General features: G+C 41.0%; 3 protein-coding genes and 1 long non-coding RNA gene across 7 annotated transcripts; 2 read left to right on the forward strand and 2 right to left on the reverse strand.

Annotated features, from left to right (window-relative positions):
* Nucleotides 1-2,071: 2,071 nt before the first annotated feature.
* On the reverse strand, nt 2,072-30,991 carry TPCN2 (two pore segment channel 2). Of its 2 annotated transcripts, XM_051621399.1 has the most exons (26): nt 30,860-30,991; nt 28,703-28,767; nt 27,386-27,462; nt 26,781-26,958; nt 25,960-26,076; nt 24,003-24,109; nt 22,238-22,310; nt 21,494-21,562; nt 20,520-20,619; nt 20,163-20,228; nt 19,730-19,794; nt 17,028-17,119; nt 16,638-16,719; nt 16,180-16,266; nt 15,480-15,599; nt 15,137-15,196; nt 14,921-15,049; nt 14,243-14,292; nt 11,700-11,799; nt 10,725-10,796; nt 9,310-9,383; nt 8,852-8,942; nt 8,646-8,728; nt 7,459-7,540; nt 5,347-5,432; nt 2,072-4,693 (listed from the first exon to the last, which is right to left on the reverse strand). In XM_051621399.1, exons 1-26 carry the CDS (start codon nt 30,966-30,968, stop codon nt 4,615-4,617), a joined length of 2,313 nt encoding a protein of 770 aa, XP_051477359.1. In that variant the 5' UTR covers nt 30,969-30,991; the 3' UTR covers nt 2,072-4,614. The 2 variants fall into 2 exon arrangements, with proteins under 2 accessions (XP_051477359.1, XP_051477360.1); XM_051621400.1 differs by lacking the exon at nt 21,494-21,562.
* Nucleotides 30,992-32,526: 1,535 nt separating this feature from the next.
* Nucleotides 32,527-48,449, forward strand: LOC127385549 (uncharacterized). The gene is made up of 3 exons (XR_007889697.1): nt 32,527-32,721; nt 45,830-45,995; nt 48,162-48,449. It is a non-coding gene; the product is annotated as an uncharacterized LOC127385549 (long non-coding RNA).
* On the reverse strand, nt 33,867-51,223 carry NADSYN1 (NAD synthetase 1). 2 transcript variants are annotated; one of them, XM_051621401.1, is made up of 21 exons: nt 50,993-51,220; nt 50,848-50,908; nt 50,300-50,416; nt 49,381-49,434; nt 48,911-49,000; nt 47,995-48,046; nt 47,196-47,284; nt 45,837-45,954; nt 44,354-44,485; nt 43,642-43,716; nt 43,349-43,473; nt 43,109-43,157; nt 42,347-42,449; nt 41,498-41,666; nt 41,014-41,149; nt 40,362-40,468; nt 39,455-39,586; nt 38,904-38,973; nt 37,971-38,099; nt 37,272-37,448; nt 33,867-34,361 (listed from the first exon to the last, which is right to left on the reverse strand). In XM_051621401.1, exons 1-21 carry the CDS (start codon nt 51,075-51,077, stop codon nt 34,308-34,310), a joined length of 2,124 nt encoding a protein of 707 aa, XP_051477361.1. In that variant the 5' UTR covers nt 51,078-51,220; the 3' UTR covers nt 33,867-34,307. The 2 variants fall into 2 exon arrangements, with proteins under 2 accessions (XP_051477361.1, XP_051477362.1); XM_051621402.1 differs by lacking the exon at nt 33,867-34,361 and adding an exon at nt 34,368-36,917 and having other exon boundaries at nt 50,993-51,223.
* A 718-nt stretch (nt 51,224-51,941) lies between these two features.
* DHCR7 (7-dehydrocholesterol reductase) lies at nt 51,942-60,614 on the forward strand. Of its 2 annotated transcripts, none has more exons than XM_051621408.1 (8): nt 51,942-52,030; nt 54,144-54,247; nt 55,072-55,294; nt 56,031-56,121; nt 56,790-57,003; nt 57,451-57,655; nt 58,576-58,707; nt 59,309-60,614. In XM_051621408.1, exons 2-8 carry the CDS (start codon nt 54,150-54,152, stop codon nt 59,771-59,773), a joined length of 1,428 nt encoding a protein of 475 aa, XP_051477368.1. In that variant the 5' UTR covers nt 51,942-52,030; nt 54,144-54,149; the 3' UTR covers nt 59,774-60,614. The 2 variants fall into 2 exon arrangements, with proteins under 2 accessions (XP_051477368.1, XP_051477367.1); XM_051621407.1 differs by lacking the exon at nt 51,942-52,030 and adding an exon at nt 52,422-52,603.
* The last annotated feature ends 334 nt before the right edge of the window (nt 60,615-60,948 follow it).

Here is a 60,948-nt window from a genome sequence, read left to right on the forward strand (position 1 = left end):
AAGCAGGGGCAGGTTCACAAACATCCAGACAAAGCTGTAGCAGGTGACTGTCAAACCCTTCCTAAAAGGACACTCAAGTGAAGGGGAGTCTGTGATCTCCCAGAGTACAGTGCCCAGAGCTAGGAAGCAGCCCTCACACCTAGCAGCTCCTTTTGCTGATATTCAAACGACAACTTATTCCACAAGCAGCACACAAGAGATTGCACAACATAAACAGCTCCTGCCTCTCAACGCTTCACATACATGAATATTGGTTAAAAAGTATTTGCCTGAACGAAGTATTTTTCAAAATCCTTCCCAACTCACACTTTCCAAATTTCCTAAGACCTCTGTTAGCGTCCTGTAACAAATGTCTGCCTTCCCCCACCTGTTTATTTTAAAATGAAGGGCCCAAAACAGGAACAGTGGGGCCTGGAGGGAGCTACTATTACAAATTACAGAAGTTTTCCTTTGATCTCTTTCAGATGCCCTTAGCTCATTCAAGTTGTAGTAAACTAAGCCCTATAATTATTTTTTTTTTCTCCCTACTATGTTCTTCCCCATTTTGTTCTTCTAAACGGTAATAATCCATATTTGGCTCTTAAATTTTACTTTGATAATTTTAGCTCTTTCCTCTGGTTTATCACAGTAATTTGAAACAGTTTCCTATGCAGTAAAGTGCTTCAAGTTGGATAAGACACCAAGTCTTATCCAACTTATCTTCCCCTGAATTATTTCTACCCAGAGTTCACAAATGGCTCTGAATATTTGTAAGGACTGTAGACTAGGTCAAAACCATTTGATTTGTGTAAAGCTCCCATCATCTGAATGGGTTTTAATTGAAAAAAAAAAATAAAAATCACCAGTGCCTACATTAAAAAAAAAGACTATTTTTATTTTCAATAAAAAGCCAAGACAGATGGAATACTGAAATGACTTCATCTGACCAAAGCAATGTTAAATAGCAGAAGCCATGGTAACACTGTGCTGCTCACAATATACTTGTAGGTGAAGAGTTAAAACCACCTAGCAATATAAGAGATACCTTCACCTCACACTTCAGAGACAACTAATCTATCCATACCTTGCCCCAGTTTCCTATAGGCCCTATTGTTTCTTAAAGCCATATTTCCATGCGTGTTAAGAAGTGTTGGAAGGATGGAAAAGCAACATTCCCTAACATGTTAAGAGATGTACAGTAGCACCACAACAAAGAGAGGCCAAGAGAGCCTCAAGCACTTCCTTCACATAAACCTTTGACACCCAAGAGAGTATTTCTTCCTTTGTAATTTCTACACAGTTATTAAGTTATTCTGCTTGCCTTATTTGCAGCTCTGACCAATATAAGCTTTTAAGTTTCTTCATTTTTAAGTGAGGTTTATCACGGCATTTCTACTGAAAGAATCAAGAACACTTCACTGGCCTCCTTACTCCTGTATCTTTAATTAACACAAATTCACAGCAAATCAGGAAGGGAAAAGCAAATCTGAACAATCACAACCTGGTGATCAAAGCCCTCCTGCAGAAGCCAGAAAAACCTGAGCCTGATTTAACAACTCAAGATGACCTTCTATTTGCTTTAGCTTTTACATGCTTCACCTCAGCAACCACAACAGCCATTTTAAGCTTGACACAGAACCAGTTTTGTTCTGTTTTTAAAAAAGCACCTGAACTTCTCTCAAAAGAATGCCATGGGCTGTCCTACATCATCTGTGAAATCTGTCTCATTTGAAATGCTATCAGAATCCTTACTGCACTGATCATATCAGGAAAAAGAGATGAAGGAATATCTAGTCTGCAGCTACAAAGAGGGAGCTTTGCCACAGCCTCAGTGCTCAGTTTCAATGAAGTTTCACCTTAAAAATGAAGCAGTACCTACAGATGATATGTGCCTCTAGAACTGGAGAATAACAAAGCAGAATACTTTAGGACCTGCATTTTGCAACCAGTTATGTCCCATCTGCATGTAAACTCTTCCACGGGCCCAGCCTCCAACTAGGAAAGATAATGGGAGCACAGATGCTGAGCACAACAGAAACCAGTAGAAGGGGGAAGGGAAAAACAAACCACAAGAATCATTTCCATGCCACAGTTATTTTCGTATTTTGAGAGAGGTAACCTTTTTAATAATGGAAACATCAAATTTTACCCAGGTACATACATTCATTTTCATGATCTATACATTATTGCATAAGACTTGTGATTATTTACATCTTCCAGGACAAGTGGCATCAGGCATGACGACTTCATGTTAAATTCTAGTTATGTTTTCAGTCAATTACACAAATGTGGAACAAGAACAAGACTAAGAATATTCCCATCACAAAAGCCTTCTTCACATTTGTCCAGATGCAACAACTGCACAATGGATGTTTATGATAATCCCACACCAATTTGTGTCGCTTTGGTAGATTGTAGTGGAATGTAATGGCAAAACAAACAAACAAACAAACACAAAAAAAACAAAAAACAACCCACAACCAACCAACCTTAAGAGGCAAATAGAAAGTAAACTTGCAGACAGGTAAGAACCAGTCATTTCCTTTTTGGGAAAGGCCACTTCTCCAAGTGTTCAGAAGAGCAGGGGGAAAGAAAAATAGAGTAAAAAGGTAAAATAGGGTATTCAATCTCTGTTATTAAGTGCAAATAAATTGGTGGCAGTGATTACATCATGCTAGAAGGAGCAAAAATCACCCTGGAATAAAACCATGCAAAAAAATCCAAACAACCCAAATCTAGAAAAGCTGTGTGCTGATGCCTTCACGTACTTGCTATGATGTGTGTTCTCAGTGCGTGACTGAAAATAAGCATGGTAATGTCACTGAAACCAGTGCAAGTGAGTTTCTGGGTGGATTAGTCTGGAACAGAGACACAAGACTCAACACTGACAAGAGCACAGTTTAAGAGGCAAGATTACAAAAGTAAGGGATTGCAGCAATGGCTCAGAGCTCAGGTCAGATATGTTCTACACACACACAAGCTACAACATATTTTGTCCCACAGCACAAGGAAGATATAATCAAACAATACAGAAAGAGACAAGAATGACTATGCAGCTTCTAAACAGTAAACCAATAATTCAGAAATACTTTTGAGCTCAAATGCACCATCATCCCAGATCCTTTCCCTTATGCAGGGAAGAGAAAAGAAAAATAATGAAAAAAAGAGGAAAAATATAGAGGATGACTGCTTGGCACTTTTCAAAAATGTTTTGTCATCTGAAAAACAATCCAATAAATTATAAATCATGGCAGTGTTTTATGGCCAGCTAATTTTCTCAAGTTTTTGTCAGTGAAGAGATGATTGTAATAATGTCTGTTTGGGGGAGAAGTGTCTCCACAACAAGGCAAGGATGCCAAAGGGTAATTTCACTTTTATGAAAATAGTAGTTGGTATTGATTCTATACTTCATGATGATTTACTAGTTACGTGACAAAGATTTAAACTAAACCATCTTTTTTAGAGGAATAGTGAGGGCTAATGAAAAGCCCATGGCCATGGCTTACTGCTAATTCTCCCCTTTAGATTTGTTGACAAAGTTATTTGCCCAAAAAGTATAATGCAGGCAAAGCTAGTGCTCTACAGTATGTGGTCATTAAGCCATAAAAGAATGTGATCTCGCAATACTGGTTGAGCACTTTCAATTCCCATGGACGTGAATAAAAATTTGAACTGCTAAGCACTTTGATCATCCCCTTCAACTTTTTTTTCCCCTCCCCATAATTTAAAGACTTGCAGTGATCACGGTGCTACATTCCGTTCAAAGTTCAGTCCCCTCAGCTTTTCCATGGAATATGATACAGTGTAGAACAGGACTTGGAAGAAAGTAAAAGGAAGAGGTTCACTAAAAAGCAACATGAGAATATTTACTCTAAAGGAGAGCTCAGTTTTACCACATTGAAAACCACAAGTGCAATTGCTCCATTCAAGGTTCTAACTGCTCCGAAAACCAGCAGCATGATGCAACCAGCAACCATCAGCACAAAGCAACAGAGAGGATGTGCAAGGTAGGCACTCCCTGGTACTATGTTGAAATTGATTGTGTTCTGAAGTGATTAACACCTGAAAATTTGCTAAATCATGCTGGTGTCACATCTCGATAAAAAATAGTGTTTCAACTCTCACTACAAAAAAGATTAAGGATTTTGTTCTGGTCCTGCCTAATCCATTTGTGAATTGCAGGGCACAGCCCTCACCACACTCACCTACCAGAAAAGGCAGTGCCACTTTCTTGTGCTGAAAAAAAATAGCAGGCATAGTGGTTACAAAGTTCATGTTTTAAAGTGCACTGTCATTTGAAACACACTTTCCCTTCTAAAAAAAAAAAAAAACCAACAAAACAAGAAAATAAAACATTCTGATATCAACAATTTATAAAAATGACAGCTGCAATATTCCTCTAAAATTGCAACTTAAAATCAAGTCAAACTAGCACGATTCAAATCTTTTTCAATAAAAAAAAGATATGAACCAAAAATAAAAAACCCTCTTTCTGCAGAGAATTGCCAAGCAAAACCTCACGTACTGTCCTACAAGCCTCTCTCCTGACAGCACCTCACAGAAAATCCATTCAGTTTCTTCCAGCTGACAACCTCAAGAAAACAGAGGTCTAAATAGATCAGTCCTTCCCATCAATCACCTACACAACTGCAGGTGTGGATGCTGATGTAGTTTTTCCATCAACTCTTCCTCTGTAGGTTCTTCCAAAACATCTCTACAAAGGAAAAGCATGAGTTGTTAGGGGCAGCAAAGGGAACTTCTCAGCATTTGTTTTTGCAATGCATACACTGAGATGTAACATGTGCTTGTTTCGAGAATGAAACAAGGAATTAAAGTTATAATAAGTTGATGCTCCCTAAAGATGCATCTACTTGCAAGTGATCCATCCTTTACAGATGTGTCACAGAAACCAGCAGCTGTTTTCCCACAAGAAGCAGAGAAGCAATTTCCTGCACACAGTACAATACAACTGAAGGTCAGTAGATTTGTTTGCCTGAAGAAAGTCCCAAATGAGAACATGCTCCCAATGCTACTATTGAATATCCAGTGTGCACCAGAAGTTCCACTTGTGCACGATCAAGTATCGACTCACCACCCACAATTTCCTAATAAGCCAAGAACATGCATCACTTTCCTAATCTTCCCTTTTCTTCTCCCTCTCAGCACAGACCCCACCCCAGGCCCAAGGTAGAAAGCATGCAAAGGTCAGGCTAACAAGTCAGCTTCAAGCAGGCCTAGCTACAGCATTTACTGAATTTCTCCAAGCTAACATACGAAACAGTTTGCTGCTATCCTCTTGCAGCCAGCACACTTTCTTTAAAACAGGTGAATATAAGAAACTCAGATGGATTGTCAAGTTCAGCTCACCTGAACATGAGCTCAACTGTCCTCTGGTATTCGATATCTGAAAGAGGTTCTCGGTGACAGCGACGGTCCCACTTGTGAATAAAGTTCTGGAACATGAAAGGAAGGAGAAAAATTAAAGGCTGCTTCTAGTGACATCAGTAAAGAGGTTCTATCAGCTCAGTGTGCTTGGGGGTAAGGTCTGGGAGGAGGGTGAAGCTTGTTTTTAACACAGAGTGGCAGAGCAGTGATTTATTTAGGCATCTGAACATTTACTGGCTGCAGGTCACTATTTAAGCCTGTTGCTCAGGAAGGAAGTAACTTTCTCATCACACACTGAAAGAACAGTAAAGCAGAGGACAGCCCTGCTGCCTTCCACTCCTAGCAAGGACTGCCTCCCCAAGATGACTGTGTGAACTACCTGCAGAGTTCACCTGCTTTGAATTTTTTCCACTTTAAAAACCCAACAATATATACACATACTCATAGTCTAGGCATCACAAGTGAAACTCAACCTCTGGTTTTCTCATGTCCCCTTATCCATTCTGACTTACTCTGACAAAGCAGTATCTGGGTATCGATACTTAGGTAACTAGATTGTTTTGACATTCATTGGCTGCAGGTCAGGACATTATTCAAACTTATTTGTTCAGGAATGAAGTAACTTCCTCATCACACACTGAAAGAACACTAGAGCAGAAGACAACCCAGAAGAAGAAAAAAAAAAGAAAAAAAAAAAAGGAAGAAAAATAATAGAATCATAGAATGGTTTGAGTTGGTTTGAGTTGGAAGGGACCTTAAAGATCATCTAGTTCCAACCCCCCCTGCATGGGCAGGGACACCTCTCACTAGACCAGCTTGCTCAGGACCCCATCCAATCTGGCCTTGAACACAGGGATGGGGCTTCCACAACCTCCCTGGGCAACCTGTTCCAGTGTCTCCCCACCCTCACACTAAAGAATTTCTTCCTAATGTCTAACCTAAATCTCCCCTCTTCCGGTTTTGATCCATTACCCCTTGTCCTCTCACTACAAGCCCTTGTAAAAAGCCCCTCCCCAGCTTTCCTGGAGCCCCTTCATATACTGGAAGGTGCTATAAGGTCTCCTCGGAGCCTTCTCTTCTCCAGGTTGAACAGCCCAAACTCTCTCGGCTTGTCTCTGCTCCAGCTCTTTGATCATCTTTTCATGCCCTTCTCTGGACTTGCTCCATGAACTTCATGTCCTTCTTATGCTGGGGGCTCCAGAATTGGACACAGTACTCCAGGTGGGGTCTCACGAGAGCCAAGTAAAGGGGGAGTGACATCCTGCTCTCCTACTACAGAATGCTACATCTTGGCCCTTACAGGAAACTTGGGCCACAACCCTGTGGAAGCAGCAGCTAGATGACTTCACAGGATTAGCCTCCAGCTAGAACAGAAACTCTTTTCTAAAAGGCTCAGGTAAGACTGAGGTTCAGCACGAGACTCATACCTAGGTTTCTGTCTAAAAGTTCACCATTCTGCCTAGGCTAGTAAATTTAGTTCTCCATGCAGTCAACAAAGTGCATCTCCAAAAAGTTTTCACAGGTTTTAACATGGGGTGAAGTGCCCTCTACAGGTTCTCAGGTTCTTCCATTACTTACAAGAGGAGTCTACGATGATTAACCTGGAGTAGATGGCTATGATGAACATGCCCTCCACCACTGAAAACTCAAAAGGTATTTGGCTTTGCAGAGAAGTATGAATACATGAGAAACCAGCTGATCCACATGTTCCTCATGGCATTGCTTAGCTACCTACATTTCCACAGCTGCTTTAAGAAACTCTTGAGAATGTTCTCTTCAAAATAAGTCATCCGTTCTACTCTTCTACTGAGGAACTGATTAAGAGTAATAATTCAAATTGGGGTAGGAGGAAACAGGACAATAAAATGAAATGCAACTGCATTTGGGACAAAATTGCACATTAAAACAAAAACTGTCCAGGAAAAAAAAATATGCTTCCTCAGCATCTCAAGGAAAGGAGAGAGAGGAGGAAAACAAGTACACACACACAAAGCCAACACATTTTTCCCAAAAACTTGTCAGGGTTCTATTCATTTCCCACACACACCAGAACATGTCTTCAAGCTCTAAACCCAAAGAAACAGACTTCCTTACCTCTAGAAGTAAAGCTACAAAGAGATTAACCCAGATGACAGAGGAGATCAACCACCAGGCTACAAAATAGATCTTTGCCCACCTGCAGATCAGATTAACAGACAATAAGTAAAGTAAGTGGTAAATAACCTTAGTCTGAAAGTGACCAAAGAGAGCTGTGAAATCACATTTTTCCTTGAAAGATATTACTATTGCTTTATTAATGTAAAAGGAGGGCTGGAAGCAAAAAATTAAAACCAAACAATAATTAAAAACAAACAAAAAACACAAACCCCACACATGACACCTTATCTTTTCATTAAGTTAACCAAGTAGATTTGCTTCCCTCCACTTACCATGCCTAATAAAACTCTGAGGAGACAGAAAAGCATCCTAGTAGAAGTTGTACTGATCACAGCAAAAGATTCATCTAGACTAGTATCCTCAAAAGTGGAAGCACAGGAAAGACTACAAAATCATGTCAAAATACCTATGATACTGCCCCTAATTGCTCCCTCAATCTCCAATAATTTTCACTTCAGAGATTTCTTGAGCTAGAGGTAGCTTCCATTATTTGCAGAACCCAATGGATTTCTCTTTCATGACTTGTCCAGTCTTCACCAAACCACATTAAACATTTATCACACAGAACAGCCTGTAGAAGAGCATTCCACATGCTGGGTTAACCATCCTAGGATCACTGGAACAGCTCAACCCAGAGGCCACCCAGTCCATTCAAATATTCTCATAAAGCAATTAAATACAAATGAAAAATATGCCCAAGGTTTTAAGTCTAGAAAAAAATGTTCGCTCACAGGAAAAAGAGAACCAGCCCAAAATTAATTACAACAATTAACTAACATCTTACTTCCGTGAGATTGCCTCTACAGTGAGAACCACCCATCCAATACATGTTGCAAGGCTGTTTATAATCCACTTAAGTCACTCACTCCTTTTTGGAACAAGACAACTACCAAGCCAGTTTCCTGTCCTTTCTAAATGGATGTCATGGCATCCACCAACTAGACCAACCATCAAATTGCACAAGTTAAAGAACAGCCATGAAATATTATTTCCTACATACCCAAAATAAAGGTAAGCAGCACCCTTTTTCCCAGTTGGTAGGAACTGTGCTGTGTGTATAAACCCTAGTTATCTTATGAACTAGATTTATATGTGACTTTTTCAGTATTATTACTGATACGTACGGACTTGAGTATCTCGAAAACGCTTCCAAAAAGACTTGCCAGTTGTTCACCACCATCACATCCCAGAGGGTCACCACTGCTGCCTAAACAACGTGAGGAAACCAGAAGTTGAGTGGCTGATACCACACATTTCTGCCTGAGAAAATGAGGGGAAGAGACAAGCAGAGAGACAAAGAGGGACAGATTCCACCTAGGATCATACTCACAGCAAAGTCATCAAAGTTGTTGGACCAATATTCCAGCTGTTCGTAGGTCCCACACAGCAGAGTGTTGTTATCATATGTTGTATTGGCAGCACTGGAAGAGAGTTACAGGCTGATGTGAGCACAGCTTTCTACACCCTAAAGCTTAAAAAACAAGATTCTTCTGAGTGCCTCATAGAAAATTAAGTATCTTGTATGGGCAGAGAGCAAGTGAAACAGTTTAAAAAACAGTATTTAAGCCCAGCAAAGTCTCAAGCTACAGGGAAGTGTTCCTGCAAATTCAGTACACCAAGAATACACAGAAGAAGTAACAGATTAAAAAAGTCTGTGTGATTTAATGTGAAAAGAAGGGTGGCTCCAAGAATAAGAAGGGAAAAAACCCACACACAACTCAGAGGTACCAAGTTGCAGAAGCTTTTGAAAAACAGACTCTTTCTGAGTAATGATATTTAGAATGTTACCTGCTGTTTCCCAAGGGAACAACAGCACCATTGAATAGTATTATGCCAGTCAGAGCAAATGCATAGAAAACCACCTGGCAGGAATATAAGCAAGTGTTAGTTTTGAATATTTCTGTCACTAAGTAAGAAAACAATGCAATTAACATGGAATTCATACAAGTACCACAGTTAAAGGAATTTGGTCAAAACCAACAATGCCTGAAACTATTAAAGAGAAAATATTCCTCAATATTTGCATTACTTTTTTGTTCTTACTTTGAAATATTCTATTTAATTTTCAGTTGTTAAAATGCATTATATCATTTTACTTTATGATCTGTTCTATTTTTGTGTCTCAGAATGCTGATATTTAACTGTTAACGCTACACAATAATGACTTAAATGAAACCAAAAAACAATACACATATTTACAAGGAATAATCTAACTAACTATCTGGGGAGCTTTCTCCTAGATTCAGTGAAAAAAAGCTTTTACTAACACTAACTGAAGACAAAACCAAGTCATTATTTTATACTACATCATTAGCTTCATTTAAAATATTATATTAGACTCAGCTTTCCCCAAACCAGTTTCTTTATTTTGAAACACAACATAAACCTTTTCAGACTGCAACTTAAGGCCCCTCCCCTACAGATAAAACCAGAGACTGGTAATGACAAACACAGAGATTCTGGGTAAATGGCACATTAAGTATGTAGACTGAAATAATTTTAGACAATACACTAAATCCTTGTTCTCTAACCATTCCCTTAAATTAAGGTATCCTAAAAAAACCAAAACCACCCCACATATAACAAAAAAAAAAAAAAAGCCACCCAGGCACTCATTTGCTGTATCAGGACATCACTGCAAAGCCAGAAACTCCAGTGTTGGGAAATGGAGGATTTATGTAATGGACATCACATATGGTGATGCATCCTTTAATCACATGTTTACAGAGTGTATGATCTGCACAGACACACCTAACACAGGATGGCAGAGGTTTTTTAAAATCATGTCCAAACATGCCATCTCTACACCTTCTCAACTGACAAAAAGAAAACAGTTGTTTTGCTATTTACTGTAACATAAGCAAGCCAGAAGGAAAGAAAACTAGGCTACTTTTAGCATCATATGAATTTTTATTTGAGAGTATCTAACCTAAGGCAAGCACTCTGAGGAAGCTTTAAATAATCTTTTAAAGGCACGTCTAAAGGAAACAGATAAATGAGACACTGATTGTGTACAACCCATAACAATAAACAGTATTTTGCTGCAGTTTTGCAAGACATGCCCTGGAGAACTGGCTGCTTAAAGTCAAGTGTTAATGTTAATTGTGATTGTTGTTCAAAGAACTTGTTTACTTGTTGAATACATACTCTTATTATACTAGTAACTCTAACAAAGAAAATTACAGTCTTGTACCATGACTTACCACAAGAATTCCTGCAAAAGCTCTCAAGTTTTTTACCAGATCCAGCAGTGTAGTAACAACCAAAGCCATGAACTAAAACAAAGCAGAATTTGATATACATGACATTCACCACACTTGCAGTCCATATGAAATTATTCTACTAAAAGGATAAAGAAATATCAACCAGGAAAGTGAGATGCATCTAAATGCAGGTCCTCTTTCATACAGTGATATTTCCATGAGGCACTTAAAATATGAAGGAACAATGCTGCAGCCCTTTTCATACACAGACATTATGATAAGGTTTAAATATGCACAGGCACTGTGACCTAAAGAGCTATATGCCTAGTAAGACTAAGAAAGGAAAAATAAATAAATCACAAGTGCTCCACAGCTCCAGCTTGACTGCTTCATACTTGATCTACATCATTTCTAGTTTACACTTTCCACTGACATGAACTCTGATTACACTGATGGATATTTATGTCTCATTGAACTAAGATACAAGTTCTGCACCTGACATTCATTTGGGCTTAGCTTTCTAGCAAGTCTAAATGCAGGATTACAACAAACAATCAAATATCTCCAAGTGACTTCAAACTCAATTACAGGTATTCTGGTGGAATTACCCATACAGTAAAGTGGAAAGAGGAATTCCTCCCAAATAACCCTTTACATGACCATAATTCTGACAGTACCTAGTGAAAACTAGTCTATCAACTCTCAAGTACAAATCCACTCATCTGATTAAAACTGAAGCACTACACAAGTTGCACAGATGTTTCTGGATGCATTTGACAACTTCAGAACATGAGCATCAACTGCCATGACATCAACAGAACTTTTCTGCCAGCTCAACAGAGCAAACCAGAAGAGACAGTGAGTTTGTGAGGTGCTATGCAACACTCTGGACAGTCTACACATTATTCTAAAAGCCTTTAACAAAATTTATAATGTGACCAAGGGAATCAGGAGTGTAGAGAGGTAAACAAACACCTTCATATTAGGAATGATCCGCAGGAACCTGAACACAATTAACATGTTCACCAATCGCACCATATCCCACAGGGATAACAAGCCCATGAGCTCAGGTCTCCTAAGAAAGATGGAAGAAAACCACAAATCAGAGAAACAGTCCATGACAGAAAGACACAGTTAAATCTACCAGGTGCAAGTAGTTGTAAATTCCCCACAGGTTTTGGTTAATGTCGTCCATGGCACATGAAAAAAATTTGGGGAAAAAAATAGAATTAAAATATTGTAGGTACTCATGTAAATCCTTTTTAAAATCTGTGACTGAGTAGAACACTGCATCCAGTTTGGGAATGCCCAATAGAAGAAAGGGACAAACTGCAGCAAGATCAGCAAAGAACCAACAAGGTAGTCAGGGGCTGATGCACACGTCCTACAAACCTAAGCTGCAGGAACTGGGTTTGTTCAGCCTGGAGAGCACTGCTGCAGGATCTAGTAACAGCCTCCTGATACTAACAAAGTGGTCCTCAAGAAGACAGAGGCAAGGCTGTTCAGTGGTGCATAGCAGAAGGGCAAGGGATAGTAGGTGCAAGCTGAAAGGGTGGAGGCTCACACTAGACATAAGGAAGAACTGAACAACATAAGGACAATAAGACAGGTTACGCAGAGAGGTTGTGCAAGTCTCCATCGGAGGAGGTTTTCAAGACCCAACTGGATTAAAAGCTTTGAGTAACTTGTTCCAGCCTTGCTTTGAGCAGGAAGCTGAACTAGACACCTCCTGAGGTCCCTTCCAGCCTGAGATATCCTACATAAAAATCTGTCATCGACAGAAGGAAGTACACTCATTAACTCAGAAGGAACTTCAGCTACAGTAAACTCTATTAACTGATGAAGAAGTGATCTATTTATCCTGGGCTCTTAAATATGTATTTAGTGTTCTTTAAAGTGCATGTTTGTACCAAAATACTCAGGTAAGTGGCCTTCCTTCTGCTACGGGGGTGGGGAGGTACCAGTGTAGGTCCTTTCAGAAAACAAAGCAAAATAAAAATATTGCCACAGTGAGAAGCTTTAGGAAATTGCAAAAAGATGTGCATTACTCCTTGAGGATGTGCTTGGCTGAAGTCAGGCTTCAAAGAAAGCACTAAGGTAACAGCCTTGCCAACCTTACTCCTTATATGCACAGTCCATGGGTGATATTCATATATTCCAAATGTCAGCCTGAGTTTTAGCTGACTTTTACATTGGCATGTTGGATGCTTCTTTGCTGAAAAGGTGGACAGGTGGTGGGGAACAAAAAATGCCAACGAAAAAACACAGATGCTAAATTATTCTTTGCACCATCAATATATTCAATTCTAATAATAAAACAAATAATCTAAGTCAACACTGCATAGAATAATAGAAACATCTTAGTCCTGTCCTGAAGATGTAACATCTACAGACCAAGCATTTACCAGCAGCATCAGGACTCAGAATGACTCATCTGAGTTATAAAATGTTTGCAGTGACTGACACATATCTAACAAGTATTACTGGTGCTTCAAGATACTATCTTAGTGCAAACAATCATCTACATTCAAGAATCAAAGGGCAAAAATAACTGATCATATTCGTAGGTGACAAGTTAGATGGACAGTTAACACCATTAGATTGTTAGCAACTCATATCCTTATGGCAACCAAGGCTTTTGAGTGACAGCAGTGCAAGAAGTGTTAAAAAATAAACCTATTTCTAGCTGTAACATCTATCAGGTCTCTTTACAGATACTAGGGTAAATTATGGTCACTTCTTGATTTCAAGATAACCAATATCTTTAACAATTAGGGAGAGCCAATGTATTAAGAAAGAGCTTGTGTGTTTTATATCATCCCAGAAAGTAAGATTCAGGAAATCTTCCAGAAGTCCTTTGCTTTCCTGTTTTGTTGTGATGACAGTTTTAAATTTTTAAGAGACAAATCAATTATTTGTTATGTTTTTGATAACCAAAACGTATACAGATAGTTACCTAAGAACTGCTTGAACTTCAGAAAAATAAAAAAAACCAACTCCTTATTATTCCAGTATAGATAGTTTAAATCTATAGGAACTTTTCTACTACATTTTACAGCAAAAATCTCTGACTTCAGTCTACATACAGAGTCAAAAGGGCTTCATCAGCTGTTTAGGAATTTATATAATCAGGCTTAGAACAATCCAATACTGACACATATTAAGTTAGTTGCTGGTTGTGTATGTAGTACCAAACCCCCATTCCTGCACCTTTGGAAAGTGTAGATCTGTGAGGATATTATTTTAAATCAGATTATAAGTAATCAAAATGCATCCTCCTCAGAACAGCTAAACAGATCTCTAAATTTAATGACAAAAAGTAACAATTTTCTTTCATTTATCCATATGGCATGGCTTCTAGTGACTACGAGGGTGAGAAATTCTACTAGGTTAGGTAAATTACAGACTGGGCTGACAATCATAGTGTAATGACATAGGTGTGTGTGGATGTCTGTGTATATTCCTCTGAGCCACCTCAGACACTGAGCAAAGTGCAACAGTTCCAGGAGATTACATACCAACCAGGATGAGGAAATCCATACACAGCAAAAGTTGCAATCTCCAAAACCTTTAGTTAAGGAAGAACAAAAATAAATAAATAAATGTCAAAACCTTCTTTTGTAATCCTGAGTTTCAAAAATTATCTAAGTTTCTTGACAGAAAACATTTTAAGCTGCTCATTCGACTCACTTTCAAGCCCTGAAGCTGTCACATTTGACTACATATTCCTCCAAGTCATCCAATGTACACACATCATCCAACAGTGGTAAATGTAAGGATTTACAATGAACTACATTAACCATGAACTTGGCCTCACCTGCCATAAGTGTTTCAGGCTTTTAGCAAATAATAACAAGCTTCTGCCACTTTTTTTGTTAACTAAAAAAGCAAAGTGATGTTTAGCTGTGTAACAGATTTTGTTATGCAATTGCTCCAAAAGCAAAATGTTTCCAATTAACATTAACAAGGCTGCTTATAAGAAAGCTAGCCTTTTTGTAAATAAAAGCCTAACTTCCAGAAAGGAGATCCTAACATTTGTCACCAAAACATTCAAGCCACTGAAAACCACAACACTGGCTCGTGTTATTTAGCTCAGCTTGTATTTTTTCAATAAAAAGCAATTCCACCAGTTCTTGCAGTTCCTAATCATCCTAGTCAACAAATCCAGGAAAAGAAAAGTCAACAAAAACTCTTACCAGCAAAATTACAGTCAGAAGTCCATCAAATCTATTGCTTGGGTATGATAAGTATCTTTTCAAGCCCATTGCTAAGATTTTCAGCAACATTTCCAGCAGATAGTATAGAATGAAGAAGCAGTTGATAGCCTTCACTCCCCCCCAAAAAAAGAATAATAATTAAAATTATTGACACTGAAAAGAACAACAATAACTAAGAAAATTGTTGCATCTTACCCCCAGGAAGAAGTCATCTCTTTCAGAAGGCTGCTTATCTGCATCCATCACCAAAACCACCTTAAACAACAAGAGCTATTTTATCAGTCCCCTGCTTTACTGCTGAACAAAACACATTTTTAAGCACAAGGACAAAACAGGTCTTTTATGCTTTGCATAGACATTTTCAAGCAGCTCTGAATATATTTTTTAACCACAAGTATCCTCTCCTAAGACCTTGCATGGCTAAAGGATGCCAAACATGGACATGTGCTACAAAAAGTGGTTATCAGAACAGAGGCTAAAGAACAAAAACAGAACTGAAGTTTGCAGCAGAGAAAAAAGAAAACAAACTTGTACTTACACAGATAGAAACAATGTTTGCAAGAGCCACAACATTCCCCAAGTAGCCGAAGTAGTGATGGCCAAAGGCAAACTGCATTTTCTGCATAAGATGAGACTGGTACTCTGGACTGGGAGGATGCTGAAAAGAACACACAAAATACCATTGCTATAATGATGCAGGAAACCACACCCAATCTCAGTTTTAACTAGCAGACCTTTTCAAAGCAAAACTTTTCAAGGCCACATGCTCATTCTGACATTTCAGTAGAAAGATGCTTTCAAGTTCTTGCTGTTAGCAGCAGAAGACCATTCATTTATGATCAGCAAATGGGTTGGCAATTATGGCACAGTACAAGCTAATGGCAAAGAAGAGAGATAATCCAACCCCTTCTTACTCTAATGAATCTTCTTATTAAACACACTGAGCCCTCCTCTATTTTGTCTGGCCAAGTCACTTAAAGATGCTGACAGAACAAACCACCATGCAATTTGAGTATTTAACACCACCTGGCAAACTCAAACTAATGCAAAATCCCCCCAAAGCAACTTCATTTCTGACAATCCATGAACAACTTAAAACTCAATGACACTTCACCACACCTCACGTTCAACAAGCGGTGGAGTTTGTTTGTATGCTTTATAGCAGGAAACAATCACCTACTTTTGTGCAAGACCACACTCAATCTATGACATTTTATAAATGATTGTCAGATACATACTTCCTTAATGGCATCTTTGTCTAGTTCTTCAAAGACCTTCTGAAACTGGGCAGCTGACAGTTTGTCACAGGAGCACGTTTTGAGTGACTTCACATGAAAAAGAAACATTCAGATCAACAGCTGCAATAGCAAGTGAAAAAATTAACCCTGCAAAACAGGAGCTTTCATTACTCTGCACCTCTCCACAGGTGAATGCATTCCTCATCACACCAATCAAAGAAGGAGCAACCTACAGGTGAAGTCCTTGCCTAGAGACTGGTTTTGCCCCAAAGACCAAAACAAACGGTGAGCTGGGCATCCCTTCACACTCTTCAAGAAAGCAGCAAAAAGAGAAAGCTGAGCTGAAAGCCACTACTCCTAGATAGGTGATCTGATGAAAGAATTTTCAGTTTTCACAGCTGTGCCATCAGAGGGTTTGATAGTTGCCAATACAAAGACTAAGAAAATCCAGTTCTTACTCTCATGATGGCTTGCTTGCAGCGAGAATCCATTTCAACCTTCTGCACCACTCGTAGTAAGGCCTCAACACTGACATGAGACCTATTTAAAAGAAAACAGGACAGACCCTGAAACAGGCAACTGTCTGGATGGCAAAATAACAGCTTTTTCAAATGCACTCCTGCCTCTTTTTTCTTTGAAAAGCACTTAAAGTTAGAAGTAGAAATAAAAAGGAAATAGACACCAGAATGAGTCCCAAACAGTGTGTATTAAACATTCAGCTGAAGAAAAAATAAGAGAAGAGCAAACTGCCATTTTTCAAGGGATCCTCAGCAAATATACTAAACAAGACAACCAAAAATCTGCTCTTTTATCCCATATAATCTACTGTTTAAACACTCTTTACTTACTGTTGTGCATGTGTCTCTTTCAGGGAAGAAAGCACTTCAAAAGCAGCCCGGATTCCCAGTCGCCTCCTGAAGAGGGAGGACTGAACTGATTTCTAGACAGTAGAAGAACCAGAGAAGACAATTTACTTACTTGTTTAAAGGAAATGGAACTGAATGTTGACAGGTCTAGAAGTAAGACTTGTAAATTATCTGACCGGCCCTTAGAGAGGCCTTACAGCAGGCCTTAGAATAAGCTGTATCTGTCCAACTAAAATCCTTTTGCAGGAAGGCAAGACACTGTTTTCCTTCTCTCACCACCAAAGTCCCAGTCATCAGCCACAAGATCTACTCATCCAGCTCCCGAGTCCAACCAGACAGATACTTCTCAGTTAAAAGGAATACCACAAAGAGTCACAGGCTGAATTCAGTGAAGCCCATTCCTAGCAGAATTACTTAGGGAAGATCAGGGCTACCCAGCTTCTCATGCAGTGCTATTTCCTATAGTCAGACAATATACTGATCCTCTGGCATGCACCCCAGATCTGTGATGAGAAATCAGAACAGGAGCTAGGCCAACTCCCTCCAAGAACTCCTTGTACAAATAGGAAGGAAGCAAGCAAACAAGTTTCTGGAGTTCCAGTAAACATCTAGGTCATGGTTTATTTTTATTTCTGGATTGCATAGACACGTGCCTTTTCCTGAGACAATGGCAACAGCAAAGCTTAGATATTCACAGAAACTATTGTGCAAAGAGGAGAGTTAGACAGCTTGTCCAGCTTTAGCTTCTTACCAAAAATAATAAAGTCAGAGCCACAGTTTTTCCTGCTCCATTTTTGTCATAGTAATCACTTTCAAACTCAGCTACTTTATGAGAACTCAGATTACAGAGTGTTCTCACATGGGACAGAGCAAAGTGGAAGTAAGAAGGAAACTGAGCAGGAGGAAAAGTAAACAAAAACTCCTCTTTGCACATATTGCAATTAAACACCTCCTTCCCACAAGAGGGTGGGAGCCATTCCTCCCTCTGTAATACTGTCTAAGGCTTACTATCCAAAAAACTTCACCTTCCCTCTGGAGCTCTACTAGAGCAACCATTATTTTTCACTTTTCCCCCCAAGCCCTCAACTCCACTTCTCTGAACAGCAGAATGAACTATAAGACTATGCAAAACAAGGGAAAGGAACTATAAGAGTATATGTGAGTAAAGGGGGAAGGAAGTAACAAAGGACCTATAAGTGTATATGTAAGTAAGGGAGAATCACACCCAAAGTCCAAGTTGCCAAGTTTCCCCTGCCACCACCACCAATCCCCAAGGAAACAGTGGGCAGGAGAAGAGACCAGTTGGAATATACACAGTTGGGAACCCCTGTTCATTCCAAGCTACAGAAGCCATCACTGTACTAGCACACAGGGAAAAATGCTTAACTTACAGCCCAGAGGTTGAGCTGTCAGACTCAAGTGCTTTTGCATTTTGCACTACCCTGACTCAGCTTTACCAAAACCATTGCTGTTGAGCTGTGAATTGCTATGAAATATGCAAGAAAAAAGTAAAAACACAGGTGGAAGTGAAACTGTTGAGGAACGAACTCAAGACTTGAGAGAAAAACTTCACCATGAAAGTCACAAAGCTCAAAGACAAACCCCAAACAGTTTGAAGATCACCTCAGGGATATCAAGACTCAGCCTGCTCTGAGGAGCAAGAGACTGACAGTTCCCCTTTTGACTGATGACTGCCTGAGCAAAGATTCAGTTGTGTGCCATCAGTGTGATAACCATATTAATACTTAGCAGTTAACACACATAGTAGCTTAGTAGAATGAAGACAGTGCTAGGCTAAGTAACTGTGGTGCACCTTCGATGTTCTATACTCATTGCTGCAGATAAGCACAGTTCTGGAGATCTCCAGCTGCACAAATTTAACCTCTGGGAAGAGGTGTATTTTATTGGAAGTAACTCTGATGATCTTTCATTTGACTTACACTGTCCCTGCTTTCTGAAATACTTTTTATAGCTCATTACAATTCCTCACAGAGTGTTCAAATGCACTCTCTCATACAGTAAACAAAAGCACTTACACTCTTCCTGCTAAGGAAATCCAGACTACACTCCTAGTTGGAGACTAAAAAACTGGTGTGCTTAATGCATCAAAGCATATTGCATAGTCTTTTAATAAAGGAGAAAGAACCTTTACTGCTGAGTTTAATTGTCACCACAGATTTGCATGTTGTTCAAGGTACACTTCCTTTGTCAGCTTTTACTTCTCTCATATAGACACCCCAGCCAAGAGGTCCTTAAACTACACATCATGTTCACATGCCACAAAATGGAGAGAATCACATATAGTCCAGAAGCACACTGAAGTATTACACAGATGATTGGCATTGCATGGAGACCAAACACAGGTTCTTCTTAAGACTGAATACTACCAAGAATAACTACTATAACTACTGGCAGCTGCTTCTGGTACAAGCCAACCCCTAGATTCAATTTCCTCCTTTACTAGGTCACAGACTGCCCTCCTAACCACTCTAACATCACATCCAGCCACCATGGGAAGGATTAAGTACAAAAATACCAAACATGGTAAACCTTTAGTACCTCAGAACTGAATCTACAACCAGGATGGGTATACTGCTTTAAAACACAGCTGAAAGTTTTCATCCTCAGGGCTTCACAGTTTCAAGGTTATGGTAGAACACAGAAATTGGGAATGCTCCACTCACCAGAAGGTATCCTCGAAACTGATTGTATATTATTGCTGTAAGCAAGTTCATCAGAAACAAGTTGCCTGTTGGAGCAAAACAGGCAGTGAGAATTATTGAAATACATTTCTGTCTCCCAAATAAGTTTCCATGTATATAGTACATCAGATGTAGAATTTCAAGAAGGATTACTTTTCTCATGTTTGATTTCCAAAATGCTTTAAATGTTTAAACATACTGTAGTGTATCCATTCCTCTATGACACGTTACTGAAAAAACAAACCCTAAGTGCCTTCCATGAACATTATTTTGCAAGATATTAGACAGTAATTGGAAAAAAAAACAAAAAAGAGAAATTTATTATTACATTTTCCTAGAAAAATAAAACATACTGTAGCAGGCATGCACAAGTCTTAAAGTGCATTTAAATTACTGAAGACAAGAAGCAACTTACCTAATACAGTGAAGAGTATGAAGAAGATTGAATACGCTCGATTCTTCGAATATGCAGGAATCATCACTGTGTCAGATTTAACAAAGAAGGAAATAAGAATGTAATGCTTAAGCTGAAAACTGGAGACCTCTATCAATTTTTGGCAACTGGTAAGAGCTCCACTTCAGAGATACATATATAATTACAACAAAGGAAAGACAAGAATCAAGTTACTAAAGGCAAAAAAAAATCTTTATTTATCCTTCCTCTGCCTCTACTAAGAGCTATCAGCTCAAACAGTGGCTATAGTGGTATGAAGATAATCTTACTTCCTTATTTCTTGGAAGTGAGAGAAGTTATTTCTGAGAGATTGCTCACCATCAGGATTATTTGCAGTAGTTAGCAAGACCAGCAGTGATGTCAATGAATCTGGCAAATTCCGGAAATACCTCACCCACTCCTTATCCTGCTGCCCATCCTAGTCAGAGAGATGTTCATTGTTAGAGAAACACTGAAGAATCACTAAGACTGTCTTACCAGGGAAGGTGGGGAAAAAAAATTTAAAAAAGAAAAAAAGTTAAATAAAAATCAGTCAACACACAATTTATTTCACAATCAATTCTACAACAGGAAAAATTCACAAGACAAGCATAAAAATTAGGACAATACAATGCAATTACTTCACTTATTAATGGCTGTTACAAAGCAAGAACTGCAAGCTAAGGCAGACACAGAAGGTTCAGTATAGAAGTTATTTCCAATTAGCATCTCAGACCCAGGGAGAAAAAAGACATCATGAACAGACAATATAGAAACCTGCAGCCACCTGTGATTAAAATCAATACCACTTAGCCTGCAAGAGATACCAGAATAATAGAGCTAGAAGGATTCCATAAACATGATTTTTAAAAAAATAATAAAATAAAAATCATGAACAGACTAATACCAGCTTCAGTCTCTACTTGCATTACAAAAATAAGTGTAGAGTAGAAGCTGCTTTTTCAAATTATTCCAGCTGCAGCAGGCTGCACCTCAGCATAGATGGAAACCTAATCACCCTGAATTGTATACTCTAGGACTACACTTCAGGACTTGTCCAGAAGTATAATACTGAAGAAGAGAAACAAAACAGCTTCCTCAGTAATGAAGAGTCACCTCAAATAACTGCATTAAGATACAGGAAGTTTAGGAGAGAGAGAACATACCAAGATCAGCAGAACACAAATGTGATTTTAACCACAAGTTTTCAAATTTGCTTTTTGGAAGCAGGAAAAAAAAAAACAAACAGGAAAAAAAAAAAATCAGAAACCAAAACATAAGGGAAATGCAGGCAAAACCAAGCAAAAACCTACCAAGGCATGGCCAGGGATACCAGTATTGGAAGATAAGAAAACATAGAAGAAACTAAATTTAGCAAAGAGCTGGATAAGGAAAAGAGAAAAGAAATTAGTGATAATATAAACAAAAAAATTACAAGATTAAGAGCTTTGGTCACAGAGCAACACGGAAGGTTTCAATAAAAGCAGAGAATCTAACTCAAAAGATCAGACTGGAGAATTGTATAAGGAAGCCTCTTGCATAAACACAATTCACATTTCTCACCTGTGATACTGGCAGCAATACCAGTAACATGCAGGACCATAAGTAAGATGTCAACCACATTTTAGAATGGAACCATCTAACTTGGCTCTGAGCAGCAGAGGTAGACTAGTAAAATAATATACCACAAAATAATATACCACAGCTTCCAGCAAGAGTGGAAGATTTCATTTGTGGAGTAGGAAGGAGCATTATAATTTAAGAAACAAAGCCAGGCTGGAAAAAATTCTTCACTACAGACTGAAGAGATCCCAATGCTGTTCTGAGGGGCTTTCTAATGCAGACTCACAGAAAAACAGCACCATACATGGACACTATGTGCATGTTCAATCTCTAAATAGACTTTAAACTCATCCCAGTAAGTCTGACAAGGTAACATGACCTTCTCAGAGAAAATAAATGTCACCAGTTCAATGATAAACCTAGACATGTAGCAGCTATGTGAGCAAAGGAAAAAAACACCAAGGTGGATCAAAGCATAAATAACAAGAAGTTACCTTTGTTCGAGCAAACAGCAGCATGGCAAACATGGTGAAGAGAGACAGGTGAACAGCCAGCAGCAGAACAACACTGTTGGAAAGAAAACATATCACATGCATGGATATCAACTTCATCTTATTCTTAATATCCTTTGCTAGAAATGCAAAAAAGATGCCATTTAAAGAAAACTAGGGTTACTTCCAAGGTCTATGGAGTTAATAGGAGGTGATCTATATTTTGATTCACAATAAGAATCACACTTGTTCAGGAGTACTCAGCACAAGCATAGGCAGTTGTCAAGTCCATGAGATTAAAACCTTGTTTTTCTAAACGTGTTTTTCTAAAGTTGGGACCATATCTATACCCTCCAATCAAAATACAACATCTTGCCTTGCATACACCTTTGATTGTCCTGGGACTTGCTAGTTTAAAACTAGCAGGCAAGGGCAGTGAGCTCTATAAGCTGTACATACACACGACCCCTGTGAAAGGAAGGAATCTCTTTCAAAAAGCATTGTGCCCTCTGGTTACAATTTCACCAGTGGGGTTTCCATTTCAACACTTCTAATGACAGTAACCTTGAACACATACATGGCTGCAACCATTTAGAAATGAAAAAGCTGAAGTAAAGCACTCTGAAGATGTAAAGAAAGACCTATCTTCTTGTGTGGCACTCATGACTAGAAGACAAGTTTGTGTGTGTCTACCCACACTTCTGAGAGACCACCCTGGAGAAACACATCATTGACCTTTGCCAAAATGATGCCTCAGTTCTTCCCTTACATGAAGGCTGTATGTAACATACAGAATTAAAAAAATCCACACAACTAGCATAAAAAACCTTATCTGCCACATGCAGAGTCACATTACATGCATTCTGGAGAAATTCTACAGACTAAAGGAAACAAAAAGTTACCACAACCTCCATCCTGACATCCCTCTGACTTCTACCCACTACTGATCTTTCAGGTGGGTAGTGATGAAATTGTGGATAAGGAACTGGCTGGATGGTCAAGTCCAGAGGGTAGTGGCAACAGCTCTAAGTCCAGATGGAAAACAGTGACAAGTGGTGTCCCTCAGGGGTCAGTGCTGGGCCCAGTGTTGTTTAATACCTCCATTAACGATATTGAGGGTAGCACTGAGAGCACCCTCAGCAAGTTTGCTGATGACCCCAAGTTGGGTGCTGCGGTCGATACGCCAGAGGGACGGGATGCCATCCAGAGGGACCTGGACAGGCTGGAGAAGTGGGCCCAGGTGAACCTCGTGAGGTTCAACAAGGCCAAGTGCAGGGTCCTGCAGCAGGGCTGAGATAACCCAAGACATGAACACAGGCTGAGGGAGGTCACACTTGAGGGCAGCCCTGTGGAAAACGATCTGAGGGCCCTAGGGGATCAAAAGCTGGACGTGAGCCACCGATGTGCAGCTGCAGCCCAGAAGGCCAACAACATCCTGGGCTGTATCAAAAGAAGTATGGCCAGCAGATGGAGAGAAGTGCTTCTGCCCTTCTACTCTGCCCTGGTGAGACCTCACCTAGAATACTACGTCCAGCTCTGGTGCCCCCAGCACAAGAAAGATGTGGACCTGTTGGAACGTGTCCAGAGAAGGGCCATGAAAGTGATCCAAGGGCTGGAGCAGCTCTTATGAGGACAGGCTGAGGGAGCTGGGGTTGTTCTCACCAATCACTTCCCTAGGACCATCAAGAAGGAAGCTACTCAGATGTCACACACCAGATAACTAACCACATGCTTGCTGTGAAAAGTTGTTTTCTATGCTCTTGCCTACCTTGCCATTTCAGGCAATGTGCTGTTGATACTTTTTAATGTTTTCTTCATCATAGAAGAATTCTGAAGGAGAAAGAAAGGACGAAGAATTCTTCTTATTCTCACTTCCTGCAAAAAACAAAACAACAGATCAGGTACTGAGTTCCCATGAGACTAAAGCCACAAATATTTTTAATACAAGTTTGTCAAAAAACCCTGATACACATATCAACAGAGTCAACGGTGTTAACATTAAAAAGTTGTGCTCAGAAGCTAAATCTGCCTCACTGGAGTCACAAAGGATGCAAAAGAAATGTTACACATATGGGTGCCTTGTTAAAAGAATGTGAGGTTGCTTTAAAAATACACATTGACATTTCAATAACCTCATCAGGACACTAACTGTAGACAATCTAACTTTACTGCTGGGTAGACATAACAAGTAAGTCAAGAGAAGGCATTTTCATATCCTCTGTCAAGGTCCATTTCAGCAAAGGAATTAATAGCAAGATACTTTCAGTAAAAAAAGACATATTTTGAAAATAAGTGTTTGATTTCACTTTTCAGTCTTTTTATAATTAAAAGGGCTGTTAATTACTCAGCATTTTCTGCCTCTGATACCACTCAAGCAGGTGATTGCCTTTATTTTCCTTAACATATACTACAGCAATTAAGCTGTTTGTTGCTTGCATTTAAGACACTTGCCAGACTAAGTTATTTCTGTGACTTAGCTACTTCAAGTTCTTCAGCATCCTGCATTTTATGACCAGTCTTCTCAGGGCCACACATAACAGAAAAAAAAATCCACTTTCTTCCTTGCTATTCTCTTGTTCATACATCCCAGCTGTTAAACTGCTCCTTCTCCCTCTGCTTTGTATGGGAGGCTCTTGTTCAAACTATTTGCCTATTATCACACCTAAAGATTTTACAATCACTTCTTTCCAAGACTCACTCACCATGTTGTAAGTACAATCTTCAACCCAGATAATTAACTTCTTTCAGCCTCATTATATTTATTTGGCTTGAATACAAAAAGGACATATGCATCTTTCTTAGAGCTGGATGCTTTTAAGCTAAAATAACATGTTCTTTCAAGGTTTCAAAATGACCTCTTTGATACTACATCACATCCTGGTCAACAGTGACCAGTGGTCAACTATGACCACAGAAGAAGGAACAACTAAACAGTGTTACTAATAGTAGTAACTGCATCCAATCTAATCCTGACTAATACAGGCAATCATTTGAAATTGGTTTGAAAGTTACCTGAAGGCAACAGGTAATGGCTTTGACACATGAACTTACACAACAAACAAAAGTCAAGATTTCTGCCTCATTCACTTTCTAGCACTTTTACCACATTAGTATTTTCTTGATGAAGACTCTAAGTGAACAACAACTAATTTCATGCAGATTCATGGCACAGCAGAGAAAACCAATTGGGAGATTGCACTATTGCCTAAAGGGGGACACCTCCAGTTTCACAAAACTGACATTCCTCTCAGGACACAATTGTCTTGAACACAACACAGCAGTTGTTAAATGATATAATCACCTATAACTTAAATGATACAATTACCTTTAACTTAGACATCACTACATAAGACTCTGCTTTGGGATCAGGTTAAGAACACAGTTCTCCAACTGTATGATAAAATTGCTGCTGTGCAACCAGAGTTTTCTCTACAGTCTTAGAATGTTGACAGACTATAACCACCAAGATTTATTTAATTTTACTGATCCATTCACATCTTATATTAAGAATCAAACAGAACCCCTTGAGAGGCTGTATTACTCCAAACATTTTCTGTGTTTCAATGTATTATCCAGCTACCCAAGACCAAAAATGAACCATCTCACCCTCCTCCCTTAATTCTCCAATATACCACATGCACCCTGCTGACTCCTCCTTTGCAGGTTTTTCTCTGCCACCCTCCACAGCCAATCTGCTGATTGTTTCTGCAGAAAGCAGTTCTTACCTCTGTGCAGAAAAAACTCAGTGATACAATCCAATCAGCAAGGGAAACTATTAATGTCAGTATATAAGCCATTAGCCATTTATTTTTCCAAAATTCTTCCCATCCAACTAAGTAACTCTGGAGAGGGAAAAACAAACAACTTATTTTAATAGTAAATTCCAATACCCTAATAAGTCAGCATCAATTGTTTTCCACCAATTGTTTGTAATTTTACATCAGTGCTCACAGAGATCCCTGAAATCCAGACAAAAATACACTCATCAGATAATTTTGCTACAAGAACTAAATAATGGTCAGTAAAAAGTGAGAGGTGCACACAGACCATGCAAGATTAATACTTTGAATGCCAGAAAAATGTCTCTTTAACAAGAGATTTCCAAAGTAAAGTTCAGCTTCTGACTTTCTTGTTTGTTTTTTTAACTGAACTGGCATACATTTGATTGCCACACATCCCAGCTTTTATAGTCTAATACAAACAGCTAAGCCCAAAATCAATGGATTCTCAGCAAAATTTGTCACACTTTTTCCACACATTTCTTAGGTTAAAAAAAAAAGGCAATAAATTATTTAATTATAAAGCATGCACTAATTTCTCCTGAAAACAATTATTTAATTAGAAAACATGCCCTTTCTAATTCCTCCTGGAGGGAAGGCTTTAATAGATCAAAGCAATCTCATCATGCAAATCCAAGATTTGATTTGAATAATGGGTCTAAGACTTTTCCAAAATTATAAAACTAAGAAAAGCCACAGTGAAGATACCTATGAACTGCCCACCACCCCCCATGTTTCCTGCAGTCCCAGGTGAGTGTGATGCTCACCTTCACAGACACATCAGCCATGAACACAAGAAAGCAAAGCAGCTCGATGCTCTCCGTTAGGCCACAGGGAGGGTTCCACCCAGGAACACGGTATCGTACATCTGAGGTGATGGTAAGTGAGGAAGGCTTTTCAATGAAAGCCAAAGCCAGGATTACAGTAATGGTTAAACTCAAAATCCTGTTTGGATAGAGATGAAATTAAACATAGAAGCACACATACACAAACACAAAAAAAAACACCCGGACAAAACAAACAAGAATAAAATCCCCAAGCCCACAAAATGCATCAGAACGACAAAATACTTACAGTAAAACAATTTTCTTAGAAGTAAACCAAGCTATATAATATCTTATTTAACACAAATTAGCTCAACCACAACACAGCACTTCCTTAGCATGCTAAAAAGTGTAACTGCTGACCACCAAATAACCCTAGGTGGTGTTCTTTTGAACTTGCTTGCTACACTTAATTCTAATAAGGACAAAAGCACAATTATCTAATTACCTAACAAAAAAGAAAGATTAAGATGATTATTTTTATTATTTTTTTTTTTAATAAAGACTTCCTCCTAGATGAAAAGGCAAAAAGAAAACCAAGTTCTTACCACTGACAAGTTCTGGAGTAGTACCATCGATAAAGCCACAGGGATCTGGAGTCCACACGGTGGTTTATAGATCGATACTGGAGGCAGAAAGCAAAAGGGATAATTCAAACATGACTTCCTGCCTGCCTCAAGGATAAAGATCAAGCTCCCAAAATAAATGAGGTTCTGACCAACAAAGCTCAAGTCTTGAGAAAATTCCAGATTCACAATAAGGTAATAATAACTTGTACAGTGTTTTCTTTAAAGTGTCAGTCAGCAATGACCAGAGCTGTCTCCTACGTGTGCGCGACGAGGAAGATTTCAGTGAAGTTTTCCTAACATAAAGACCACACCACTGCTCAGGTAATGAAACTGTGGCAATCCTCTGAAGCAAAGATTACAAATAACAGCATCTGTAAAAACTCAGTGCCTATTCTATCTGCTCACCAAAAGGGTCCACCCATGTAGTTTACCTTTCTAGCATTCATGCATAGATCTTCTTTTATCTTTCTCTTCCAAAAAGCCGTAAGATGCAAACAATTTCACTCTGAATATAAGTGACCTTGACCTAGGTCTTGAAACAAAACATGCTTTCAGTTCAAGGTTGTACCCATGATTGTTCAGAAGGGGCCTGATTTTGCTGTCATCTGTAATCTCAGCCCCTGCCTCTGGGCTCTGCCGCCCCTGAGAAGCATCCACTTCCAGAAAGGTGGGCACACCTGAAGTGTATCTGATCCCCAGAATATCTACCAACCAAAAGCTATCTGAAAGCAGCCAGAGCACTCAAGAACTGCCTTCCAGCATTCCCAGTAGTAACCAGGAGATAACAGGATCTAGGAATATGCAGTAATGGCCAGTAAAGGAATAACAAAAAGAAAAATCAAAACTTACTAAGGAGCTAAGTTCAGCTGAAGCAAGAGAGTTCCGGCTTCTCTGTTGAAGCTTGACTTAAACTCTACCAGCTCTTAAACCATGCAAGTAGTCAGATTTAGAGGCAAATTATAGGGTTTGCTCAGATAGTTTCTCTTAGCAGTAAGGCCAGTCACTCCAAACAAAAACAAAACACCCCAAAAAACCACCCCACAAACCAGAATCTCTTTTGACAGCCTTGAAGAGAAGACACTATCCATTGGATTGTGTGGGAAAACATGTTTCTCCTAGGCCAAAGTTCACTGAAATTTTTCATATCACAGGAATCTGGAATTCTGATTTTGCTTTGTAAATCAATATGATGCTAAGGGGATGTTGCCTGAATGCATAAAAACTTAAAAGCCAGTAGAACATGGGACAAATACCCAGCATGGGAAGCATTATAGTTAACAAAAAAGTTAGCTTTACCTGTATTGCATCTTCAATGAATACTATGGCTTGGTTTATATAAAGGTCATTATCAGCTCCAGCACCTATGAAGTTAAAAAGAAAAAAGAATCACCTGCTGTATTTTGGAAAAAGCCTATGGCTTGCTCCATAACTGTGGTTCTCATGATACAAGGCACAGCAAACACACACAAAAAGTCAAGAGACAGCTCCTGCCATGTTTGCTCCATCAGTCTCAAATGCATCATGCATCTTTCTATATTTTGTGAAAAGCTGCTCTCTTGGTTTAGCTTAAGTAGCTAGATTAGACTATTAGTTAAATAGCTATCACAAGACTGTGATCTCTATAAGGAGAGAAGTCCAAGTAACAGGCTTTTATGACCCCACCTCCTCGTCAACCTTGCAACAAGAAAGTCGCCCCTAAATGAAACAGTGAAAATCCCTTTCTATTTAATGGAGCTTCAATCAAATTACCCTTCAACAAACTGCAGTCAGATCTGACACTAGTATTCTAGGCATTTTTACTGTTGTTTAATAAACACACTGAGGTTTAGATTGATCTTGTTCTCTCCAAAACCAACAGAAATCTCCAGTCAGATGATGAACAAAATTAAGTCCTTTCTAAACTTGTCCTGAGAGTTATTAACATAAAAAAGGGATCAGAGTTCAAGACATACCAAGGAGTGAAAGTACACAAAGTAAAATAAAGTATCACAAAATTAGTTACTCTGTAACATTTCTAAAGCCATTACTAAGAAGTCCATATGAAAACATAGTCACTTTCAACCACTTGAATTAGGACCTTTGAGTAACTAACCTGACAAGTAAGGCAATGAGGGAGACAAGGGCAGCTAAGACCAAAATGCTGAAGAAACTAACAAGGGAGGAAGGAAAAAAAAAAAAAAAAAGCAGCTGATGGGTAGAGATATGAAAAAATACATGATATTGTAACCTTCCCCCAGAGGGGGAACAGCCCTAGGAGAACCCCACACCATCTCCACCCAGGAGACAGCATTCCCAGCACAGGGTACGATGAGAGAGAGTCATTCCCAGTGCTGGCACAAGGTTCTCCAGACAAAAAGCAAAGCCAGAAACACCACCGACCCAGATGATGTTAAGGTTCCACATGATTCAGCGGCACCAGTTTTCTACAAAGACTGTAAACAGTTTTTAAATGTCACCGTTCATCTGAACATCATCAACAACAGTGTTTTGGTACCGATTCCCATAGGAACTACCGTGCAAGAAACCTTGAGCACAAACAAGAGACAAAGTAGGCTCATGCAAGATCTTATCTTTTTGGAGACACGATGCACCAGTGAGACAAAAAATGAAGTTGTTTAAAGGAACAGCACTAGTTAAAAGGATAGCAAGGACAGCAAAAGCATCTTGGACCACGCAGCACCAGCCTAGTGTTAACCCCACTGTTTTTAAAGGGCAGAATCGATGCAGCTGCTCCTAAAATAAAAAAGGGAAATTCTGGGGTTGCTTTTTTTTTTTTTCCTAAATAAAAAGAATAAGAATAATAAAAACAAACTCTGCGTTTTCCATGCGTGCTACCAAGGATACCCACTGCATTCTGCAACTCTTGGTCAAAGCAAGTGACCCTTAGTCACAAGGTGATGATTAAGGTCCTGCTGGGTTTGGCCGGGCGGGATTCTCTCCCAGACCCCCCTGCACTTTTCACACGGAGCAAACAGGCAAACAGCAAGAGAAACTTCACTTCGGCGACGCGATACCCTGAAAAGAGAGAACTTGGAAGCCTCCAAAGCAGCTTTTCCGGGGGAAGGCATTGAGAAATCAGACCTCTAACGGGCACTGAGAGAACAAAATAAAACAACACCTGGCAGCACCTTGAAAAAAATTAAAATTAACCAAACAAACAGCACCTACAACTCCAGCCTCGGGCTGCAGCAGCGCAAGGCTGGCCCCTCGGGGGGGTGACAGGGGCTCACGGAGCTCCGGCCCCGCAGAGCCGCCCGGGGCGGAGCCGCCGGGACCCGGGACCCCCAGCCCAGCCCCCGCCGCTCAGCAGGCCGGGGTTTTTCACTCCCCCCGCCTCCGGTGCCCCGAGCCCGGGAGCGGGGCAAGCCCAGCGGGAAGGACGCCAGCTCCGCCTCAGGCACCGGCTCCCTCAGCGGGCCCGGGACGCGGCACCGCCCGCCCCGCAGCACTCACCCTGCTCAGCGGCACCGCCCGCCCCGCTCCCCGCACCGAGACCCCGGCCCCGGCGCCAGCTCCGCGGGGGCAACAAGGGCTCCGCCTCGGCGCCGGCTCCAGCCTCCATCGGAGCCACCACCGCGCTCCCTCCTTCCCTCCCTCCTTCTCTCCCGCTGCGGCGCCGCCGGGACGGGACCGGGAGGGGCGTGGGGACCGGGGAGGGGCGTGGGGACCGGGGAGGGGCGTGGGGACCGGGGAGGGGCGTGGGGACCGGGGGGCCCGCCCGCTGCACATGACCCGCGGCCGGGGGAGGGCGGGAGCGGGGCGGGATCGTTCCGCCGCTCCGCCCGCCGCCGGGCGGGGTTGCCGTGCTGCCCTCCGACGGGCTCTGCCCTCCGACGGGCTCTCCCATCCGGAACCGGCTGCCCTCCGGAACCGGGTACCCTCCGACGGGCTCTGCCCTCTGACGGGCTCTCCCATCCGGAACCGGCTGCCCTCCGACGGGCTCTGCCCTCCGACGGGCTCTCCTATCCGGAACCGGGTGCCCTCCGACGGGCTCTCCCATCCGGAACCGGCTGCCCTCCGACGGGCTCTGCCCTCCGACGGGCTCTGCCCTCCGGAACCGGCCGCCTTCCCCCCTTCAGGACCGAGCGTTCGGGGGCGGTCTCTGGCGAGGAAGCCGTTCTGCGAGGAAGGCTGTGGTGAAAAAGCGTTTAGTTCTTCACCCGAAGTTGACGGGAGCAGATCCCAGGCGTCCTTCACGCTTTCCCCATGAGGAAGTGCAGATTTTTTTATATTTTTTTTTTTTTACCTCGCTGTGAACCCGGTTATCGCCCCCTGCCTCAGGGGGAGCTGCGGAACAGCGGCCGAGGGGGGCTGGGTTGGGGATTGATTGAGGAAATAAGAGCGAGGTTTTACATTATTGTGCCTTGCTTGTACTTGCATCCTCCACTAACCGTCTCCAGCCCTAGCAGAAGGTGTTTATTTTGTACTTAGTCACCTAGGCAGCCCAGAAGCGGCTAGGAAATTAGCTTGTGCTACTTTGACTGTGAAAAGATGCTCCTCTCCCGCTCCTCTCCCCCTTTCCTCACGGTCCCCTTCCTACACACCCTCACCCTTCTGTTTTGTCAAACTGCAGTTCTCTAATTAGCAACGGGGCTTCACCACTTATGGGTCAAAAAAAATCACAGTTTTACCCTGACTTCTCAATACGTCAGGGTAATATCCTGCCCTTTTGGGGAGCTTAAGATAATAAGGAAAATTCCATGGCATTACCTCTATCCCCACAGTCATCACTAGTGAGAAAGTGAACAGCAGCAGCTATGCATTCATTTCTCATCCTCAGGAGACAGCAAAGCACTCACAAAATGAGTTATTGTTAGTAACAGCTGAACTACAGACAGCAAATGGAACAGGTACAGTGAAAATCTAAGGATAGTAAAAGGAAAGTAGGGGTGCCCTGGTGCAATCTGTATTCAGCACTAGCAGGAAATAAATAAAATGCAATTTGCACACATGCTGAAAGAGCCATCCCTAAGAAACTTAAGTGTCCTTTTCCCAAGTGTTTGGATTAACAGGGAGCACATGTAAACATGGTATTATTTTTGCTATTATTTTTTATTTTAATGAAAACAAATGTTTCCTTCTTTCCTCTCCTGTGATTGTCAGGAAACAGAATCAGTAACTTCAGGAAGAAAAAAAATAAATAAGAAGCCTTCAAATGTACAGTGGATTCCTGAACTTGGTTTAAAATTCATCCTCTCACTCTGATTGCTACAGGGAGTAGAAGTGCCCAACAACAGTAAAGGAAGGAGAATCTCAGCTGGGGATTTCTGTCAGACTAACATAAACATCCTTAAGTACGAGCAACATCCACTAAGGTAAGATAGCCATGTATTGAAACAAATACCATATAATAAACCCACCAAGAACAATGCAGCATCTTTAACTCTGAATGAATCGATTCTGTCTTTCTGGATCATGGAAAACAGAAGTGGAGAACATGCCCCTTAGCAGACATTTTCCATTAGCAAAATGCACAGCCATTTAAACCAAAGTCTCTCTTGGTCTGAGCTCCCCTGCTGTCACTGCTACAACATTGTTTGCCCAGAACCTCAGAAATGCATTACTGGTTTCCCCTATTAAAAACTTGCCTTTCAAATAATTTTTTTTTAAAGCAATGGAAATGGCCAAACATTAAATGAACAAGCAGAAAAGGGATTAAAGTCAAGGAACAAGCCTATCCTTGCACCTTTTTTATTGTCCAGAGCACTGGACATATTTAAAATACCAGTGAAATCACAAAGTTAAAATAACTTTTTGCAAACAGTAGGTGGAAGGTGGCTAATGCACCAATTATGCTCACAGGAGGCTGACTTTATACTTCAATCTGCAATATTCAATCTATTTCCAGATGTTTTACACCCAGCAAGCTTGATTCCAACAGTAAAAGGATTATGTGGGCACATCCAACCACCCACTCATGGCATGGTCAGTGGTAACAGATCACACAGCTCCTAGACAGGCAGCACCAGAGCATATAGGAATTATATCAGTGGCATGGATACCAAACCTGTGTCCCTTCTATTCAAAATACCATGCCCCAGAAGACATTTCTTATTTCAGGTAGACCGAGTTACCCTTACATACCAAATATGCCAGGAGGTGAAAGACACCATGCCAACTTTATTCAAAAATCATTAAAATACAGCTGAGGGTCTTGGAGAGCAATAACCATTAAACAATCCTTGAACATCCTGATGAAGGGGGTATTTCTCCTCTCTGAAAAAATGGAGTCAGAGATGTTAAAGTTAATTGTCTCAGGTTACACAGCAAGTAGATGCAAAACAAGAAGCTGGACACTTAATTTGGATCCTACTAACAAGGAGATTACCCATCTGCTTCCAGTTAAACATGCTTCCAATACCTTGCTGAATTAGACTTTATATGGCTATCAAAACACTGGATCAGTCTACGTAGCCAATGCTAGATAAATAAAAAACATGTAAAATAGGAACAGACTCAATTAGCATTATAAAAGAACAAGTTTATTGCAAAGTAAAATGAGTTTTTCCCTTTAACTGCACATGCCAGAACTGCTAAAATTTTATACTTTCATCTGGATGTTGCTCAAAAAAATCTCCAAATTATTAGAACCAAACTTAATATTTGTATGTGTATACACTTTCACAAAACCTGCATTTATTTGTGACTGATTTTCAATTAATGACAATTAACTCAAGTAGTTGAAGAAAATCTTTAATAAATTATTCCTTAGCCAAACTATGGTTTAAGTATATTGGGAACAAAACAGGGAGTCAATTGTGGAAAAAAAAGGACTTGATTAAAAGTTACAGTGGTCATCTCAACAATTTTTTGGCTCATCTATTCTCATCATCGCAGTATAATCCAGTTTTTGAACATTCTGCTCAGTAAATTCATCACCACAGTTAAACAAGACAGCAGATCAGTCCACGTCTTCAACTAGAGAAATCCCTTCCTTTTCTTCTAGCTTGGATACCTGCAAGTTAAAAGGAAACTGAGTCAATAGTAAACACAAGTTTGCATTTCATGTCTCCTGTCTTTTCAGACTTCCACCACAAAACAGTGCAGAGCTCAGATTTATCAGGAACTGACAGTGGGATACAGGGGACAACTGAGCTGAACAGGCTGTTAGTTGTAGTCAAGAGCAAAGGTCAAACTCTCTCCTTACCCACGCCCTAAATCTCCCCCTGACTACATGCTCCCATCACTTCCTAGTTTTCTGTCAGTTTGGTGACTTCATTTGGCTGACTAAGGAGTGTGACAAGCACCAAAGCCACCTCAGAAGCCAGGAGAGACAGGAAGGTAGGCAAGACTACTCCTTCCAGTGACAGCTGTCAGGTCAGATCACATCAGGCCATAACCTGTAACACTGCCCATAAAAGAGAGCCTAGAGTAATTTAAACAAACACAGGGAATGTTTTCCATGCACACAACACATAATTTTATAAAACTGTTCACTGTTCTTAAAACAGAATAAAAGTTTATGCTAAGCTAGGCTGTTAACACCAACAATAAAATAGTTTCAGAAAGGATTCTACAAATCCATGGAGGACAGACCAAGAGCACAAACTAAACACAATGTTCTGCACGTTCTCTCCTAACTGGAAAATTCTGTTTTACATTCCTTAAATCTATAAGGATATATAGGGAGGGTTCTACTACAAAATCCCTATACTTATGTTCTTCCTACAGCATCTGCTACTGGCCATGAAAGAGACAGACAAAGATACTCTGATAAAATTTTTGGTTTGACGAAATGCAGCTGATCTTATAGCATGACCAACAAGCACTGGAAAAAGCAGAAGGCAGACTGCAAATACCTCATCTGGACACCAGCAGGTGTGCCAGCTTTCTTGGGAGCTATGCCACAGTTCCTTCTAAATTATGCCAGCTATTAAAACTCCAATAAGCATTTTGGCACCTATAAACTGTTAAAGTGCATGCTCTGAGAACACATCCTGTGCCTCAGATGTAACTCAAAGGCAGAAGCCACAGACAGTGCTACCAGAGTTCCTAAGGCTGCTCTAAACCACTAGAAACTTAATCACCCAGTTGAAACCCTCAGCTAAGTAGAGCTGAACAACAGTAAGACTCCAAGGGCAAACCTGGCAATTCCCAGCAACTACTATGATCTCAGTCTCCTTTTACTCCTGTTTCTTCTGCAGCAAACACAGAAGGAATTCTGTACTTCCAAGAATGGGTAACTAAGTTGCCTTGACAAGACTACAAACATCCAACATAGAAAAGCACTTTCCACAGATCCAACAGATTTCACTATCATTAGCATTCCTAAACTCTACTTTTTTAACCATTTCCCTTCACAAATGAGCTCAAGCTGTAACATGACTCTTTTCCAGGAAAACCTGGCATTACCTAACTAAAGGTGTTTTTTGTGTCATTTAGAGTTTATGCCTTATTTTCACAGTCCTGTTACAACGACAGAGAAACCTCAAGTGCAGATTAAGTCCCAGGAGTGTAATTACCAGTGGAGACATTGTCCTAGAGAACAACTCTCTTCAGAATTACAGTTGTTCTGAATATGCACAGTAAGTGGAAACTCTTCCAGGATTCCCTTTCTTGAATAGGGCAGATTTGACTTTTATTATTGCAAGTCATTATTTTCCAGTCTTGCAAAACGCTGTCCATAATAATGAGTTATCAGTTCAAGTTACAACTGAACTTGATCAGTGCAGGTTACTGTTGCCTAAATAACAGATTCTTCCCCAAACTTGACTCCCAGTTTTCAGGAATGAGTTGCAATGGCTCGTAGCCTTGCACAGCACAACTGCTATTACATACAAGTCTAGTTAAAGAGTGTAACAATATCCTGGATCATTAAAAGATCTTAATCACATTTACTGTAAGTATAAAATAATTACATTTTGGTCCAGACCCTACATAAATATTTTACCCAGCTCCCACTGAGGCCAAAATAACTTTTGTCCTGGACTGCAGTGGGGAAAAAAGTCAAAAATGATGCAAAAAAAACCCCAAAAAAGCAACACACCACACAGACCTACAAAAAAGCACTGCACGTGGTAGCTTTTATCCTAAGTTTCAAGGTAATAAAACACTATTACAGCATGTCTGGCATTTCACAGACGAGGGAATTAATATTTTACTGCATATATAAACATATTCTTAAAAGCAACTGAGGTGTAAAATCTCTGGCAGAAAAAAACATCAAGGCACTAAAATTTTTCAGCCCAGCACTTTTGCCATAAAAAAGTGCATTAAAATAACATTGAAGGTGTGAATAAAAACTACAAAAAGTTAAGCAAGGTTCTGAGAGTTGCCTGAGCCCCTCCACACCTCAGAGTGCTCACACTAAGCACAGCACCATTCCTGCCTCTGGATTTGAGCAATGTTATCTGTGAGTCAACTGACCTGAGGTTCAAAAACAGGTATTGCTGGAGAAGAAGGTGAGAGAAGCATTCACCATTAATTGCTGCCTCTTACTGGCTTTTCCCCCACTGATGCAGGCCAAGTCCTAATCCCACAATTACACAGATCCCTTCAGACAGGTCCTGAACTGAAACAAAAACACTTAAGCTTCTTCTCCATATTAGCACAAGACTTCAAGAGTATGGGCACACCTACTAGTTTCTGGCCTCAGTACATCTATTCCCTTTTTCTTCTTCTTGCTTCCCCACCAATACCACAAGCTATATTTAACAATGAAAAAAAACCCAAAAGAACAGCCTACGCTGAAACCAGAGAATTCTCAGCCTCACAGTTATGCCAAAACAACAATCTGGGTTATTTCTGTTTTAAACTACCATCCTAAATGCTCTTTTTGTTTTTTGCTGGATATTCACTGGGACTGGGCTTGTCCCATTGCAAGGGCTTTAAATATAAAACCACACAAGAAGTAAAGGGAATTTACCTGTTTATCTATACACCTAAATTGCCAGGACCATGTGGTGTTATAAAGGAAAGGCCTCAGGTCAAATCGGTTGTCATCTGGACTGTAGTTTTCAGCATGGTAGGAAGGAGTGAGGGTGGTCATTTTGTGTCTGTTAATGGAATACATCCTGAAGAAATGCTTAACCTTTGATGCCACCTGGTGTACAAAAAAAATACAGCTTTTAATCAAATAACAGTTCTTAGTATTTCAAAAATGTAGGTGAGAATGTGTTCCAGCTTTACACATCCATTTTCTTCCATTAACAATCACATCAATTATCTACCACAATCTGAACTTCTTCCTTTATGTACAAGAAAGGAAGAATTGTATAGCAGCAAAGCAGACAGCTCTTCAGTGTAGACAGACTTTCAAAGTAGGAGTCAAAGGCTTCTAGGTGTATTTCAGGGAAGAACTTTCCCCTGAAGGTACACTGCTGAAGTAACTGTTTTCAAATTACCCGATGACTTTCAAACAATTTGCAACAGAGTCAAGAAGCTCCATTAATTTAAGAGATGCACACCAGTTTTTCCAGCATATTCTGCTACAGCCATAAAATAATCTCTAAACACAGAGTAATTAAACTATCCCTTTTAATTTTAAGGAACTCTACTCAACTTTTCTCCAAACACCGTCTATTTTGGTAAAGACATTGAATGACTATTTTTTATTCTGTGTTACCTCTCTTGGAGTAAAAACTTCCTTCCACATATTAATCAGCTTACAGAACATGCTGTAAGGTCCAGCCTTTGCAATTTTTCTTAATTTGCCATAGACTGAGAGCTCTGCATACGTCATCCCCATGTCTGCCTGAAATCAAGACACACAGAAAGTCATTGAAAATCTCAACTATGGAAATTCTAATGAATAGTTTTATGGTGCAATTACAAAGAAACACCAAAATGAAATTGCCAGTTATCAAAGAGACAGAGTAATACTATGAGCAGAATTGAAAAAAAAAAAACCATACCTGGAATCTCTGCAAAATGGGAGACTGGAAATCCTTCCATGAATATATTTGATTTGGCCAGTGAAAACTTAATAGCTTAAACGTAAAACTTAATTGCTCAAATGTAAAACTTAATTGCTCAGATGTAGTATATATGATTAAGGCAAAGCCAAATGAAGTAAATGAGCAACACTTTGCTTTATCATAGTTTTACAATGTCCTACAGCTAAATATCCAACAGCGCCTAGAGGTAGTGGTTAGGGTTACCAGTCCTCTTGTATTCAAGTGGATAGCAAAGAGAAGGGGAGGGAGAAGAGGAAGGGCTTGGCCATCAGACATTTTAATAGCAGTAAGACCCTGATTGACTCTCTTTTGATACTAAGAAACTTGAAACAAACTGAATTTCAGAGCACCCGTCCTTCTAAGTGCCCAAAATATATATATAATTATTTTTTTAAAGTTAATTTGCTGTTTTGGAAACTGTTGTCAGCATAGATAAGGCTGGTGTGGGAAAGCCACTGGCAAGGCATTGGTATAAGATTGTTTACAATATGCTTGTCAATAAGCATGGATACATACAAGACAGACAATAGTTATTGGACAAAAAACAAATTTTGGGATAAGGTTTAGGGGTCCCAGAGCATTCTGAAATCACTGCCCACTACCTCATCAGTTTGAGCCACTTGTCCATCCACCAGGGGCTCTAACTCTGCAGTGGGGGGAGCAGACATGATACTGTAAGGAAAAAGTAAAAAGAAAAACATTAAGACTCCTCAGTCTTGTGAGTACTGTTAACAGTCTGGTTTGTTAAAAGTCAGATGTTTCATTCAAAACTTTTTCAGGGCATAAACTGCTCAGTGACTAGATAACGCTGAAGAAGCGGTACTTGCAAGCGGTTCCAGGTTTAAAAAGCAGCGGTGTAAACCAAAAAAATAAAGCATCTGATTCAAACAGTTCCTTCAGTGGAATTAACACCACAAATGCTTGCACACAGTAACTCTTACGACTGGGGGCATTTTCAGCACCCAGCCACCAGTTACACTGTGAAGGGTTTAACACAACCACTGAAAACCAGGGATGTGCACAAGACTTATCTTTACTAGCATCTGCAATATTTACTGCAGCTTAGCTCTGTTACTAGAGAAAACCAAATCATAAAGCCCACAATACACTGCATGCAAATACAGTCACCAAAATCCACCACTTCACTACTCACCTCCTGAGGGCCGTGAGCTGAAAATTTTCAATGCAATATTGTATGAAGTTCTTTAGATCAGTTTTGCTGATTCCACCAATGGGGTTGATATCAGCACTTGAGCAATCATACTTTGTCAGGTAGCCTCGGAGACTGAGCAAGAGAGGAAATTTTATGTAGTAAAGGATAATATGTAATAGGTTTGTGCTATATAGAAAATATGTTGTATAAAAACAGGGAGAAACAAACTGCGTATCATTAACGTATTTATACACAAGGGGCAAACAGGTGTTCAGCTGCAACAGGGTTATCCTAAAGCCACGAATTTGCCAGGAGGAAGATGATATTTTAAACAATTATAAAGCACTGCAAAACTGCCCATGCTAAGGTAACTCCTTTGCTGCAAAACTAACAAAATAATGTCCCAAGCAATTAAAAAAAATAAGCCCCACAACACCCATAGAACAAGCAAACACTCCTCTCCCCGTATTTGAGGTTCACAATGCCACAGTCTTACAGGGATTGCTTTAATCTTCAAATAGCCAGCTCTAACAACAGTTCTCAGATTTTTAAAACTATTTTTCTATTCTGTTTTTCAGCTCAAAGTTCCCAACTTAATTCCTATTACAGCATTTGAAAATACAACAAATAACAGATTGGAAAGTTAACCTGGTAACTGCACAGGCAAGCTCTACTGAAATGGCAGTTTAATGGAAAACTGTGGCAATACTTTGGCTAAACTTTCAAAAAATACACAATTTTCCATTCAGCTCAATTCAACATTTACATCAATTTCACTACTGTCACTGTATTTTTAGCTTGTTACCTTTTCTGAGTAATAATCTACACTGGGATTTGCTAGAGTTGCAAAGAAATTCAGCAAACTCTCCCCAGTTCACCTGGTTTTAGATTTGAAACTGTCACTAACCTCTCATCCACATTGGCTGATCCTAGCACTAGAAGTCCTCCTGGCATCCCACGGGTCCATAGTGTCAGCTGAGCAAACAGGTAGGCAAGGACCATTCTTATTCTAGCCTGCAAAGCAAAATGAAAAATAAAATTAAAAATAAAACAAATTTACATAGCAGAATACTTTCTCCCCAGCCATTTTTATTAATCAGTCCCCTAAACAAACCCATGAAGAACAAAATGCAAGAGGGGTAAATGTTCATCTGACGAGGATGGTCTTGTGGAGAAGATGCTGAATAGATGTAAATCCTACTGGACTAAGACCTGTCTATCAGATTATTTTGCTGCTCATCTTCCTGACCTGGCACCCTTCCATCAGGATGCTTTTCTAAGCACCAAACCTATTGATGGGATACAGACATCTACTATTTCTTCCTCATCATCCTGTAACACTCACAAACGATAGTTATCTTGGTCTTCCCCTGAGTTATGTGGGACTGTGGAGTTCTGCTGCAGACAAGTATTTACTAGAAGCCCAGGAACCTTCAGAGACACACCAGAAGTTCAGGTTTTCACAGCAACACAGATGAAGGGCCCCCTCGCTACTTTACCATTTTGTACTCTTTTTCAATAGAAATTGTCTGACCTGATTCAGCCTACATGAAACACACCTGCACGTTCTGGAGTGCCAGGTTTTCTCTGTTGGTCCCTCCATAGGCAGAAAAGCGGGGAGTTCGACCTGTCACCATGCTGAAAATTCCCACAACAGCTTTCACAGCCACATCGATGTTCAGATTGATGTGATAGCTGAGAAGAATTCAAGCAGAAGGGACTCAGCTTGCACGGTCTGACTAGATAAAATAGCATTAAAGAAAAAAAACCCACCCGTAAATTGTTTTAAAGGCTGCTACTATCTCAGTATGAAGAGCAACACTTTCCAGAGTCTGTTTCCAAACTTCCATGTCCTTCACCAAATGCTTCTAAGTTTGCCTCACATTTACAAACTTAGATAACACTGTCTATAACACTCCTCAACAGACCCATTATTCCTCTCCTATTTTTTCCTATTTTAGAGTTTAAAAGATTTATATGGAAGTCTTTGCCAGAACATGGTTTGTTGTTATTTTTTTTTCCCCAGCGCTTCTCAGTTTGTACCTGCCTATTTGCTCAGCCAGAAGTTTAGCCCTGTTGCAAGTGTCCTGGGAGGAGTTCTCACTAGCCATGTAGCAAGTGGTAAAGATGCGCTTGCAAAGTTCTTGAGGCTTCTCAGGGACATAGGTTTCATCATTCACAATCCTGCGTGCATCAGCCAGCACATCTGCATCTGAGGACAAAGCAAAAGAAACGGAACAAGAGTGGAAATTATTGCACTCCTGCTATCCAGGACATGCAAGGATCTTGCATGGTCCTTGTACTCCAATCAAGCTTTACGCTGCCCCTCACAAATAAGATGACTCCACCATCTAAATCCCCAAACGTATTTTTATAGACCACATAAAAGAATAACTGATTTTGGTCCTGATCTTGAACATAAAAATATTAAATCCTTTTATTCTATGCCTTAAAGAAACTTCACAGAACATACCATCAAATACATACAAAGGCATAGCCCAACGCATATAGTTTACTTAAAGCCAGTTTAAGAGCTTCAACCATGTCTAACCATGTTTTGTAATGCTGAATGTAACAGGAGAAAATTCTCATAATAACTGAAATCCCAAAACTACATCAGCCAACATTTTGAATTACAATCTAGACAGAAACCCATCTGAGTTCCACATCCAATTCTTAAACCCAAGAAGAAAATTATTAAGCCAACACAAAGAACCTGAACCTGTATGCACATTTTTGCTGGAATTTCTGAAGACACACAAAGGATCCCATTAGAACAATCGGGCAAGAGTCTGCCATCAATTAGCTCTTGCCTCTACTGCACCCAGCTAATTTTAACTTGTCTGCAACCATCAGTAAAGCATGCCTAGCCAGACATGCACATCTACTCACTTCCATTCTTGACTGCCAGGCAAACCTGGTGACACATGGAGTACACTATGCAAGCTGTAGCAGAGCTGTCAATTCCACCACTAAGAGGTAGGAGAAATCCTGCCTTGAAAACAGAGCAAGAAACAAGTCCCAGCCAGTAAAATTGGAAAAATCTATATTGTACCATTAAGAAACATATTATTGAAAATGAATTACATGTGCATTTTTCAAGTCTGCTTATATTCTGCTGGGGAAAAAAACAAACCAACCAGACCTAGCAAACCCTCTTAACTCTTATTAATTAGACACTCAAACAAGTAGTCAGTGTAAATCCTTTGGCTAGGAAACCTTCCAGTACATCTTTATCCTCTTGTAAGACAGTAGAGCTAATCAAAAGGATTAAATTTTTCATGTATATTTCAATATTGAACTGAATTACTAGTTTGTGCCACTGCTTATTTTAAATATCTCCATTATGCCATTAAAATATTTTCCTTACAAATAAAAATGTTTCAAGGAAAAAGAAGTGCCCTTTATTAGGTAAGTTGGAGTGTTGCTTTCAAAGAAAGCATGATTCCTAAGGAAAAGGTCTGAACAGCACACTGAAGTCTCACTTTCCATATGGATTTTAAGTCTAGACTTAAAATCAGTGAAAAACTGACACCCTGCACCTCGGACTAACATCACCTTGCACTAACAGCAGCACAGGACAGCAATCTGCACTGTTGCTAAGGGACAGAAGATGTGAACACCAAGCCAAAGAACAAAACCAGTTGTTCTTACCTGTTTGCTGCGCCTTAAATAGTCCCAAAGCCAACATGCAGGGCCAAGGCTGAAATGACAGAATGTGCTTTTTACAAGAGGGTTATGGAAAAAGACCTAAGCAAGTCGACATACTTGCTGTACTCTTCCAATGAGATCCTTCCTGTGTTTAAATGTAATCTTACATTTTGGGGTTGTGTTTTTTCTTCCTTTTTTTGTTTTTAATCAAAATAATTCTCAAGCAACAAATTATGTGCTCACCTGATCTCCTCCTCAGGACTGTGATGCCTCCACTGGATTGGCACAGAAGTAGGTACAGCTACATCATCAGAACATGACAGAGCAAAATTCACTTTTACCCTGGGATAAGGATTCACTTTACTTGCCTAAGCAATAGCACAGAAGAATTGGGAAGACAGCAGTTTTAATGTAGCGTACACCTACAAAACATCATGCCTATGGTGAAAATCAAGACATGCAAATACTTTTTTCAATCTAATAATTATTTAAATTGGGCAGAGTTTACAAACACAACCCCTGTAAGGAATTCTTACCGCTAAGTTACGAGATGAAATCTCTGCTCTGTAACTTCGAACATCCTCCAAGTCCAGAGTGGCAACCAGCACCTCCTGTGGAAGGGCTTTCAGCATTAGATTGGTTCTACACAAAATGATAATCAACATTTGACAAGCCTGGACTACAAAAAGCTTTGGGAACTTGCAAGCCACAAAAGTAGTGCACTTGTCAGAGGGCTGAACAATAGACTCACCATCAGCTGAGGTGGGGACAGAAGGAAAAGGCAAGATAGGTACTGAGGAAAGAGATTCACTTGGCACATAATGTGAGGAAACCTACAGCTTTGATGACAGAACTACTGAGAAAGGGCTTTTTCAAGTAAAGCTCAACCTATCAACCCTTCTGTTTACCAAATGGGGTCAAAATTAGAACACGGCAACCTTTGTCCTTTTTTTCTTAGATAAGGGAATATAAATTAACAGGGTGTCTCCTAAACATGGTGATGGCATAAACCAACATTTGCATGAAGTTTCTCCACTGTGACAACTCCTCCTCACTCACAAAAGCAGAAGATCTCCTGTAGGTCAGATCTGGAAAACGTAACTAGGAAAAACCTTGCAACTAGTTCAACAGCATTCTAAAAATCTATCTTTTTAGCCTTGAGACATGGATCTAATACCTAGAATGTCAACATAAGTGAATCCATACTGATTACAGCTGTAACTAGCAGCTATAGGTTGAATACATTACCACATCATCAAGAGAAAACTGGGATCCTTGTGCAATTGTTTCTCCATTCATGGAAATCATGGCACACCCATCATAATAGAGACGATCACCATCACAACCCTTCTGGTTAGCTAAAACATATATTCCACCATTCTGGGAGGAAAACAAACATGCAGACAACAAAGTGCTTGTTAGAATATAGCACCTGACAGAATGTTAGAAGGCAAAATGCTATTTCTCTGTTCCTGTCCTTCTTCCTCTGTCTTGACATTGTGAATAATATTTGGGACTCTCTTGTCATTTGCATGTCACGCAAACAACACAAACAAGTAATTACATCAGTAAATGTAGTAAGTGAGCTCCATCCTTTTCACACTGTTTGAAGACAGTCTGCTCTTATTAGCAAGAAGAGTAATTCCCTTAGCCCAAACAGAGAGGGCTACACTTCTAAACCGGAATTCTAAGCTCAAATTGAGATTGAGAAAAGCAGGGAAATTATGACAGAAGCTATGTTTGGATATTTGAGGACAGGGCAGTTAAATATAACCAAAGCACATCAAATTACAATGACAAACCTGTCGTCCAAATTAAACATTTTTCACAGTGCAATGTACATTCATTACTTTGTCTCCATCACTGTTAGACAGAATTACAATCTAATAACTAAATGTCTTCTCTTTTTTAAAACAAGCAGAGCTTTGAGAGTAGAAAAATATATTTTAAGTAAGAAGATGGCAGGAGAATATAAAAAGTCTGAGTGTAAACACTGATTTCTATTTCCCCTTCCTGATACAATTACTGATACTCCTCCAACTCAGTGTTGCTATGTGAACAAAAATTGTGCAAGAAACTGCCACTTTAAGGCAATAAAAGACACTTTCTTATGGTTTTATATGTGTGTTGACTGAATTAGGAGCTGCTAATGACCTGCCAATTCAGCATATGGATCATATTGAAGATGATTGCTCAGGCACAGATAAGTTCAGGGAGCAACCACAGCCACTGGTTCTTTGCCCTTTATGCAGAACGTGCATTCAACTACAGCCTTTCAAGCTGGTTGCCTTCTCTATGCAGTGGACTCAACGTTTCATACTTCAATTACTGAAACACAATTACTCTGAATAACTATTTTCTATCCATTATACAAGTACAATTTTTTTTTTTTCTTCAGTTTAATGGAATTTAGATCAAGATCAAATACATTTTTGCAGTGTAGGTCTCCAGAGCTGGGAGTTCTGTGTGTGAAGGACAGATTATACAGTTGGCTTGCCAGTGCAGAACTATGTGCTCCCATGCAAGGCTTCTCAAGGGGGTTCCCCCCACACACACTCAAGTAGGTTTGTATCTCCTCTATCCCATGCAAATATCAACCTCTCTTTTAGTCCACTGCTCCACAGACCAGACAGAGGTGAAGAAAATGCTGTGTTCTGTCACAGGAGACTGTTCTGACATAAAATAAGGTGCATAACCAAAAAATTAATTGTATTTTTTTTTTAGCCTATACCTTTGCTGTGGCAGAATTCACCAAATCCACCCGGGTGTGAGCCTTCCGGAGCACATGGTGACTCCCTGAAGAGTTAGTGAAGATTTCCACACCATCAAGTCCCATTTCAATATGAGGGCTGTCAAAGCAAAAGGCAATACCGCGCTGGGAATCCTGCAGGTATCATTTAAAACCACTAACAAATAAAACCATCTAAGTCACTGCCAGTTTTCTGCATGTCTTAGCTCAAACCAGCAGAGGACTCTCAAAAATGTCTGTTTTCTTGCAATGCTTGGCTCTCCTGTCCAAGACTAGTAGTGGTTGCAGAGGGAAGAAGGGCTTTGGCTCATTCTCTTCTAAATGAAATGCCTTCTAATTTACTCCATAAAATCTGGGTCTCAAAGAAAGACCATCTTGTTCTGAAAGGGCAACACTGAGATATTCTAGCAACACCACTTGTCCCATTTCCCCTCTCTCCTAGTAAACCCAAAAGCATAAGCAAACAGAACCACAAGAAGATTACTTTTATTGCTTTTTAATTTTTCCAGTGTCAAGAAATACTAAAAAAAAAAAATCTTTGCCTCTACCCTACCTTCTGCAGTTTTAAGTTAATTAATGTCTGTGACTGGGAGATTTGGAAAAACATGAGGAACACTTAGTTTATTTTGTCTTAACTGCAACAGCTTTCATGTAACCATTTCTCCACCCTCAACTCATGTCAGACCTTTGTGATGGGATCTTCTTTGTGGTTGGGAAGAACTTTAAATAGGAACAGCAACTAAAACAACAGTAAATAATTACCTAAAGGCACTAGGCTTTGCTTTCCCTCAGTGACCTTTTGTTGTTTCCATCTGCATTGCCTTTATGCATTGTCTGATGCTGGTTACAAAATTTCTGAGATCAGGTACAGCAAGTGGTAATAATATGGGATTATAATTACAAGACAAAACTGATAGTACAAAATAACTTTGTCACCACTCTGACTAGATCGTTACAGAGGCGGATGCAGAGAGGATGTTTCAGCCACAGGCTGAATAAAACCTGAGCAATACCTGGAATGGGAGCACTATAGTTACGTCATTTTTTTCCTCAGCTCACCTTTTTCATTCTGCTGCTTTTCTGTATTTCTCTGCTCCCTTCTGTTTCAAATGAATTTAGCTTAATCACCTAAAGCTTCTTTTGCCATCCTGCATCTAGCCTAGTGAAGTCTTTCTCATGATGTATTTATTGCTCCTAATTATATTTCACTATTTTAGCTTACTGGTACTTTCCTGAAAAATATACTCCCTGGAAGAACTATAAGCAGATGTTGTCAAACATTTATTTTAGGCAGGTCCAGGGTATGTTTTCATTTACTTTTAATTTATTCTTCTCCTTTACCTGTTTGGTGCCCAGAGCTCTTCACATATTTCTGCCCCTAGGCAGGTATCTTTGGTTGCTAGCACTGCATCCCCAAAAGGAACAGTTTCCTGAGGAAAAACCAAGAGCATCCTTACACACATGTACTTTAAAGAATCTACTAAATGCTAAAAAGTTAACTGCAAATCTTTTAAAAAATCTTAACATGTATTACTGACTTATGTGCAGCGAGTGACTCAATATCAATCACATCACACCTTTCCTCATTTTATAGTAAGGTTAAGCAAAAAAAAGAAAAAAGCTCTAAACTGCAAACCTCTGGATTGTACTGAAATTTGGTGTCAAAATTTCAGTAGTATTTGGGTACAGTGCTTTGCTTCAGGACAAGCCTTTTGAATTAAACAATCTGAAAAAGAGACTTCTAAGAATCACGCTCACGCTTTAGCAGGAAATAACCTATGTTTCAGCCCCTTCTGAATAAAGGTGACATTTTAATTTTTTTAGCTCAAACACATACTCACTTCTAGTCTCAAGCACAGATAAACTCAGTACCAGAACTGTGCAAAGTAAGACAATCTTCAAGACCTTGTACATATAAATAAATGGGGCAAATTTGAAGTGTACGTGTTTTGCTGCCAAATAAAAACATAAACTCAAATTATGGTCTCATTTAATGTAGCTGGGAACTATCACTGAAACCTATGAATCTGCAACATGACTGACAGCAGATTTTGGTGCATTACAGATTTGTGCCACAAATTCTGTTCATTTAAATTGCTGAACCTGGAAGATACTAAAGTTAAAAAGTGTAAAAACTCACCTGTCCAGTCACTTCCTGAATGATCCCAGGTAGAAAATACTCCTCCACTTGCCTAAAGCAGGTTTATAGGTCATGAATACAGTATTATGTAAATTACAGCATAAAAACTGATTCTAATCCCCACATTCTGTCACCTACTAATACTGATTAAAGAAATTGTGTTTCAGTTGTACAGGGCTGTGTATGTTTGGGAAAAACAACCTTCATACTTTCTGTGAAATTATTCAGAAACATGAAGATCAACAGCCAGCAACATCCCCCTGCTTCAGAAATGCATGGTAGACAATGCTCCATCCTAGCTATGAACAAGACCTAACAAAGAACACAATGTGCAAGCCAAATACCAAATGAAAGTTTATCTTTTTTGCAGTGTTACTACACAAGTAACTCAGATTGACTGGGGTTAAGAAGACAGATTTTCAGGGGCTCTCTAAGAATTAATTTACTGAGACCACCAAGTTAGAACTACAGGGTGAGTGGATGGCATCAGGGATGAACATCAAGCACATTCTGGAGCATCACAAGGTACATAGCTTCCATCCTCTGCAGTCATTAAAATTCTGATGGAGCTCATTCATTTCACATTGTTTTCCCATTGAATATTGAACAGGATGCAGCGATTGAGCAGATGAGCACAGGCTCTTCCAATCCTGAACTGCACACAGTTAGAAACTAGACACAAGGAAAACAACACTGCTGCACTGGTTGCAGGATCACTGAGCCACACTTTTCCTTCCAGCTCAGCAATTCAGAGTTTGATTGGACTTAATACACTTTTTAGCTGAACTTCAGTTATGTAGCTTAGCTGCTTAGCCCACCCTGCAGCAGCACAGATGGATTGCTATGGAGATTTCAGCCCGTGGCTGCAAAAGGCAAGCTGTGCTTTTACACACAATTTCAATGGTAGCCATCCTACCTTGCTTTGTTCCACGGGGTAAACCATCTAAGTTCCCTGTAGTTTCCTGCATTTGCCAGTGATATTTTCGGTCTGATCAGAAGAATTTTTCTTAAAACATAAAACAAAACAGAAAGGGCAAGTTAAGACCTGAGGTACAACCAAAGAAGACCGAACAAAAACACTGATTAATACAAACTCTTCTTCTGTTATGATGTACATTAAACATCTCCTACATACAATAAGGTTTAAAGTTTCTGTTTGCAGACTGAAGGGCTTTCTGGAGTCTTTCAGAAAGCAGTGGGGATTTCGTTTCTACAAATTCAGAAAGGAAAAAAGAGATAATGGAAAACATGAGTTGGCTCTCTGAAGTTTAATAGTTGTGAAGACAACTCCATCGCTTCACACAGCGCTGAAGAATCTTTCCTGAAGGCCAAACAGGTCTCTGAAAGGATACACTAATGCATCAAAACACAGAAAGAACTACTCACTTATTTAAGAAGATCACTCGACAGTTGTAGCGAATGTTTCTGTGCAGAACAGGCCTGTGAAAATAAGAAGCAAAGTTACCAATGGCCAAGCTTGTTAAAGGAAACCTAGAAAAGCTACAGAACCTACTTCACTGCTCAAAAACTATTTTTAAGACAATTCCACACTGTATCATTCAGGAGAACTAAACAAAGCAATTTATCAAATTTTAGCTTCTAATTTTTAATCCAAATAGTTGTTTTCAAAAATCAGAGTTACTGACCATTCTGTCAGTCCCAGATTTATCAGCTACTGCCAGATCACTGGCAGGCCTGAGACACACAAGCCAACCAGAAGAATCCCCCTAGCTGGCCTAACATATTTGATTAAACTTGACTTCCTATGATACCACCAGGCTAGTTCAAAATAAAGCTAGCTTTACATGTTTGTATCAACACTAACAAGTAGGTGTACAGACATTAATTTTACAGTTTAGCAATGTTCATTGTCAGCATGTAATTTACAATGGTTTCAGTGATTTTGGCATACACGTGTATTGTTTAAAGATGTCTCTGAGGCAAAAGAAGTTACTTTAGCCTTGACATTGCTGAAAGAGAGCCAATTTATAAGGCCCTTTGTGTTATATATAATACTCCTACCCATGGCAATTGGGTACCCACCCATGAATGTTCCAACAAATAACTGCAATTACCCAGTTTCTCTCCTGACAGGCTCAACCACCAGAAATCTTTGAAAGGATTACCCCTCAGGAAGTGTTCTGCATGTTGCAGTTCAAGCCATGGTAATCAAAAGGGAAAGTAATGCAGTTCCTAAGATGTGTTTAGAAGCTTGATGAGGAGCTCTCACTATCCAGGTACACAGCAGAGGCAGCTTTCCTGAGAGACCTACACCCTTATCACATGTACAGGAAAAAAAACTTACATTCCCACGTCACAGATAATATCTTGAGTAGCTGGAGACTCCAAAAGCTTTGCCAGGACTTGAAATGAATGCAAGAGCGTGTCAGACTCATAATAGTGATCTGAGCAGCCATACCCACTGCATGTAAAAACGTGAGAAAGAAAGAATTCAGACACCACAACCAAGGGACTTCTTCAATACGAGGCACACCTCATTCACAAACAGGCAATTTACACAGAACACGAAGAAGCAGCAGTGTCAGTATCATCCCTACAGACAGCACCCAAAACTCCGGGGCATCGCTGGGGTAATTCCTTTCAAGGAGCAGCAGCTTGGTCAGAATTCAAAGAGCTGCAGTTTTAATGAAAAAGGCTGGCTGAAATCGGTCCAAAACTGCCGGTACCAGCCAGGTTGCCAAGACACGAGAACCCGTCTTGTGCTTGGCAACTACGATGCTCTTCCCGCCGCCGAGCCGCACGCTCCGAGGGATGCTCTGGGCACAGAGCCCTGACGGCTCTTCCCCAGTAAACCCGGAACGAACCAAAGAGCGAACCACAAAGCCCACTCACCAGATTTCCAGCTCTGGACCAAGCCGGTACCGGGCCCCTTTGCTCTTGGCGATCTCAATACCTGCAAGACAGCTGGATTAAACACCGCTCCGGCCCGGCCCGGCGCCTCCCCCCGCCCCGGGAACGGCCCCGCAGCCCCACTCACTTCTGAAAATCCTCTCCAGGTTGCCTTCAAAATCCAGGGCCCACTGGTTGAGGGCACAGGAGGCCAGCGTGACCGCCCGGCCCATGGCGGCCTGCCCGCTTCCGGGGCCGGGCCGGACCGGGCCGGACCGCCCCTCCCGCCGCCCGGCAGTGCCTGGATGTGGGGCCGGGACCTCCCCCGGCTCGGTGGGCCCGAGGAGCTCCCGAACACCGGCTGCTTTCAGCGGGGCTGCCGAGCCGCGGGCTCCCCCCGGCCCCGTCCCCCTCGCAGCTCCGGATCCCCCCGCCCCCGCCCCCTGGGCTCACAGCGGAGGGGACTGCAGCCCCAGCGCCGTTTTCCGAGCCCCGCAGCCTCTCTCCTGCCCAGCAAGCTCGGTACCGAAGGGAAGGGGCGCGGGGTTCTGGGCGCTTTCCGCGCTCCAGCATCGCCCAGCGGGCGGAGCCCAGAGCCGCGGGGCTCTCACAGCCCGCCCGCCTCCCTTCCCGCAGCCCTCCCTGCCGAGAGCCTCCTTGCACACGGGGTTGTGTATTTATCCCGCACCGAAACGCCTCCCCGGACGCCGCTTCCCTCCCTCCCAGCACCTCGGCTCTTTTTTTAGCGGCCGCTCGTGCGCCGCGGAGGAATCAAGCCCTCCGCGCCCACCGCTGCGCGGCGGCCAGCCTGCTTTCCCGCCTGCTCTCAGGGGAACAGCCGCCGACGACGCCGTGCCCTGGGCAGGTAAAATTACTCCGTACGAAAAGACCAAACAAACAAACAAACAAACACACAAACGAACGAGCCCGGCGCTGCCACCCGCCGGGCTCCCGCCTCAGCCCTCCCCAGCCGCGCCGCGGCGGGCCGGGACGCGCGCCCCGCCCCCTCGGCCCATGGGCGGAGCGCGCTCGACCAATGGGAAGGCGCGGCGGGGAGGGGGAGCTCGGCGGGGATTGGTCGGCGCGGCGCGGAGGGGGCGGGGCGCGGCGCGGCGCGGAGGGGTCCCGGTGAGGCGAGGGGCTGCGCGGTGCTGCGGCGGGGTCCGTGTGGGGCGTGCTCCTCCAGGTCGGTTTGAACGTGCGCGGCACCCCCCGGCCCTGCCCCGATAACCCCCCCCCTGCCCCGATAATCCCCCCCTGAGGTGCCCGTGTCTGGTATCAGGGGCCTGGCGCTGCCCTCCCGGCTTCCATGGGGCTGCCCAGCCCCTCCCGGGCAGCCCGCTGCCGTGTTCCTGGGGAGGGGGGGCTCTGCGGGATATCGCTCGTCAGCTGGGGGTTTTTTCCCCTCTAAAACGCGTGTTCGTGAGCGGGGCTCCGCGTTATTTTTGCGGGGCGGAGTGGAGAAGGGCGGGTTTGCTGCGGTTTGCTCTCGGGCTGCCCTCGGGAAGCCCGGGTCGCGCTGAGGAGAAGGACCAAAGGCCTGTTGTTGTTGCTGTTGTTGTTGCTGCTTGAAAGGGACTTCCCCGCGTTGCTTGTACCTTGGGTTCGGGGCTTCGACACCAAAGGGGAAGAGCTCCCCGGCGAATGGTGTGGCTGGTGTGGTTCTTCCCTGGACGCGCCGTGTCCATCCCTCAGCCCTCAAGCCTGCGCTGGCTTCTCTGGGAACTCTGGAGTTCCCTCTGCACCTGATACTTGAGCTGTGAGTTTTGCTTCGGGCTGTTGTTAAGAAGCTAAGGGTTTGGGATAGCAGCGTTTGGGGCTGATCCTGTCCTGACTTTGGCACCGAGGCACCTTTTCCTTAACGTGCCGGGGGGGCAGTGGGAGCCTGCTGCTCCCTAAAGGGGCCGGGAGCTGGGAGCTCGGGGGAGGGAGCACAGCTGTGGGCAAGGGGCTTGCCTGTCAGCCCCGTCGTACCCTGTGAGGTGAGCGGGGCAGGTGCAGAGATTGTGGCCAGGTTCAGTGAAGAGTCAGGCAGGTTCGTGGTGACCGGGCAGGTCAAGCTGGGAAGCTGGCCCATAGGTCAGGGGCAGGTGTCCTGATTGCCAGGCAGGCCTGGGGTGATGGGGCCAGGCCTGGGACAGGCAGGGGCATCAGCCCAGCTCTGGGGGTCAGGGTCAGCACTGGTGAGGGGAAACAGAATCAGACACAGACCTGAGATGGCCCAGCAGGTCCATGGGGACAAGGACAGGCTGAGGCCAGGCCAGGCCATCAGCTTGTGGGTCAGGGCTGGGTCAGCAGGACCAGCTGCTCTGGTAGCAGTAGGGACCAGCACTCCTGTGGCATCACTGATGGTCCTGGGATGGGCTGAGATGGGTCTTGTGGACCATGAGCAAGGTCAGGGAGGTCCTGGGTCAGGCCAGGCAGGGACAGTAAGGCCTGGAATTGTCCTCAGGGCCCTGACAATTTGTTGTATTGTCACTTCTGTTTCAGTGGAAATAACTGCTGGTTTCTGGTTTGCGTTAAAACATCAAAGCCTGAAAACGTACAAGCCTAACAACTGTTAGCAAATTCCCCCATGAATGGCAAACAGCAACGCTCCATGTGTTTTAATGTCTTTATCTTCCCATGAGACAAAGTTCAGGAAAATTACCCTTTTTTGGATGAGGGATTAAGAAATGTTCAGGTTATGGGATGTTGATCTTCAGCAAAAGAAGTATTTGGGCAAAGCAAAAGAAAGCTATCATGCATGTTACACAGAGAGAATTAGATGTTGCCTAGGAAAGTTGTTCTCCATTCCCACTGATTCCTGGTTTAGATGGGATTATAAACTGCATTCTTATATTCTTTGAAGTAGTTAGCCTGTATGGAGCAAGGTGTTCAGGGAAAAGAACAGAATTTGCCAAGGTCCAGTACACTTAATGTTACAACAGTAGTGTTTCTCTAATTAAGAAAGGCAATTAGTTATGGGACTTTCTTTTCAGAGGTGTGTAAGAATGTAGCAAAACAAGCTTTTTTTCGCTCTGCATCTCACATGTAAGTAATAAGCCATATGTTGTACAATATACCTTAAAAGAAAGTTCCAGTTAGCAAGAACACTGATGGATTACTATGATATCAGTGTTTTGGTTATTTTTTTCCAAATAGATCACAAGGGATTGGGAAATATTTTTTTCCTTCCCCAAATTTCTTGTAATCAGAAGGCTATACAATAACTTTCATTTGTATTTTTCTTCTGTAAAGCCTTAATAATTGCCAAGAACCAGCTGGAGTAAAAGCATGAGTGTTTTTCTTTCATACAGGACATCATGGCAGCCCATCAGGAGAAAAAACCTTCTGAAGAAAGAAAACGCAAAAGCGCCCAAAATGGGACTCAGACATCTCAAGCCCAGTGGGGAAGAGCCTGGTGAGAGAAGCTGATGACCTTAATCAGTCGTTGTATTTCAGATTGGTTCATTCTTTCTTTTATAGATGCCACAGTTCCTTTCATCTTCACTCTGTTCATAACAGATTGCAACATTGCCCTTCTTTTGGAAGCTCATGGATAATGAGCTGTAGTGACAGATACCAGAGTTCTTCAAGATTTTTAAGAGAGAGAGCTTGCCAGATGGCTTAGGTTAAAACACACTTCTCCTTCCAAATAAGGAAAACAAATAATAACAATCAGTAACATTTGTAGTTCCTTCAAGGGCTGAACAAAATATCTCTTGAGATCTGGCAAACAGGTATCTATCTATCTGTGCCATCATCAGCTGATGTGTCCTGCTGCAGCAGATTTATGACTCATAAAGAGTTGTGCAAGGATTTGTAGAGTATTGTATAGCAGCTGGAAACAGCCCTGGGTGTGGATGTGGCTTGCCAACACAGGCAGTGTGTGCTAGAGGGTCTGTCTTTTCTGTGTTTCCAAGCTTTGCATAATATTCTTGTGGTTCTCTTGCCACTTCCAACCAGACACTCTACCAGTTATACCCATAATTGACATAAAAACATGAAGGCTGTAACAGGAATCTACTTTTTGCAGGGCAGATACTATCTGTTCTGCTGCTCTAATAAACTAGCACAGTTTTCTAAGAGTTTGTGCCAAAATAGGTAGCATGTGAATTTTTTTTTATAGCTGTTTGCCCTGAAACCATTTTCATCTGGTTAGTCTGAAAAAACTGGGTGACTTAAATCAAACCACTGTTTTAAATGTAAGCTGGTAAAAAAAAAATGCTCTGCTTTGGATTACAGGGAGGTGGACTGGTTTTCCTTGGCAAGCATCCTTTTCCTGCTCATGTTTGCACCACTTATTGTTTATTACTTCATAATGTCCTGTGACCAGTACCAGTGCTCTCTGACTGATCCACTCATTGACTTGCTCACGGGTAATAAACATCTGTCTGACATCTGGAACAAGACTCCTGCACTGACTTATAGAGCTGCTGGCATCTATACTCTTTGGGTCACTTTCCAGGTATGTTCTTGGATTATGATCTAGATGTAGTGGCTGTTTTTTCAAACAACTGCTTGATTAATCCTTTTACACAAAGGATAATGGAATCCCACCTTGGCATTTACTCTTGGGTGTCTAGCACTTCCTGTGGCATTTTGGAATCCAAATTAAGCTTAAGGGCTTGAAAAATCAGTATGTAGGGAATATACACAAAGATTCCTTGTGTAACATTCCTCGTGTGACTTATTCCTTGATGTGGTTTTTAAGAAAAAGCAACGATATAGAACCAGTATCAATTTGTTTTAAATTAATACACAGTATATATATTGTACAGTAACAGTGCAGAAGAAGTGGTATTTTCTATAGACAGATAGTAAAAGAACATTGACTTATGAAATATAACTTATATTTGTAAAATATCGTCTAACTTATCCAACTACTCAGTTTGTCTTTTCAAATCTGGTAACGACTTGCATATAACAGAGGTTAACTTCAAAATAAAAGGATAAGGACCTGAATCTAGTTACCAACTGTCCAGCCTTCCCACCAAAAAAGTACAGCAACCATACAGTAATTGTTTAGTAGGTTGAACATATTCCTAATCTAAAAACACAACAGCTAAATCTTAGTGTGTTTGCTTCTTCAATACTTAGTTGAATACGCTGTGTGTTAGAATTTATATGTGTATGAAAGGGATGGTGTTTTTTGGGGTTTTGTCTTGTCTGTGTTTGCTGTTAATAGACTCTCTCCTTTCCAGGTGTTTTTGTATGTGTTCGTTCCTGACTTCTGCCATAAATTCCTTCCTGGATACGTAGGAGGTGTGCAAGAAGGTGCTGTCACCCCTGCTGGTAAGTTCTTCCTTAGATTATATGCACACTGTACAATCTTTTAAAATGATAGTATTTCTAACATATGGGTTATTAAAGATTGTATCTGGAGAAGATGTGAACACGAATGCTTTCACCTTCCTCATATGTTTACTTCAAACAAAAATAAAAGCAACCTACAGAATTTTTTTAGAATAAAAGATAGAATTTTTGTATCTTGGTGTTAGTACAACTACTGATATGGCAGGCACCACAAGGGCAATGGGAAAATACAGATTGATCATTCTGGCACTTAAAATCAGCAATGGACTATTGCTAATATCTGTCAATGCATTTGCACCTGCTGGAGCCAAGTTAACCCATGAGACTTGAACAAAACGTGTGATGTGAACAAAGTGTAACAAAGGGCAGTTTCTTACCTTAGCCAGTGTTAGGGAAGATGCCAAATTCATCGTTTCATGAACTGAGAGCAGAGAGAAAAATTCAGCCTAACAAATCCTGGTGGTTACAGCAGAGTCTAATGTAACTTTCCTGAAAGTGTCACAAGATACTTACTTGGGAGGGTGCAAAGAGTGAGGTCATTTCATGAACACATGATTGATCTTCTATATGTTGTGTGCATATCCATATTAATAAAAAGCTGTACTAATGCAATGTCACTAACACTCAGTTTTTTCTTCCTATTTTAGGTGCAGTGAATAAGTATGAAATCAATGGACTTCAGGCTTGGATCATTACCCATGTGCTTTGGTTTGCAAATGCCTATTACTTCCACTGGTTCTCACCCACCATCATTTTTGACAACTGGATTCCTCTCCTGTGGTGTGCCAATATCCTGGGATATGCAGTTTCCACGTTTGCAATGATTAAAGGCTACTTTTTCCCCACCAATGCCAAAGACTGGTATGTGGTTTTTAATAGCCAGATAATACTAGATAATCAGACATGTGAGTTGAATGCTGCACAGAATGACAAGGACAGAGTATATTTTACTGGCACAGACAGAGAGGCCAGTCTATAACTGCAGGTCTTTGCTTCATTAGCACCGTGCTCTGTGTCATGTGCCTGGCAGCCTCAGTGTCACAGATACTTATTTGTCACAAATAAGATGGTTGTACGGTTATAGTTAGACTGTTCAAAAGTGTTAACAAGAATAAACTAGGGTACCTCTGAAGCTAAAATTTCTCTCTACTAATGTAATGCTTTGGCTGGGTCAGTTTGTGTTATCTTGCAAAATGTTACATGGTTTTATGATTTTTATTGCCATTACATCAAGTGAATCTGAAATGTGTAGTCAGATTAGTAATTACCTGTGTTTGTGTGTAACTGTGTACATTTCTAATTTTCTAGCAAATTCACTGGCAACTTCTTTTATGACTACATGATGGGCATTGAATTTAACCCTCGAATAGGAGAGTGGTTTGATTTCAAGCTCTTCTTCAATGGGCGTCCTGGTATTGTAGCCTGGACTCTAATTAACCTGTCTTATGCTGCTAAACAACAGGAGCTGTATGGCCAAGTAACCAACTCCATGATCCTTGTCAATGTCCTTCAGGTAAATTCAAAGGAGAAAAATAAGAAGACAATGAGGAAACAGACTAGTATTAAAGGAAAAACAACTCCTTGTGTTGAAATTGAACTTGCACAGTTTTTCCTTGCCTGGACAATCTCATTCAGTGGTGATGCACCAGGGCTTGATTCTTTGGACACTTGTAGTAATTTCTTTGGGTGTTTGTATTCAGAGTGCCACTGTAAACACTCTGCAGTACTCATTCAGGGTGCCACCAGTGGCATGGTCATATCTGCACCAGCAGATTTCATTGTGAACTTAAGAAATACTTCTCTGAGCCTGTGTTCTGGAACCAGGCATAGCCTGATCATGAACCTAAAGAGAACAATGATTAATTCCATGGCTGTACTTGGAGCAAGATTGGGCAGGTGTTTTTTTGCAAGGGCAGCACTGCAACTGACTTGTGTGTGTGTGAGATGTGCAGAGCTACAGATGTCTCCACACCTAAAAATAGCTATTTGGGTGCTGTGCTTCCTGCTGAAGAGACCCCAAAGCAATAAGCACAAATCATAGTTTGGATTTATTTATTGATATGTGTAAGTGGGAGTCCACTCAATAGAAGCTCTATTTCCCCTCTCTAAGCATAAGACTCTCTATGCTGAAGATAGGTAGAAGTGGTCTAATGCAAGTACGTTTTTTAAGTGTATGTCCTTACAGTAGCACATTTGACTTAGATATCTTGATTAGTCTTACTTTGCATTGCTTATTACTGCTTTATCTGTATAAATGCAGTATATTTTTGTGGTATGTTTCTCTTAATACTCTCTTTTTGAGGTGTTACAATAAAAACAAAAGTCAGTTTTGAGATCTTAGCACACGACAGCACAGAGAGATTAGGCTCATGCTGTTAAACAAGGTAACTGGTGACAGTGCTCTGTTCTTAATGGGAAACTATTCTGTTTCAGGGTATTTATGTTTTGGACTTCTTTTGGAATGAAGCCTGGTACTTGAAAACCATTGATATCTGCCATGATCATTTTGGATGGTACTTGGGTTGGGGAGACTGTGTTTGGTTGCCTTACCTCTATACTTTGCAGGTAAAAATGTGGCACAACACGTGTTTGAGCTAAAGGGAAAGACACTTTACAGAAACCTTCTCCCCTGCAGTTTGATTTTTATCTTAAATTGTTCCTAGATAGTCTGAATACTTAGTAACCTTTACAACATCCTTTGTAACAATTCACTTGTAGGAAGGCTTACTGTCTGTTCACGGAATTGACATCTTTTCCTCTCTTCCCCTTCTTTTGTGCCTTTTTCTGTCACTGTCTATTGCATCTGTATATTTTTCTAAATCCTTTCTGTCCCTTTCTGTACTCCAGCCATGTTGAGGATTTTTTGATGGGTGTTGGCTTGTTTGGTGTGGTTTTGTTTTCTTTTCCTTCTGCCCTGATTTGGGTGCATTCTTGCAACTTGCCCTCTTATTGTTTCCCCTAAGAAATGTAATTTTGAAGAGAGAGAGAGAGAGAGAGACAGAAAACATGTAGGATGCAGAGCTTTGTGAAAATTTTCCTGTTTTACTTGTAGGGTGGATTTTTCTATTATTTCTACTCATCTCTTCTGGGTCGTTGTAGGTCAAGGAGTCAGCCTGGCACCCTGAGCATATATTTAAAGTAAATCCCTGCTTGTCTCTTTCTGCAGGGTTTGTATTTGGTGTACCACCCTGTCCAGCTGTGCACGGCTAATGCCATAGGGGTCTTGATGTTGGGCTTGATTGGCTATTACATCTTCAGAACCACCAACCACCAGAAGGACCTTTTCCGTCGCACGAATGGGAACTGCAAGATTTGGGGCAAGAAACCCGAGTATATCGAGTGCTCCTACATGTCTGCGGATGGCACCAAGTACCACAGCAAACTGATGACCTCGGGGTTCTGGGGGTGGGCACGCCACTTCAACTACACGGGAGATTTGATGGGCTCCCTGGCCTATTGCCTGGCTTGTGGGTTTGAGCACATCTTGCCTTATTTCTACATTGTTTATATGACCATCCTGCTCACCCACCGCTGCCTTCGGGACGAGCACCGGTGCTCCAGCAAGTACGGGAAGGACTGGAAGCGCTACACTGCTGCTGTGCCTTCCCGCCTCCTCCCGGGGATGTTTTAAGGCTAACACAGAATCCCAAGGGGAAGAAGGGAGAAAAAAAAAAAAAAAAGAAACTTTTGGTTTTTGGAGGTGAAGAGAGTTTATCCCCATTGCTAAACTATCCACAAGAAGGACGCTTGTGCTGTTCTGAAGGAAAAAAGGTGGCTGGGCGAAAGTCCTTGATGTACTGAAGGAACACACAGGCAGACTGTTTGAAGTGAATTAAATGAAGCACTGGAATGTCCCTGTTTTTTAGAAGATTCTTTTATCTAGGCTTTTTATTTTCCCCCTGCTCTCTCAAAATTAACTAGGAGTCGAAAAAAAGTTGCATATATTGAGACTCCTGAGATCTCCCAAAGTTGGAAGGAGGCTTTACTCTTCAGAGTACCACAGTTCTGGAAGTAGTTTCCAGTGACTCGGGAGAGGAGGGAAATAGATGTGTGATCTGTTTATATAAGCAAGGTGTGGTTGCTTGTGACAGGCATAACCTACAGTCAGTAACTCCCCAAAGGAGGTTTTATTGTTTGTTGCTTTTCAGGAGGTTAACTGGGGAAATACTGAACTGGGAACCTGACCCCACACTAGTGTGTGGGAAGATTGTTATAATCTGATACAAATGTTTATGAAAGCTGGTGTAAATTAGTATAGCTTAAAAGTTACATTAGTTTACAGCACCTGACAACATGGTATGTGACCAAGTAGTATTATTCTGATACTGAAACCAAACCTGCATTGGGAAGATACTGAGCATATCTTGATTTTTTTCAGTGTGGATAGAAAGTTTGGTTTTTGTATTATTTGTATAAAATCATGTTTGTAAAAATTTAAGAAATAAATTCTTGCTTTCAAAACCAGTAAAAAATACTGCTAGTTTTCCTTTCAGCTATTTCATTTCTTGTTACATAGTTCTCTTTCAAAGTTACTGGATTCAAAAGGGGCTCTTCCAAGAGTATAATTCCAAGAGCTGGTTCAAGAATGCATGAAGGAGAAACAATAAAAAGAAAGAGGGATCATATTATCAACCACATGTCTTTTAACAAGCTTGGTAAGTATATAACTAAATTGGTTTGTTGTTTTGTATTTTTTTTTGTAGGAGCTGCCAAACACACTGATCTTCCTGGCAGATATGAAGGAGGTGTGTTGGTGAGTATGTGTTTTGGTTTTGTTGCAGTACTCACCGAAAGGATGGTTTTGGC

Source organism: Apus apus, chromosome 5 (assembly GCF_020740795.1).
Source record: "Apus apus isolate bApuApu2 chromosome 5, bApuApu2.pri.cur, whole genome shotgun sequence".
Taxonomy (NCBI): domain Eukaryota; kingdom Metazoa; phylum Chordata; class Aves; order Apodiformes; family Apodidae; genus Apus; species Apus apus.

What these genes read in the sequence shown, in the direction of transcription:
- TPCN2 (XM_051621399.1), bottom strand. Translation starts at nt 30,968, where the DNA reads ATGGAGGCTGGAGCCGGCGCCGAGGCGGAGCCCTTGTTGCCCCCGCGG. An exon ending in ACAAAGATGCCATTAAGGAA is followed by an intron (nt 15,600 to 16,179) that starts GTATGTATCTGA and finishes TGTTCTTTTCAG; the next exon opens with CATCCTCCCAGTCCAGAGTA. An exon ending in TTTTCGAGATACTCAAGTCC is followed by an intron (nt 7,541 to 8,645) that starts GTACGTATCAGT and finishes TCTGATCTGCAG; the next exon opens with GTGGGCAAAGATCTATTTTG.
- NADSYN1 (XM_051621401.1), bottom strand. Translation starts at nt 51,077, where the DNA reads ATGGGCCGGGCGGTCACGCTGGCCTCCTGTGCCCTCAACCAGTGGGCC. An exon ending in CGAGTGATCTTCTTAAATAA is followed by an intron (nt 49,001 to 49,380) that starts GTGAGTAGTTCT and finishes TTATGTTTTAAG; the next exon opens with AAAAATTCTTCTGATCAGAC. An exon ending in TGGCACTCCAGAACGTGCAG is followed by an intron (nt 40,469 to 41,013) that starts GTGTGTTTCATG and finishes TTTGCTTTGCAG; the next exon opens with GCTAGAATAAGAATGGTCCT.
- DHCR7 (XM_051621408.1), top strand. Translation starts at nt 54,150, where the DNA reads ATGGCAGCCCATCAGGAGAAAAAACCTTCTGAAGAAAGAAAACGCAAA. An exon ending in GCCCAGTGGGGAAGAGCCTG is followed by an intron (nt 54,248 to 55,071) that starts GTGAGAGAAGCT and finishes TTTGGATTACAG; the next exon opens with GGAGGTGGACTGGTTTTCCT. An exon ending in CTCTTTGGGTCACTTTCCAG is followed by an intron (nt 55,295 to 56,030) that starts GTATGTTCTTGG and finishes TCTCCTTTCCAG; the next exon opens with GTGTTTTTGTATGTGTTCGT.